Raw genomic sequence first — 60,948 nt, forward strand, 5'->3', positions numbered from 1 at the left:
CCGGCCCTAGCAACAACAAAAGAACTTGCTCCCATACAGATTACAGTGGGTTGGTTGAAGACGGGCTGGCAGATCGGGCCTATTATGCTTTAAGAAAGTCTTTGCCACAGCAGGTGGAGGTTGCCGAGGCTATTACTACAGTGATTCCACCAACACTTATCAAAACACAATTATCTAGGAAAGCTCAGCTAACGCTAGTATTTGGGTTCAGTGGAAGAATCCCGAACAGGTTTGAGATGATTCAATGACTTTAGGGCCCTCAAATTCTTGGTCATGGAGGAGCAGTTGAAGTACTTTTTACCTAGCTAAAGGGTTTTTCTCAATGAGATTCAAAGAGGCCTCTGATGTGGAAAAGATCTTTGACAAAGGGCCCCTAGTATTTAATATGACTACAGTCTATGTGGTGCCTTGGGAGCCAGTGTTTTCGACTCAACTGAATCTCTACAAGGGTTTCATCCGGTCTAGGTTGAGTTTGTGGGACTGCCTAGCTGGCTGTGGGATAATCTCAGGATGCTCGCTAGTCAATTGGGCACTCCTTTATTTATACCTAGCAAGAGAGGCGTTGCAGAACCTCAAATAGGGTTTGTATAGGCTGGGATGTGTCTAAAACGCCACCTAAGAGCATGGTAATCAATGTCGAAGCTGGGCTTGTTATTATTCCGCTCAACTTTGGAACATACTTTGGAGCATGTTTTGAATGCAACAACTTTGCACACTTCGCCAAGGATTGCCCCTTGAAGTCTAATGGTACTGTAGCTCCGGCAGCACATACCCCCAGTGAAATGGAAACCCAGATGGAAGTGTTGGAGAAGCAAGGAGGCAATAACAAAGGGGCAAATGCAGGGAAGGATAAAGGTATGATGGATATAAAAATGCAGGAAAAGATTGTGGAGGAATCGATTCCCATACAACGAATTTTCGAAGGTGCATGCAATAATAATAAGATCATTACTCCTGCTGCTACCCCGAAACTTATGACAGTGACAACGGTGATGGTTGTTCAAGTCCCTGGTCTGAAAAGAGCCAAAAGGGTGAAGGCAGTGGCAAGAGACTCCAAAGTGCTTCAAGTTGTGAGAACACTTGAGGTGAAAGGCTCTTGTCCGTCCTCTACCCCATTGAAAGGAGGGGGGTTCACTGTCCCACTGCACAATCCTTTTGCAGCACTGCAAGAAAAGAAATCCCCTGACTTCGCGAACCCCGGATTCTCCTGAGACCAAGGGGGGGGGGGGGGGGGGGGATGATTCGGATGCTGAAGAATTCGTTCTTCTTTCCCAATGAACCCCTCATTAATGATTGATTCTCTCAATATCCAATCGTGGAACGAAAAGGGGTTGAAAACTCGTAAGAAGAGTACCGTATTCTGGGAGGAAATAAGAAAGGAGAAGGCAATCAACTGCTGGTCCATCCAGGAAACCACTTAGATACCCATAGCAAGAGAAAGCAGGCGCTAGGAAAGAAACTAGTATTCTATGGAGAAGGAAGTAATGGTTTCAGTGGCGTCCTCAGCATTGTGGACAGAGAATTGGAGCCGAAGTTGGTTCTAAACCACCCATCCAGCAGAATTCTGGGGACTAGAATCAGATGGGAAAGGCATCCCTTAACCATTGTGAATGTGTACGGCCCTTGCAATGCAAAAGACAGAGCTAAACTATGGATGCATCTTAGAGATACTCCTATTGAAGGTGAGTGGTTGTTGGTTGGCGACTTCAATATGGTAGAAAAGAGCAGGGATAGAACAGGATCCGCCAGTATGTTGGCTGGCTCGGAAAGGTCTAAATGGCAAAATTTGTGCGAAAAATGGGCGATGATTGACTTATGGGAAATTGGCCCATGGAACAGCACGCCTGGTTTCACCTACACAAGCCTCCAGTATGCCCGCACTGCCTGCAGGTTGGACATATGCTATTGCTCACACCAAGTTGACTGGATACCGTCATTGATGGAGATGAAGGTAGTCCCAACAAAAAGCCTTTCGAATCACATACCTCTGCACATACATTTAAAGAAGAATACAGGGGAGGAGCAGACCCCAAGAGGTGGGAAAAAACTGTTAGTAACAGGGGCACACCTATTCAAAGACTCTCTTTTCAGGAATCTAACCAAGAAAGAACTGGGTAAGCTCAAAAAAGATGTCGACCTCAAGAAACACAATGCATGGGACCTCTTTGCTCGGAGCATCCAAAAAGAAATCAAAACCTCAGGCCCTTGAATCAAGAACGTTATGGAGGTACACCTTCTGCATCTTACTGCGGAGGTACAATTTCTTACCTCCAAAAAAGCCAATGGGCTTGCTACTAAGGATGAGCACAAACGATGGCTCGAAGCCAAATCTAACCTTGCTAATGAGCAGTTAGAAGATATCAGAAAGGCAAGGCTTCTCTCTAGGGAGACTTTCCTTCAACCTGAAGCCTCTAATCAAGCTCAATTTTTTAGGGCTTTAAAAATCAAGAAGAGCTGAGGCCACGTCCGCTCGCTCTGTGAAAGGGACAGTAGTTCATAACCAGGATGAGATGGCTGGTCTGATGTTGAGCTATCTTAGTAAAATCATTGGATGGCCAAAGATCCAGTCCCAAGAAGTGGAAGAAGCCAGAGGGACCTTACTTCAGAGTGTCATGAAAAAGATTCCCCACTCAGAAGCTAATTTCTTAGAAAGGGCATTTTCCAAAGACGAATGTTCACTAGCATTGCAAGCCCTTGGCAAGGAAAAGTCCCCTGGGATGGCGGTGGAATTCTATAGAGAATTTTGGGACGATCTCAAGGTCCTAATCACAAGGTTGGCCAATAAAGCCATTGTCGAAGGGTCGTTGGAGATAAGTGTAAAGAGAGGGCTTATCAAACCCATCCCAAAACAGATCTGTTATTGTCAAATGAAACATTGGCGCCCTATAACGATGATGTCGGTGGGCTACAAAATTATTGCTAAAGCTGTAGCCCTCAGACTGCCCCCCTTACTAACGAAGATCATCTCTCCCCATCAACATGGGTTCATCAAAGGAAGGTCCATTTACGATAACATCTTGGCAGTAATGGTGGGCATCGAGTACGCAATTGTCACAAAGCAAGAGTTTGTTCTGCTACAGTTGGACCTGGATAAGGCTTATGATAGAATAACATGGACATATATAGAAGCCGGCATGGAAGCTCTAGGCTTTGGGCCTCGCCTATGTCGTCTGGTAAGTGTACAGGGAGTTGAAGCCAGTCAAAGCTCCTACTCAACGATAGAATTGTGGGCTCTTTTGAGGTCAAAAGGTCTATTAAGCAGGGATGCCCTCCGGTCCCCCTGCTTTTCGCCATAGGATCACATCCTTTAATCACAACGCTCGAAGCTAGTGCTGAACGAGGGGAGTTGCAAGGCCTGTCTTTACTAGGAAATAGCCAACTTCTTGCAAAACTTTTTGCAGACTATTCTCTCCTCTTCTTGAAGGCATGCCCCCAGGTCATCAAGAAAGCTCTGGAGATTGTTCAAATATTCTCAGTAGCTTCGGGGTCCCAGTGTAATATAGAGAAGTCAAGGTTGATCTCCCTTTTAGAAAATGACTCATTTGACCCTTCTGACTGGTCGGGGGAGATTGTCACAAAAGGGAATATCTACATACATCTGGGAGCCCCCTTGGGGCTGGACGTAACTCACAAGCAAAGATTTGAGTGGGTGCTTGAAAAAATCAAAACAAAAATGAGTAGGTGGGAGTATGCTCTTCTCCCAATCCCAAGTCGGATACAAGTGATAAATGCCTTTATGATTCCTTATATTGCCTTCACTAGCCCGCTTCTCAAGATGGCTAAGTGTCACTGGAAAGAGTTCTTAAAACCAGTAAAAAGGTTTTTATGGAAAAACAACACGAAATCCTCCAGGCCATGGAAATGGGCCCGTTGGGAATCGGTTGCTCAGCCAGGGAATAAAGGAGGCCTCAAAATTTTGAACCTTGTGGCCCATGCAGAAGCTTGTTGCACCAAATTTGTTGTTTCCTTGGCTAAACAGGATCAAGTTTGGGATGTCATGATCAAAGATATGATAGAGTAGCTAAACTTGGCTCAAAAGGCGGAAAGTGGAGAGGGGTGGCGGTTCATGACAAGCTGTTAGCCCCGACGTGGTCTACCCTAAGATTGGGGGTAGCTCAAGAGAATTGGTAAGAAAATGCAATAGAGAAGCAGGAGTCTTAAAGTGGGGGGAAAAAACCAGATACTTCAAGAACTCCATTTTGCATTGGTTCCCCTGGCTTTTCAAAGTTGTAGATCTGCCACAAATTCCCTATTGGATAGAGATAGCCAGGAAGCTGAATAATAAGGGTTTGAATCATCTGGGGCACTTCTAGGACAGTGACAACAAGAGTTATGAAATCATTGACCTTTTGGTTACCCAGTACCAACTGAATAGCTTGGAGGTCTTGCTGGTCCACAAAGTGATGAAAGAGCTTGACAATATAGTGATGCCTATCAATGATTCAAAGTTTGACTGGAATGCTTGGAAATGGCCCGGAAGCAGTCTCTTATGGAAACCCCATCCTAAAGACATTTATCATACAATGATGCATAAGAAGAATTGGTCTAGCCCCCTTAACAAGATATGGAAAAAACAATGGCCGGAGGAAAGGTGGGAGCAAGTAATGGAGAAAATCTAGAAGCCAAAGGTTCTGCAGCACATGAAGGTATTTCTATGGAAGGTAATTTGGGGTGCTCTACCAACGGGGGTGAAGATTCAGGAAAGAGGGATTGGGTTAGATCGATGCTCGGGGTGCAGGTTGGCTAGTGAAGATCTAGCCCACCTCTTCATGGATTGCCCAACTATCAAAGGCCTCGCAGGGAAAATATGCAAGTGGGTCCAAAGAACATGGAAAATTGGTTTTTACAAGACTGATCTATTCCTTGGAGGGAAGAATTCAGGTGGTCCTGCCCTCCTCATCAGCATTCAAATCGTCAGGTACTTCTTCTTACATAATGTATGGCAGACAAGGAACCGCTGTGTGTTTGAAGGAGGTCTTGAGGTGGCAAGCTTCGCATAAATTATACAAGAAAGAAAAGTACTAATATGGATGCTCGGGCGCAAGCAACACTAGAAGGAGTGGTCTAGGACTACTTGTGCCTTGTTGTCAGCAGAGAGCATGCCTAGGATGGGGGAAAATCTTGGCCATCGATAATTAAAAGATTGACCTTATGTATCAAGGATAAAGGGGCGAGTTGGTAGGGATGGCTGCCCTGATAGCCGATGTAATTATGGTCCCTGGATGATGTCATGGCTCAACACGAGCATGACAAGACCTTGTAATTATTTGGGTTGATTAATATAATTCACTCACGATTGTGAGTTTTGCAAAAAAACAAACAAAAGAGTGTCCTTGCACTATATAGTGGTGAATATTCTTTTTTTGAAGCCATTAGGTGCACCTTTTAAGATTGTGTCACTGCCAAATTCACTTAAATGATTTAGGTAGAAAGGATTTACAAATTTCCACGCACCAACTTAAGAACATTCAAACAACCAACTATTCAACTAAAATATCAATGACATGTTTGTTAAGTATGGAGCCTGATTTACCCTTGCAATTTTCTATGGTAAAAGCGCACATTTGTAAGGCCCCCATTATGAGGAGAAGCCATCGTGCGTGAAGGAAAATCACTCACCGGAAACAAAAATTTTGATGGACAAGAATCAGGGGCAACTTTAGAGGCCTCGGGGGCGGAGGCCCCTGAGACTTTTTTTTCGCCGGAATATTATGGCCGGACGGCGGCCGGAAAGTGGTCGGAAAACAACCGGTCAGTTGGCCGGTGGCTGATAGTCAATGGCCGATGGCCGGTGGCCGAATTCCAAAGCGGATTTGTCTTCTCAAGGGCGGCCACACATGGGCGGATTGGAGGGTCCGATTTGGACTTATTCGCAGAAGGGCGGCTACACATGACTGTCTCTCATAAGAGAGGGGAGCTCTTTTGGCCTATAAAAGGAGGCCATTTCTACACACATTTCATAGTGTGAAGTTGATGCAACAAGGTGAGTGTGAGGTGGTGAGAGTGAAGCAAGGCGGGAGCTCTATCAAGGGTTTAATCCCTTTGTAAACTACTTCTTCTTTTGAAGTGCTAAAGCCATTGAGTGGCTGCTTTCTCGTGGACGTAGCCCACATTGGGTGAACCACGTATATCGTGTGTACTCTCTCTCTCTCTCTCTTTCTCTCTCTCTCTCTCTCTCTACTCTATAATCTCTTGTGTGTGAAATCTATCTCTCTCCATTAAGTAATCTACTCAAAAATCTATTTAGCTACGTCTTATTTTCTAACAACTGGTATCAGAGCAAGGTTTGCTCGTAGCTAAATTATCTCAAGGAAAGGATTCCTTAAATTGAGTGGGAGTTATGGTGGAGGAAGGGAAGCTCAAGATTGAGAAGCTCAACGGCAAAAACTACCAACATTGGAAGATGCAGATTGAAGACTATCTCTACCAGAAGGACCTCTATTTGCCACTAGGCGGTCTTGCAAAGAAGCCCGCAACAATGGCAGATGAAGCATAGATTGTCCTTGATCGAAAGGCACTGGGAACAATCCGGTTAAGCTTGGCATCAACGGTGGCCTTCAATGTTTTGGAAATGAAGACCACGGAGGACTTGATAAAGTCACTTGACGACTTCTACGAGAAACCATCAGCATCCAATAAGGTATTTCTTATGAAGCGCTTGTTCAATCTAAAGATGGCAGAGAATGGTTCAGTTGCAGAACACCTAAATGACTTTAACACAAACATAAGTCAACTTCGATCAGTGAAAATCAATTTCGATGACGAAGTGCAAGCTCTCCTTATACTATCATCTCTACCGGATAGTTGGGACAGCCTTGTGATGGTTGTAAGTAATTCTATCTCTAGCACAAATACTCTTAAGTTTGATGATGTTGTGGGTGTTCTCCTAAGCGAGGAAATGCGAAGGAGAAGCACAGGAGAATCATCAAGTGCTGCACTATCAGTGGAAACAAGAGGAAGGCCTAAGGAGAGGTTCAAAAACCAAAAGGGTCGTGATCGCTCAAGACGGAGCAAGTCACGCACAAAGTCAGTTCTTGAATTTTGGAACTGCGGCAAGAAGGGCCACGTCAAGAAGGATTGCTGGTCCAAGAAGAAGAAGGAGACTGAGTCTCAAGACAACAAGCCAACATCGGAGGCCAATGTGGCAGGTAAAGTAGAGCAAGATGCTCTAATTCTCTCATTAGACAATGTGTCTAATTCCTGGATAGTAGATTCCGGGGCTTCATTCCATGCGACACCACACAAGCAACATTTCCAAGACTACACCAAAGGTAATTTTGGGTATGTATACTTGGGAGATGATGAAGCTTGTGAGATTGTCGGCAAAGGTACAGTTTCTGTCAAAACTGCTAACGGAAATGAATGGAAGCTTAAAGATGTTAGGCATGTTCCTTCTCTTCGAAAAAATTTAATCTCTACAGGACAATTGGACGATGAAGGTCACAACATTGCATTCGGAAATAAACGGTGGAAGATCTCAAAGGGATCGTTCGTGGTTGCCAAGGGAGAAAAGGTCGGTACACTTTACTTGTGTACTGTTAGCACGCAACCTTCAGCTTGTGCAGCAACTACAGAAGTTGATAGTGCAGTGTGGCACTATCAACTTGGGCATATGAGTGCCAAAGGAATGAAAATCCTTCAAACAAAGAAGCTTCTACCAGGTTTGAAAGAAGTGGACTTAGAGTTCTGTGAAGATTGTGTTTATGGTAAACAAAAGAGGGTAAAATTTCAAAAATCAGGAAATGAAAGAAAAAATAAAAAACTTGAGTTGGTTCATTCTGATGTTTGGGGTCCTGCAAGTACACCATCACTTGGTGGCTCATTGCACTATGTAACATTCATAGACGATGCGACTAGAAAAACATGGGTTTATGTCATGAAGAATAAATCCGATGTATTTTCCATATTTCAAAGGTGGAAAGCCTTTGTGGAGAATGAAACGGGTACCAAGGTTAAATGCCTCAGATCCGACAATGGAGGCGAATATTGCAGCCAAGCTTTTGAAAGCTTTTGTGCTAGCAATGGCATTCGGAGGCAAAGGACAACCCCAAGGACACCTCAACAAAATGGGATTTCGGAAAGGATGAACAGGACAATCATGGAACGAGCATGAAGCATGCGGCTACATGCAGGCCTACCGCTTGAGCTTTGGGCGGAAGCTGTAAGTACGTCTGTGTACTTAATCAATCGGTCACCCTCAATGGCATTGGATGGGGGAGTTCCAGAAGAGGCATGGACAGGTAAACCGGTGAATTGTGCATTTCTCAAAGTGTTTGGGTGTGAGGCTTTCATGCACATAGATAGAAGCTTAAGATCAAAGCTAGATGCAAAGTCCAAAAAGTGTTTCTTCATTGGCTATGGAGAAGGAGACTTTGGGTATCGCCTATGGAATCTTGAAGATGGTAAAATCTTAAGGAGTAGGGATGTAATTTTTAACGAACAAAATATGTACAAAGATTACTTGGAAAGAAAACAAACAAAAGAAACAGGTGATGAGTACATGGAGCTTGAGGATGGTGAAGACTCAAGGACTGCAAACGGTGACAATGTGCAACAGCGTCAACCAAATGAGGAGCCTCAACCTATTCCCCGAAGATCTACAAGAGCAAGTAGACCTCCAGAAAGGTTTGTTCCTTCCTTCAACCATCTCTTGATCTCAGATTCTGGAGAGCCGGAATCATACGAAGAAGCTATGCAACATGAATCCAAAGAAGAATGGACGAAGAGCATGCAAGTGGAGATGGACTCACTACATCGCAACCAAACATGGGAGTTGGTTGAGTTGCCTAAAGGTAAGCGGGAACTTCAAAACAAATGGGTGTACAAGCTGAAGGAAGAAGAAGGTGGGAAGAAAAGGTACAAGTCTAGGCTTGTGGTAAAAGTTTTTTCTCAAAAGAAAGGTATTGACTTCAATGAAATATTTTCTCCTGTTGTAAAAATGAACTCAATTAGGCTTGTCTAAAGCCTTGTGGCTGCTCATGATCTAAATCTTGAGCAAATGGATGTAAATACGGCATTCCCTCACGGTGACTTAGAGGAGGAAATCTACATGGTTTGCAGATTAAAGAAGAGCTTGTATGGTTTAAAGCAAGCATCAAGACAATGGGACTTGAAGTTTGATCGATGGATGTTGGATCATGGATTCACAAGATGCAACTCGGATCACTGCGTCTACATGAAGAATTTGGGAGATGGGAAATTCATCATCCTAATGTTGTATGTTGATGACATGTTGATTGCAAGTGCTAACATGCAGGACATCAAAGACCTAAAAGAGGAGCTGTCCAAATCTTTTTCAATGAAAGATTTAGGTGCTGCAAAGAGGATACTTGGTATGAAAATATCAAGGGACAGGACGAAGAAGACAATAAAGCTATCTCAAGAAGATTACATCAAGAAGGTACTAGAAAGGTTTTCAATGCAAAATGCAAAACCAGTTTCTACATCTTTGGCTGGTCATTTTAAACTAACGAAGGATATGTGTCCAAAGACACAAGAGGAGATAGCCTATATGTATAAAGTTCCATATGCTGCAGCGGTAGGTTCTCTAATGTATGCTATGGTCTGGACAAGGCCAGACATTGCACATGCAGTGGGAGTTGTGAGTAGGTTCATGGACAACCCGGGTAAAGAGCATTGGCAAGCTGTGAAGTGGATACTTAGGTATCTAAAAGGGACAACAACAAATGCTTTGTATTTTGGAGGAACTGATATTTTTCTAGAAGGGTATGCTGATGCAGATATGGCAGGTGACAAAGATACTCGAAGGAGCACTACTGGCTATGTGTTCACGGTTGGAGGCACAGCAGTAAGCTGGGCTTCAAAGCTGCAGAAAGTGGTTTCACTTTCTACCACGGAAGCAGAGTATGTAGCAATGACGAAGGCAAGCAAAGAAATTCTATGGCTTCACAGATTCTTAGAAGAGCTTGGATTCAAACAAGACAATTGTGTCTTGTACAGTGATAGCCAAAGCGCTATCCATCTTGCGAAGAACTCAGCCTTTCATTCAAGGACAAAGCACATTGAGGTGAGATATCACTTCATACGCACTCTTTTGGAAGAGGGACAGCTAAAGCTAGGAAAGGTGCATACAAGTGAAAATCCTGCAGACATGTTTACAAAGGTGGTCAACAAGGAGAAGTTGAGTTTTTGCTCATCTTCAATTGGCATTCAAGGATAAGAAACCAGAATGGAAAGCAATCACAATTTTGGTTTGGAGATCAGTCTCCAAGTGGGAGATTGTTAAGTATGGAGCCTGATTTACCCTTGCAATTTTCTGTGGTAAAAGCGCACATTTGTAAGGCCCCCATTATGAGAAGAAGCCATCGTGCGTGAAGGAAAATCACTCACCGGAAACCAAAATTTTCACGGACAAGAATCAGGGGCAACTTTAGAGGCCTCGGGGGCTCCACCCCCGAGACTTTTTTTTCGCTGGAATATTATGGCCGGACGGAGGCAGGAAAGTGGTCGGAAAACAACCGGTCAGTTGGCCGGTGGCCGATAGTCAATGGCCGGTGGCCGGTGGCCGAAAGCGGACTTGTCTTCTCAAGGGCGGCCACACATGGGCGGATTGGAGGGTCCGATTTGGACTTATTCGCACAAGGGCGGCTACACATGGCTGTCTCTCATAAGAGAGGGCAGCTCTTTTGGCCTATAAAAGGAGGCCATTTCTACACACATTTCATAGTGTGAAGGTGATGCAACAAGGTGAGTGTGAGGTGGTGAGAGTGAAGCAAGGCGGGAGCTCTATCAAGGGTTTAATCCCTTTGTAAACTACTTCTTCTTTTGAAGTGCTAAAGCCATTGAGTGGCTGCTTTCTCGTGGACGTATCCCACATTGGGTGAACCACGTATATCATGTGTACTCTCCCTCTCTCTCTCTCTCTCTCTCTCTCTCTCTCTCTCTCTCTCTCTCTCTCTACTCTATAATCTCTTGTGTGTGAAATCTATCTCTCTCCATTAAGTAATCTACTCAAAAATCTATTTAGCTACGTCTTATTTTCTAACAATGTTGATATGCAATAAAATCCTTACTTGTTATGTGCACTCACAAGAATGATATGAAGCACTCTCATTGATGGCGTGTGAAACTATCCTTGCTCCTTAATATCGTGGAACAAAAAAGGGCCTATGTTTCTATGCGAAGGGAAAGAGCTCAAAAACCACCTGGAATATGCTTTTAAGGTGCACATCCTCCAATGAAACAAGGTGAAATTTCACTAAGGCCTGTCGAATAGAAGTATATATATTTGTACAAAGAAGATCGCTTCTTAAACTAAAATGTGGAAACTTATTGACAAGATGATTAGAGAGGGGCAACGCCTAGGCTGTTTTCTTTGGACCATTGAAACACACTCCATAGACAATAAAAACAACAAAATGAAGAAAGAATATCTAGGGGAAGATGAACACGAACATTGATAAAAGATGACTCTTCTAACTATTAATATCTTCATTCAAGGACTTGGTTCATGCATGCCATTGCTTCTTAGAAGTCAAATGTAGGCAGAAGTTAATTCCAAATAGGGATTTAAATTTTTCCAAAATGGCATAGTGGGGCCTCCGCTATATTTTCCATGGACATGGGCCGGTGGAATCTATGGTGGTATGAATGAGAGCCAAGGATCTCAAGAAAATTAATTTCTTCGGTAAAAGGTAGTACTTGCAATTAGCATGTCATCAACATACAACATTAGGATGAAGTATTTTCCATCACCCAAATTCTCTGTGCATACACAATGATCTCGAAACGTAATCTCAAAAACCTGGGATTACATTGTCCCCTTTCCCATGTTAATTTATAGCCGAGGATAGTGTAAGGAGCACAACTATGGTGGGTGTTGTGGAGTGCAGGCCATGGAGCTGGGAGAGAGCAAGTGCAGAAGAGAACGAGATGCAAAGTGAGAGAGAGATAGTCGACACAATTAGAATACACTATATTTTATTGATTGGAGTTCTTACAAATATAACTTAGACTAGAAATAGATCAACCACCCCTTGACATGCAAACTTCAGAAAAAGGGGTGATCCACATCAGCTTGTGACAAGGATTATGGGATAGAAGATGTCGACAACATGGGCTTGAACCCAACAAACCCCCCCCTCAAGCCCAAACCACTGACAATGGGCTAAGAATAGACCATGGTAGAGTTCAACCATCTGAAATAATAAGTAGAAGCCCCCCCATTTGACAACAATGCCAGATGTGTGTACTTCCCTCGACAACAATTAGAGTGGAGACAACAAGAACTCGACCAAAACCTGATAACTTGGGAGGTCTTACCACTTTTTATGTGTCAATGTCTATAACCTTTACAAATTTATTGAACATGAACAACATAAAAACGACTGGACCTAAAGGACATCATTGTCAATTGAAAGTATTTGTGATGTTGCATCACCATCAACCATATGGATCTGGTTTTTATTCTTCTTGAAACACTTATTTGAAGGATGGTTAGTCTTACCACAATAAGTACAAAGATTTTTACTAAAGCAATCCTTCATGTGATGATTATTGCGCCCACAAATTGCACAAGATCTGGTACCAATGGATGTTCTGGTTGAAGCTAAGGTAAAAGCACAACCACTGACTGCATATGCAATGGGAATAATGGAAGAAGTAGCACGGGATACTCTTCTCTCCTCTTCATGTATTGATACCATCCAGAGAAGGCAACGATCTTTCTCCACTTAAGACGGTTACAATTCGATGAAATTTAACAGGCAAGCTATTAGGTAGAACAACTATGAGATCTTGATTTGCAATGTGGCTTGAACATACACTAGCTGAGTGCTTAAGCTCTTCAATCTATTAGCTAATGCAACTATGTTTTTATCAGCACACATGGTTAGAAAGTATAATTCCATTTTAAGACTCATCATTGATTATTTGACTTTGGCACCAAAAAGAGTCTTTAGCTCTATCCAAGCAACACTAGAAGAAAATATATATTTGGAAATAAGGGAATTTGATGTTGAATTGTTACCGGTTTCCAGAGCCAAGTAGGCAAACTTGTTGTGGAGAGCTAATGTGCGCGGATACCCTCTTGAACATGGCTCAAATAAGGTGGCCAGGTTTAACACAATGTGAAAAAGAAAATGTTGAATTTTGTAACTCAAACGACATGAAATAATGCCGATGTCGTTTTGCTTCAGAGCAGCCAATAGAGGCCGAATTGGAAGGTCCTTCAGTGTCAAAAAGTTAATCTCAAGCCATGGCGAACTGTTTGATGTTGATTTTCTACAATTTATTTTAAGGCCTTTCGTAGGCTAAAAATTGTTCAGCTTGGATGTAGTCCATGCCACTATCGACAACAAGATGCCCCTAATGATCACTTTCACCATGCTATTGTGTGTTATATGTCATGTGGGAATCTTCTAGTTTACCACCTAGCTTACTCTCTGATCCCTAGTTTACGTGGCGATCCAGTGGTGGAGATCAAGCCCGCACTGTGTCTCCTAATGTTGGCCCTATATCCCCTCATAGGGTGTTAGATAATGATGAGGGGATGCACCCTGCATTGAGTGTCTCAGAACAAATGGAGGCATAGGTTTGTGATGGTTGAAGCTTCAACTAATTTGTGTTGTGTGTAAGATTCGTAGATTCATAGGGCTGCGTGTGAAGCCCCTCTTGCTCCCCTTATGGAATGCAACAAGAAACGGCCTACCTTTTCATGTGAAGGGCAGAGCTGAAGCAACTACTAGCTTTTTCTCAGTTAATTGAAGTCTTTAAGCATTCCTTAAGCCACGCGGGTACGCGAGAGAGAGAGAGAGAGAGAGAGAGAGAGAGAGAGAGAGAGAGCGCACGCGCGCACTAACATACACACAGGCACACACATTTTTTGCACATGCGGAGCTGCTGCTTCATCTCCTATGCATCGGCCTTGTCTGCTGTTGTCCTCTGGAGTTTCCTCCATCAACGATATGGTAAACTCTCTCTGGCTTCACTATTGCCATCCCATGCAAGGGCATGCACAGTTTCAAAAACATAATGAGTACGAGTTCGCTGTCACTCTTTGTACAGACAATGGCACTGGATTACTTGAAGCTTGTGGGCATACATGAAAGGGTGTCTTTCTGTCATGTTCACAAGCATACATAATGAAGCTGGTACGGGTCGCCCGCTGTTTGTACAAACATTGGTGTTTGATTGGATTGAGCTAGTGAGCGTACATGAGGGGATGAGGGGCGGAATTCTGTCATGTTTTCATAAAAACTCCTAGTTTAGGGTTTTTTGTTGAAAATTTAATGGTGACACACGTAAATGCATGCCACTATTATCAAGCCATGCAGAGGCCATGTAATGCGATAGGTGATCATCATCTTGGTGAAAGTGGTAGCCTCAGCTGATTGTCCCATGTGCCCACTATGGAGACAGGTTTGCATCAGTTTTTAAGCCATGGTAGAAAAGCTTGATCAGGCTTTTTTGTGGCAATATCGTTGGTTTTACTTAGCTATCTGTGAGTGCAATTAGAGTACGATGGGCATATATGCATGCTAACATGGTATATGTCACTATGCTTATGAAAAGTTGTTAGCAGCTTATTAAAGAATGTCTTTGTTAGTCAGGTTTTGTTGTAATGTCTGGTTTTTGGTAGCTTATGAAAAGTTGTTAGCAGCTTATTAAAGAATGTCTTTGTTAGTTAGGTTTTGTTGTAACTTCTGGTTTATGGTAGCTTATGAAAATTTGTTAGCAGCTTATTAAAGAATGTCTTTGTTAGTTTCCTTTTGTTGTAATCTCTGGTTTATTGTTTACTTCCCGATAAATTTGAATATTGCTAACTTTTCTGCTCTTTTGCGGAACGAAGGAGAGGGCATAGATAATCCATGGGATGTGAGTACCCAGTGCTCAATGGTTGTATGGACTAATGTTCCCAGCGGAGGGGTTTATCATTTCGGGCAGAAGCCGTACTACATGGTTGGAGTAGACTATGTTGCCATGATACAACTCTATTATAAAGGGTGTGAATCATCTTCTTGCCGCGATGTCAAATTACTTTGCAACTGGGAAAGGTGCCCCGCTTGCAGATTCTACAGTGGACCTCCAAGTACGCTAGGCTTGGATGTTCGTTTCAAGGACAAGGCACGGGGCCAGTTCAACAAGAGCTGGATTCAGTACTCTTATTTGTACACCTTTCCTTCAAAACCCGATCTGGGAGTTTTCAATGGGTATGTGAAGTTTTTGGGTGGTATAAAACCAAGTGTTGCCCAAAATGATGCAATTATACTTCAAGTTACAGCAGGGAATATTGTAATATCAGATAATGTGACCTTACATGTTCAAGCTGGTAAGCATCCTGTTTATCTCTTCAAGCTGAAAGACATGCTTGTTTTTTTTATAGGTGTCTGCTGCATAGAATGTCAAGATATACTGACTTCTTTTCATGAAACTAACATTTTTGACAATAATGATTATTGCTTGAACACCAAATGACTGTGAGCTCACACACGTACACACTCTTTTTTTTGTTCTGTAACATGTAATCATCTTGATCACCTAAATGAAATGTGCATGGTCAAACGATGCATCAAACAACTATGTACAAAGGCTAGAGGTCTAATACTGGACATGAACATGAAAAGCCCATAACCAAGATGGCAGAGCAGTCATGCTAGACGATCAAGCAAGGTACCATCCTTCAAGACCCGTGCATTTGTCACGAAAATGACCCCAGCACTGATGAATGAAGAAACATTCCAAAGAAGAATACCTCTCAACTTGAATACATCTTGTTGAACACCACTTGCACCATAAAAAATAAAGGCATTCCGTGTGGTCCAATTATTTCAACACCCCCAGTAACGAAGCATATAAAAAGCAACTGAAAATGCTGAGGATGACATGCGTGAGAGTGCTTTTTAAAAACCCAGTCACAAGGAGGAAAACATTCACCAGCAACATGAAACTAGACGGATGAAACAAAGGCCCATATTTTCCTGGCAAGAGGGCAAGTAATGAAGGGATTTCTATTGTCTTCTACAAAAGTGGTGCAAAAGAAACACTTTCCATTGGAAAGACGACGACAACGCAAACTCGCACCCAATGTAAGCCCTCCCACCATAACACCTTTCCCTCCTAAGGAAGGTGAGTATGCCAGCCTTGAAACAATACATCTCTCCACCAAGCAGCAGATTTCTTGACCGCGAAGCCTTGTTGGCCTTGTCAGCCAACCAATGCTTTCGTCCAATAAGAGAGCGATAGACATACCAAGGCTGATCAACAAGTAAGGCAAGGAGCACATTAAAAGAATAAAGGAAACCACGAAGCTGCTCCCCTACCTTGATATCCACGAGGGATACGATATCGATGCCGCACTCTACGAATAGAGAGAAGCTGGCTGTGTTGGGACAATACAGTATTGGAAAGGTAAACAATACCAAGCCTTGCCACACAATTGAATTGTCAGTGAATGTGCTCTTTGCCAAGCCAAGTAAGAATTCTAGTCTCTAGAGGTGGCAAGCACCTCAAATTGTAGAGAATTTACTACAAGAGGGTGGCTTCCAATGAGAAAATTTCAATACCTCTTGCCATGAAAGCACCAAGCACATGAGCAAAGACGATTTCTTACGCTTGAGTGGCTGATTTTCATTTACAATGCACCACCATGATGCCTCTATCAAAGTCTTTCTATGTGGGAGACCTGTGTGGCATATGAAATACTCAACAATAGAAACCCATGGCTGCATGGAATCAACACACATTTCCCTTCTCCAACACCTAGCTATCATATGTGTCCATATATCCAAAATTGCTACCCCACACATTTTTTAGAGGCGGATAAGTGCTTCGACAAGACCCAAACCATCCTTGAATTGAGCTTATTTTTCTTCCAAAGCATGAAACAAATGGGCTGAGTGATTCTTGAAATTGCTTTAGAATTCCAAGGCAGCAAAGGCATGAGATATGATAGCATAGGAAGCATGATTTCTTGAGCTACTTTTAGCTGCACATGGAAAGGCCATGCCTGTGATTTCCAATAAACAAAGTTATCCATGATCTTTTTAGAGATCCAAGGCAACAGCTCATTGACATTAACACCAACACCCATTGGATAGCCAAGATGCCTACATGTCCCTGCCACCCCAAGGCCTAAAAATGCTGCTCTGTGCAACTACTAAGGGAAGATTTACATATGTTTATGCAGAGATCGGAAGCAAGTGCATAGAGAAACCATGCTTGCATTGCTTTGTCAAAATTTTCTTTGTTTGCCTTGCGGAACATAAAAGAATCATTAGCCAATGCTTGGCCTACAAGTTGTTGTCTTGAGGGTAAGGAAAGTCATTGCTAAATGAGAAAGAAGTGTTAATATGGGGTGCATAGCAATGGTAACAAGTGAAGGGTTGAGAGGACAACCTTGTATGTTGTTAGCTCGCAGAAGCAGTGAAACCAAATTACGATCGTGCCAAGGCGAAGGATCGTAAGAATTTTCGCAATAAATCTCATGGTTCCATGCGCAATGTAGAATGTTATTACTACCATTAGAAAGGGCATGTGAAGAAGGATTTAAGATCATGGTAGAGAGACAAGAAGAAGTCTGAGAGTGACACAAAGGGCAAAGCTAAGCTTGAGGAGACGGATGTGGTTGAGTCTCCCAAGACCAATGTTTCATATATTTTGATATTCATAGCAGATCTTAGCATGGATGCCAATTTCGCACAGATTGGGTCATTGATTCTGGTGCAAACTTTCACGTTACACCGCATAGAGATTGGTTCTCTACTTATGCGAAGATTCAAAGCATAGTGAATGTTGGACTCTTATGTGCTTGATATAGTTAATGTGGGAGACATCAAGTTGCTGTCAAATAATGGCACAAAGTTTATGCTACTCAATGTGAGATATGTACGTGAGCTCGCAAAGAGCTTGATATCCATTAGATAGATAAATGATCTGAGGTACACTACAGTCTTTGGGAACAGATCTTGGATGAACTAGAAGGGTAATCTTGTGGTTCTCAAAGCTCATAAGCATGGTACCCTTTACTCCATGCATGTGTGTCATGCACAAATTTGATTTTATCTCTAAAGTCGAGCTGTTGTCTATTGAGTTGTGGCATAACTGGCTAGGCCATATGAGCCAAAGGCCCAAAAGGGAACGAAGAATCGAGCACATTTTGGTTGCTACCTATGCTGAGTTTCAGTGGTTTTTTGTATGTGAGCCATTGCATTATGGAAAACAAACTAGGTCTTGTACACTTCCCATTGTGTAGAAAACGTTTTGAGTCACTAGAACTTGTACATAGCGACGTATGCGGTCCTATGCCAACCAAGTCTCTATGGAGGGCTAGCTATTTTGTGACAATCATAGATGACTCTACTAGGAAGGTGTGGGCATATGCTTTGAAATATAAGGATGAGGTCTTCTTTGCATTTTAGAAGTTAGTCGAAAATCAGGCAAGAAGCTCAAAAGCGTAAGGATTGACAATGGGGGGAAGAACATGTCTCCAAAAAGTTTACAAACTTCCATACTAAAAGAGGAATTTGGTGGTAGTTTACTACGCCTTACACAACTACTCAAAATGGAGTAGTTGAAAGAATGAATTGCACGATTCAGGAAAGGGTCACGCTACACTTTCTATGGCAAACTTGACTCAAGGTTTTTGGCCCGAGGCTATTTTGGCAACGACTCACATTGTAAATAAATGCCATTAAACTACCAGATTCTAGAGGATTTTAGAGGTGATGTGGTTAGGCAAGAAACCATACTATGATCATTTACGTGTTTTTGGCTGCGAGGATTATGCACATCTGAAAAGAGCTTAGACGGATGTCACACAAATGTATTTTCATTGGTTATGGTGTTGATGAAGAGATGGGCTGTTGTAAATGGCACTAGGAATCTCGCAAGCTCGTGAGAAGTTTAGATGACATGTTCAATGAGTCCAAGATGCATAAGAAACCTATCAAAGAGGTAGAGTACAAGAGAGTCTCACTTGAGGATGTTGCCTCCGATTCGAGCAAAACTTAGGAGTCTAGTGAGGAGCTTTCAGCTAGCAACACTGTCAAGAAGTACGCAGTGCGGCTAGGAAAGCGTTGGGCCTTTGACTGTGAGGGTTCGGAGCAAAATCAAGTGAGTCATAGAACTTTTGAAGTTGCAGACACACTCAAAAAGATCAAAACTCTAGCCATGAAATCATCACTCTAAAAAAGAACCAAGATCAACTCAAAACTCTTGTGTGTGTTTGAAGATTTGGTGTAGCCTTGATCCCAACTAGGTAGATACAGTGCTCTTTCTCTCTTTTAAAAATCCTAAATTAACGCTTCAATTCTTCGTCGCTGTGACTATTTCATGGAAGCCGCAGAACTTCGTTAGACAATTCCAAATGATTGCTTGTCAAGGTCCATACATATGAAAACCCTACAGATGCTCTTACAAAGAGCTTACATGTGGACTGGTTTGCACATTGCATAGAGCTGAGGGGCGTAGGGTGAAGTCACTAACATGCTTCACGATAGTAGTGGTCGTTGTACATACTAACTTTAGTCATAGCGACTTGGCCTTTAAGTAGGATGTCATAAACTGCTGACGTGTCAAAGCCTTGAAGAATGGAGCCAACTTGCAGATCTGGGCCGAGTAGCCTAAACCCTAAGTGAAGAAGCAGAAGCTGTAGAAGATAAAGAAAGCCCACACACACATGCGCAAGGGAGATGACGTGGCAGTCTCTACGGATTTCCGGGTTTTGCGTTGACATTACGTGGCAGACTATACGGATTTCCGCGTTTTGTGCTAGCAGCTTTTTGGCATTGCTTTTGGACCAGAAGCTTTCATGAAAAACTGCTTTTGGGGCCTAGGGCCTTTAAATATGAGGCTAGGGCTCATTCTCTAGCATGCTTCCTGGAGAAGGTGCAAAGTCTGGAGTACCGGCTTGTACAGGGTTTATGCAATATAAAGAAATATCGAAAGGGGCGCCAAGGTTTGGGGCCAATACTCTCGGGGGTGGAATTCCGCCACTCCGTGTCGCGTGTCGTCTCTCTCTCTCTCTCTCTCTCTCAGTTCAATTGTTAATGAAGTGCTAAAAGTCTGTTCAGTCTGTTCTTTTCTATTGGCACGTGGTGTCCGTCTTGTGACAGTGGTATCAGAGCATCAGGCGTGTGCTTTTCTGACTCCATGCACAGTAGCATGGCTGCCACCAATCCTGTTAGAAGGGTCCTCCAACATGTTGAAGTCCCCTCCTATGCACCAATGATCTGCCTACGTCAGAGACAACAATCTGTGACCAAAACTCTCCACGAGCACTCACCACATTGGGCGCATAAATGTTCAGGAAACCCACAAAGCCACCCTGAACCTGCATAGTAATCCACTGAGCCCTGCCTTGCACAATAATCCCTCTGCCCACAATGGCCTGCTGCAATGAGTCCGCAATAGTCATACATACCCCACCCTGGATGCCTCTTGGTCCAAAAGCAGCTGACCAAAAAGTATCATATCGTCCACGCAAAAGCTGACCACATTGCCGAATGCGGCTCTCACACAGATGGTGCTCCTGAAGCATAAGGAGATCAATCTCTCCTCCCACAAGGCAACGCTGAAGCTCCTGATGCAATCGGCCCCGCTGACGCTGAAACTGGGGCCCACCTAGTCCCTGCACGTTCCATGAGACGATCCTCATGGGGAGCGAGAGAGAACAGATGCTGTCGCAGCAGCTAGACGGGCTATCTTCGAGGCTGGCTTGGATGGGGAGTAATCCGCATCCGAGCGTCCTCTAGATAGGCATGACTGCAGTGAGTGCCTAGCCCAAGCCCAAGCAGAGCGAGCCGTGCGTAAAGCAACCTCCTCTGTCCAGGAGTCCTCATGAATGTATACATAGCATGGCAAACACTGCGTATCAGCAAAGAAGTAAACCACAATGTGCCTACATCCTGCTGAGTCTGGGGGTGTCACCGCAAACTTGGCCAATGGCCACAAAGTCTGTAGCATGTCTATAACTCCTAGTTCTCCCATGTGGTGAGAGAACTCTAGGACCTGTGTATGCAACTATCCCAACACTGAGTCGAGAGTCTACTCTGTCTGGGCCCTGTCGCAAAGGGGGAAGGAGAAACCAACTGCTGAGTCCAAGGCCTCTGTCCCCCTAGCGGCAAGGAACAGAGCATGGACCCTAAAGCAGGCTGCCTCATGGTCTGCTGAGGGATCGCCGAGAAAAGGAGTGAAGCCGTAGTCGAAGAAGTCCCAGCGGCGTCGGATGTCAATGCTTGTCAGACCACGAGGGATAGCTGCAAGGGAAGATGTCTGTACCTGCAGAGGGGGCCGTAAGAAAGGCTGACCCTCTCTCGCTAGGCGACTCGTGGCAAAGGCGCTGCCAAGAGATCTCCTAGCCGTCGGAGAAGGCCCTGCCCTCTGGGTCGACTGTGGAACTGGAGTAGGAGGGGGGGGGGAACGGAGCTGGGGGAAGCGGTGGAGAAGAGGGGTGTGAGGGGGAGATAGAGGTAGAGGGGCGAGGTGAAGAGGCGACCGGAGCAGAAGGCGGGGGGGAGGATGAGGAAGAGGGGGGGAACTCTGGGGGGAGGAGAGACTGTCGAGGGTGAAGCTGGGGTGGGGGCTGGAGCGGGGACCTCCTCCTGCTCAAGAAGACCAAAGTGGTTCCCCGTGGGAACCCACTACTGTTGAGTAGGCGCCTGAGGGCCACTCTGAGTGCCAGGCTGACGCTGTGGCCCCTGCTGTCGTCTACCACGGGCCTACTGCCATCCCTCCTCCGCTGGAGCCCCAGGCTCGGAGGGTGGCTCTGCATGTGTGCGCTGTGTCTTTGTCTGTGGGGCTGCGGGCCAGCCCTGGCAGGCTGGGGCTGAGGCTGTGGTGTAGGTTGAGGCCTCCTCCGTGGACAGGCCTTCGCTAGATGGCCCATTTGTCGACAAATGAAGCATTGGTTGGGGAGGCCCGAATACTCTACACTCTGTCTAAACCAACCTCCACTCACTCGAGGCAAAAGAATAACCTTCGGGAGCAGCGTGTGGGTGTCTCTGACCAAAAATCGAACTGAGGGAATGCCAGCCGCCTTGGCAGCTATTGATGCTGCCGTACGAGGTGTCTCTAGGACAGTCCCAATGGTTGAGCCGATCCTGGATAGAAGTGGTAAGTACTCCCTCCGTAAACCCAGAAAGCAGACCGAGATGGGGATGTCTGCCTCCTCTACTAGAACATCCGAAGCCGGGTCAAAACCATGTCTCCACTGTCGAAAGTGGGCACGTGCTGCTCAGATGGTTAGTGGACTCATGGCAATGACCTTGGATGCCATCTCGGAGGTCTCAAACTCGATTTGATAGTAACCCCGTCCGAGAATCTGTACATCCAAGATCTTGCCCACCTCTGCGAGAAGGTGGGCCTAGAGAAGGTTACGCAGCTCTCCTCTGCTAGGTCGGGTGCTGAGAATCTTGCAGATGACCGAAGTCGCCTGCAATCCCTCTACCTTTGCGGCAAGGCTCGCTTGCTCTGTCGGCGAAAGAGCAAGTCGAATGGTGGGCTCAGCGGGGTCGGGCAAGGGGACTTCGGGCGAGTCCCTCTGTGGCGAAGCTGGAGCCTCCATCTGTGTCTACTGCTGTGGCGTAAGAAGAGGGCGGCAGGAGGATTCTGCAACTTGGCGCGCAGAGCACTGCCCCAAAAAAGACTCAGTGCTGTAGGAGACGACTTGCAGGAAGCTATCGGGAGAAAAGAAAGCAGGCGGTCGGGGGGGGGTGTGTGTGTGAGGGGTGGCTATGGCGGGGGCGCTGGCAGCAGTGGGCGGGGGCGAAGGGGGGGAGGGGATGGTGGCGCGAACGGTTGCAACAAAGGGGGCAGCGCGCGGGCGAGCACGGAAGGCGCGAGGGCAGGCAGGTCAGCGGGGGGGATAGCGAGGGTTGCGGGCAGTGCTTGGGGGGGGGGGGGGGGGGGGGGGGCGATGGCACGGTGAGGGGGGAACAGCAACAGCGAGCTCCTACGAGATCTGGTATATTTAATATTTCAACTTCATGCGGGAGGAGTGTTCATCGGCGGCTTTATGTTTCTATGTCTTGTAACATGCATATGTGACCATTTGTGTTGCATTGTGATGTGCCAACCACCGAATATTCCTAATTGGATGAGATTGCCTGGGTATGTAATTTTGGTGCATCAAGACACCCATGGAAGATTAGTGCGGTCTGGGTGTGATGGCTACTTTTACTACGCTGGAATATCAAGAGTTCCGATCTTGACGAAAGGAGAAGCCAACTCCTTGATCAAAAGAGCCGAAAGGAGAAGCTAACTCCTTAACAAAAAGAGCGAACTGATTGTCCCTCGGAAATTTTTTGAGCTAACTTGAGTTGTTTTGCAGATATACTGTAATTGCGGACGATTACTTCTTTCAAGAAGGGGGGATGTCACAAACTGCTGACATGTCAAAGCCCTGAAGAATGGAGCCAACTTGCAGATCCTGGCCGAGGGGCCTAAACCTTAAGTGAAGAAGCAGAAGCAGCAGAAGATAAAGAAAGCCCACACACACATGCGTGGAGGAGATGACGTGGCAGACTGTACTGATTTTCGGGTTTTGCACTGACATGATCACGTGGAAGATTGTACGGATTTCCGGGTTTTGCACTACATGATGACGTGGCAGACTGTACAGATTTCCGTGTTTTGTGCTGGCAGCTTTTTGGCATTGCTTTTGGACTAGAAGCTTTTGAGTTAAAAGGCTTTTCATGAAAAACTGCTTTTGGGACCTAAGGCCTTTAAATATGAGGCTAGGGCTCATTCTGTAGCATGCTTCCTGGAGAAGGTGCAGAGTCTGGAGTACCAGCTTGTACTGGGTTGATGCAATATAAAGAAATACCGAAAGGGGCGCCAAGGTTTGGGGCCAATACTCTTTGGGGTGGAATTCCGCCACTCCGTGTCGCGTGTCGTCTCTCTCTCAGTTCAATTGTTAATGGAGTGTTAAAAGTCTGTTTAGTCTGTTCTTTTCTATTAGCACGTGGTGCCCGTCTTGTGACATAGGAGGTGGTTGGGGTAAAGGACCAACGTGGCTGTAATCCAGACCATGCGCCCATCATCCTAACCCGTTAACACCTAAACTTATTCGATTGAATAATCTAGAACAATAAGGAGTGAGTGAGTTTAATCTCACTTTGCAGCTCCACCAAACATATGCCTTGTCTCCTCTCGGCATTCTCTTCCCGCATGCACGCATCTGCACACCCTTCAAGGTTGCCAGCACAAAAACTCTTAGACTGAATAGTTAAATCTGAGCTCTAAAGATGCATTAATAGCATGTTCATGTGGCACATTGAGCGATACAAATGTGACAATGGAGGTCTTAGTAATCTTGATATTTATTACCATATGTTTGTTTGAAGTTTCCTCTTGAGGGTGACTTCTCTCTCAAAGATAACTTCTGTTCCTTGTCTTTGATGTGGAGCAACATTGGAGACCCTCTACATATTTTTTGGCTTTACTCATGCTGAAAGGATTTCTTTTGGTGTGCATCCTCATCCCTTTGCCTTCTTTTCCCCTCTTTTGATTTTGTCTCATCCCTTTCCGCTTAGAGCATCATGCAACCTTCTTTATCTGGGTGCAATTCTAGGTTCTTTGGATATACTGGAAACAAGAATGCTCCATTTTTAAGCATTCCACTTTTGATGCTTGTGGTTTCTTTATGCTTTTGTTGCACCTATCCCTATCAGACAAGTCTTTTTGAAAGGTTGGATAGATCCCAGTTTTACATTTTTCTCAATGTTTTGGAGCCTTTTGCAAGGTGAACCTCCTCTAGTGTTCAGATAGATATGATTTGATTATCAATATATTTTATTTCATGGAAAAAAGTGTGTGCGTGAACCATGCGTGCACATGTATGTGTTTTTGTACTCCAATCTTTTTTCATTAGGTTAAGCACACTCTATCAAGCTTGAGGCTAAGCAAATATTGTGCACTTAATCTCTTGCATGATCTTTAGTTTTTGTCCTTTATTTTCTCACACCCGAGCTCTTATTTACAGGGCCTGTGAATGCTACACGTTGTAGTGGTGAATGGATTTCAAAGCAATATCTTCAGAGTCATACCACTGCCCAGTTCCGTGTGCTCTTGAGGGATGTCTACGGGAATGTGGTTTCAGACAAGACAGCTTATGAAAGAGATTATTCCAAGCTCTTGGTGGCTAGAATTATAAGCAAAGCAGATAATCCAGCAGCTTTTTACCAGACGTCCATTTCCATGTCTTGTGGAAAAGGCATGGGTTTTTCTTGCACAGAGCCCTGCCAGGGATGGTTGAAACTAGAGTGGAATCCAGTGGAAACTGTGACAGATCAGTGGTTATGGGTGGCAGTTGCAGGGTCGCCACCTATGCCTATCACTGGGTCTCCATTCTTCTACACACTTGCACCAGGTAAATATAGCTAATAATCAACTGTTGCATATTGTGGATACTAACAGTGCTCTGGCTGGTGCTCAAAACAAAAGTCATGATATTTTGGGAAAATGCTACAAAAATAAATAAAAAATCCTTGTGTGAAGTGCATTGTTAAATACAAACAGTGTAAGTCATTGTGTACTATGGATACTCTGAGGAAGAAGTTCCATTATCATGTGCCTGTCATTTCTTTAAATGGCATGGAAACCACTTGTACTTGCCTGTGTATGTGTGAGTTTATGGGAATGCAAAAACTTAAGCATAAATATGGATTGTCTGCACAGCTATGCTTGCCAGCTTCTTTATTGTTTGATGTTGGTTAGTGTGTGTAGTTGTATCAGAGAACACATTCCCATGTTGAAATGTGAGCTACAAACTGATAATTTTTTTGTTAATGGTTAGTGTACAGCACCTATGTTGGTGTCACTTTGTTCGGGATCCTGGTCTACAGTCTCCAGCTCATTCTATGTTGGGCATCTGGTGACATTTGACATCAATAAAAGGGATGTTTACAATGAACTACAGCAATCACGAATTTACATTTTTAAGATCAACATTGTTGAGGCTACTCAGAACGTTCCTGTGGATGCCAATATAAGCTTTTTTCAAAGTAGTGATTATGGGTCTGTCCAATCCTTGCATTTTGCCTTGAAAAAAGGAGGCAACTACCTTTTGCATGTGGGAAATGGTAGTGAGTCCATCAAGGGTTCACCTTTCAAGTTCCAGATGCTTCCAGGTTCTCTTGCAGTTTTTTGTTTTATATATCACTGAAATTGGATGCACATTAAGATTTCTAACTTTTGTATTGTTTAAGATCTTTGTACAAGATCACTCTCGGAAATATGGGTAGGCATTATGTGAAAATATAGACATAAATAGCTAACACATGTGCTGGTACGGTTGCACCCTCTCCAAAAAGTACATAAGAATAGTGGATACTTATGGAGCATCCTTTGCAAGCATACAATGCCTATACTTTTCTACTTTCATGCTTAGTCTGCACTCTACTCCTTTTATGGTAGATAGTTCCTGAACTTGTTTGTGTTAGTTCCTGTTATAGAAGTATAAAAAACTGGTGTTACATTACGTGATCAGGCCCAATTGATTATAAAGCCTGCTTTATCTCTTGGAAGGGAAAAAGTGAATTTGTTGCTGGTGATTTGGCTGTTCTAGAACTAACTCAAAAGGATGCTTATGGAAATATTGTCAGTTCATCATCAGGAAGGAATGAGATGCTTACTGGTCTTAATGCAAGCCTCGTTCAGCCAGGAAAGTCATTCACTGTACCTGTTTCTCTTGATCCAAAGGTAATACTTGTGCCCGATGAGGAGTCAGGAATCATTACAATTCAGTTTCGTCCGAAGGTGGCAGGCAATATAAGTCTCCAGGTCACGGTGAATGGTACAAAGAATGTAGGCAATTCACCATTACTATTTGTTGTCAAATCAGGTGGGTGGTTGCTTTTTTGATGTTATGTTTGTATGTATACAGAGATGCATGTGCGTGCATGCTGTGTGTCCTCAATTGATTGTGTGTCTGTGCATGCGGGTGTGTGGGTGAGAACAGTGACTTGCGAATGTGTGCATGACATCAGCTAATGCTATATTTTTAATACTTTTTTCAGGTCCACTAGATTTGAAATCTTGTTCGTTCAAGTTCAAAGATAATACCCTCTATTTTCAGGCAGGAACGAAAGCTGAAATGGATGTTATGTTTGTGGATAAATATTACAATGCTGCTAATGAAAGATTTCTATTCAGCACTGCATTTCTTAGCTCTCCAGGAGTCTACATGACTCCATTGACAGTTCAGCAGAGTACAGGGCAATATCCGGAGTATGTTAGGTTAAGTTTTCATCCGACCATAGTGGGCGTATTTATTGTGGAGATTTCTTATAGGCAGAAAAATATAACCAACTCACCATTGGGGTATATTGTTTTTGCAGGTGTGTGAATTGTCCATGCTTTGAAAGTGTTATAGCCTTTTGATTTCATTTATTTTTCATTTTGTACACAAATATTGTCTCTTTGAGAGGTCTGAAGTGACAAGGGAGGAGTGAACTTTGAAATCATTGGATAGCCTTCAACTGGGGTGTAAGCCCAAATACAGAGTGAAAATAACTCCCAACATTTATAGTTTAGAGATACTCTAAACAGCATAGCCGTGATGGGTATGTAACAAGTGCTAATGAGATTTAGCTCTGGATAACCTTAATCAAGGCTAGTGTGGGACTAGCTGTGTTAGTTTTTGATACAGGAGGGACACCTTATGGCCTTTGGAGTCTTTCCTTTATTCGGTAGGCAATGTAACTATTATTTTGCCAAATGGGTTATCACAAAGTTCACAACATTAAGGGCAATGGGTGAAACATTGCTAGTGTATGGGGGATTTTTATATGGTTCTAGTAAGTGTTATATCACTCTAGACAAGCCTAGCTCCTAACAAGGCTATATAGTTATGCTGGTTGAGACGGCCTAGGCTCAAAGTGATAAGGACATAATTTGTAAAGGATTGTTTGTGGCTCACTCAAGTTTTGGAGAAGATTGATGATATACTATAGAGACCCAAACAACAGTTCATTAGATGATCTCTAACCTAAGATTTCAATCCCTAAGTTTAGTTTCTTGTGTATCAATCGCAACATCTAATCCCCGAGTTTAGTTTCTTTCCCTATGCAACACAATACCCAATAGAGACGTTTCCTAGTTTGGTGATTATCTTATTTTTCTTTCTAGATAGTTCTACCTTTCTTAGCATGGATGTAACTTTTGGTCTCATAGGTCATTTTGGCGTATTGTAGATGTTATTAGTTATTAGAGCATTTCATTTCGCTCAGAAGCATCTACCTTGTCATACGTTGCTGACATGGCATGGCCCTAAATGGGGTTAGGCCCCTTTAGTGGATCCTTTGCAATGAACAAACAGGCCAAAATCAGCAAACCCTAAAAACTTGCAAAGATTCTCGCTGATGTGGCATTTTAACTAAAGAGGACCTGTTTTAAGCGATCGAAAGTGGTTGGATCAAGTTTGTAACCTCCAAAGCTGATCACTAGGCATCTGTACAAACATCGTGGAATTTGCGGTGGATTTTTAGAAAATGTTGTTTGGGTGCCAACTTTTCATATATGATGCTTTTTGGCCTTGGGCCCAGCCTTGGGGGACCCTCTCTCGCACTCTACAACGTGAAGACTGCAGAGGAGGTGCTCCTTGATTGTTGTACTTTGCGAATCATCAATAAAGAAAGAAATATGGGGCGCTAGTCTTTGGGGCCAGTGCATCGGGAAGCAGAACTCCACCTCTTCGTGTCGACTCTTCTCTCTTCTTCTCTCTATTCAAGTTTAGTTGTTGTAGTTCTGTTCCTGTGTTGCTATTGATTTCTTGCTTGGGTGTCCAAGCCTGTTACATTGGTATCAGAGCTTAGACTATTCTTTTTAATTCTGCAAGAAAAAGATCCTTTGGCATTAGTTAAGAAAACTGCCCAATGGGCTACAAACGTCCCCTGCTAGAGAGGTCTACATCAAAATCTGGGGAGACTCTCCTAGTGAAAAGGCAAGATATATACAATGATCGCTCAATCAGGAGATGAGAGGAGGAAACCATCACACTGATGGACGGTATTGCTAGGCGTGCCATGAGCCATGGTGAAGAAGGGCCCTGGGCATCAAAGTCACAAAAAGGCCTCGCCGCGCTCCCGCATGTCGGAGATGCCCTGAAGTCTCTCAAACTGGTCCCTGAGTGTATGGATCAGCTCTAGCCAAATGTTACGAGCAGTCTCCGTCGGTGGGACAGGTCGAACCTTGAAGATGGTAAAGCAACGGGCTCACCAAATGAACCAGTGTCAAGCTGTAAATGAGCTCCCAAAACCACTCTCTATAATTGCTCCAGATTGGAGTGTAGGCCGGCCCTCTTGTATCGCAATCATCCTGCTGGCTGGAGCGATCTCAAAACAAAGTGTGGGGCCCGTGAACATGGACCAAGCTATACTACCCCAAGTGTACTGGCTGGCTGTAGAAAGTGCAGGCATCAGCCAAAGAATCTGAAGCCAAACATGCTGTGCCATGGGGTAGTCCCACTGACACTGACGTAGGGTCTCAAGTGGGTGGTCACAGGCGGCAAATACTGTCCCGAGAGGTTGTTATGCACCAACCAACTCCTAACTGCAGTAGCTCGATGTGCAACTAGCCAATGGAACATGGTGACTCTCCTCGGATGTCTGCTGTCCCAAAACCCATTTAAGAAACCAGAGACCTCCTCCTGCAAGTGTCTCGACGAGCCTCTCCATGCTATCAATATGTGGTGACTTAGCCGAGCTATGTTCTGGAAGAAGGGGATCACCGGGTGATTGGCTAGAGTAAAGGGATCTCGCCAAAACCACTCCCCCAGGTCCCACTGAACTCGCACCAAAGGGCGGCTTTCCCAAGCTCATGGCCGCTAGTGTCCTGACTCAAGATCTGACGGGTCGGGGTCTATGACACGAGTCCTCCCCCTGATGCCCACAACTTGGATCTGCTAAAACAACATGCAGCCACATCAGGTGCCTCTACAGTGACTCTGTGAGGCGACCCTCTCTCTGAACCTCAAAGAACATGCAAGAACCTGTGTCTAAGCAAGCCCTAACTGCAATGAGAACCTGCGGTCGCGTGAAAACCCCCCCTCCAGCAAGGAGCTGCCCATTCAAGAGGGATGTGCCACTCAACAGGAATAGTCTTTGCAATATTCTGACACATGCTTTGCACCCCCCTCATGTCTTGCAGCTAAATGCTCTGAATCTCCTCAAAAAGTCGTGTAATCTACAGCCAGTCTCCAAAAGTGCGGTCTGGATTCTCTCCATGGGACCCCAAGAGACATGAGGTCTGCTACCAACCATGTGGCCTCGCTGTGTGCTGACCATAGGGTTCCAAACAAGTGGCTGCCTCAAATGCTCCTCAATGCATGTGGGCTGGTGCTACTCAAGGGCACTCCACAGTTGCTCCCATGACTGAAGCAGGCTCGCAGCAAAGCGGTCCTCCCTTCTCCTGCTTAGGCCCACTTTGTGCACCTCTGTGAAAAGCCACTAGGTGGAAGGGCTCCATGAGCTGCCCGTCCCTGGGACTTGGGCATGAATCCGGTGTAGCAATAGCTCCTTCGAGGATGACTCTCCTAGAAAAAGTCCTATGACCACAAGCTTCCCAAAGAGGGCTCTACTCTACCGTGTTGGGTCGATGATCCCCAACCCTCCCTGAGAGCAAGGTAAAGTGATGACCGGCGAGGAGACTTTGACCCGAGCCAACTGTGTGTCTCGCCGTGACCTCTCCAATTGGCTAATGCAAGAGCTCTAGAAAATCCAGCAAGACGTGATGTACCACATAGTAGCCAGAAGCACTTGGTTGGCCACTACAACCTTGCGTGCAAGAAAGAGCAGTGTTGTGCTCAAATGAAGCAATTTTCTCCTGATGGAAAGGAAGAGAGGAGCAATCTGCTGTTCTGGTGATAGATCCAAGCCAACTCAACAACCCAAGTAGCATATGAGTGTCCTTGGGAAGGTCCACCTAAAGCCCTTTGCAGGCGACCAATTGGGCATGGAAGCACTACCAACCCAGAAAGCCAATGTCTTTTTTCTTTCGCCAGTTGATCAGTGCTCTTGACGGACAATAAAACACCTCAAGAGACTGCTCACGCCTGTGCAAGTTGACCTCCCGGCTCCACAAACATGCTTGAGTCATCAGCAAACTCAACGTCCAAAAGCTCATCCCCCCCTAATAGGCAATTGTAGTCCACGCAAACCAACCTCCTCTGAGGTCAAAAATCTGCTCATCGTCTCATCATAGAATAGGAACAAGAAGGGGGCAAGAGGGCAGCCCTATTGAACTGAACGTGTGAGCATGAAGCGTTCCCCCTCTTCCCTTTGCCAACAACATCTGACTATTTGCACACCCGTAGAGAGCTGACACTCCCCTATTCCATGAATCTGTAAACCCCATTTAGCGCATAGTGCCCTCAAGGAAACCATAGTCAACTCTGTCATATGCCTTCTCAAAATCGAGGAGTACCACAAGATCCTCTCCTCCAAGAAGTGCAAGGGTAGTTGCCTCCCAAAAGGTGAAAATGTTGTCAAGGATATTGTGCTCCTTGACAAAGCTTGCCTGTGTCTCATGGATAATGCTCTCGAGTAGTCGTTGAATTCTCTGTTGCTAAATGGATTATTTTCTTATTTTTTTGAGTAATTTCTATTTATTGAAATTAGGATATTCAAATGTGTACATCTGAACTGTAAAAATTGAGAACTATAGATCTACTGAAATTGATAAAAGCCATCAGGAACGGACAACTCTGATGCGTCATATGATGGGTGACATTAAGCATTATGAAGGTGTACTATCAGTTCGGTGGGAGAGACCGGGAAATGGGTATTCGTGATGCGTCACATGATGGGTGACAGGATATTCCATTGGTCTGGGAGAAAGTCCGAATTGGATAAAGGAATATGCGTAGAGACACTGGCACAAGAACAAAGATGAGTTTTGAGAATCTTTTTGCAAAAAGCGGAATATTTTTAAGTGCTTTCCGGGAAAACAAATGCTTTCCGGCAAGGCAATCTATGTCTGCATTGCATTTGTGCATAAGGTTGCATATAGGGATTCTTGGGAAGTGTTGTGTAGCATCAATTTTAAGCTCTCAAAGTTTGTATTGAGTTTTAAGCAGGTTCACCTTATTAATTTAAAGTGACCACCTAATAAGTGGGCAGCCCACTTTAAAAATAAGATGAAAAAAAGAAAGGCTCCCCTTCTTGGCTGAAAATGCAAGCGATCTCTCTTTCCTCTCTCTAAAACAGCCGCTCTCTTTCCCGCCCGCCCCCCCCCCCCCCCCGCAATTCCAGCGCCTCCCCTATTGCTATTGCTGCGGGAGCTTTGTCAGCTATTCGTGTTGCCCGCAGAGCCTATATAAGCAGCCATAGCGTTCACTCTTTACCTAGAATTGCCAGCGCTACTTGAAGAAGTCTTTGCCGCTGGGGCAAGTGATTGTGAGAAGTCAAAGTACGAAGGTCGTTTTTCCATACTTGGAGCGATAAGTGAAGCTTGTGAATACACTCTATGAGTTGTTGCTTTCTTGTTCGTGATTTTTGCAGGTATCACAGAGAAAGATCAAGGAGGCCTTGGCCTATGCTCGGGGATTCCAGTAATGGAATCTGGAACAATCTGCGGACTTTTAGGCTCGTGATGCAGACGGAGAAGGAATTTAGAGCTTGCCTCTCAAATTTCACGCGCGGGAAGGAAACAATCATCGAGTCTGAGGTTTAGAATGGAGGGGTTTCTCGGGTCTTGTGCTTGTAAATTGATTCTCCTTGAATAAAGATTTCTCTTTAAGGGGTGGGGGGACTAGCCCATCTTCTGGTCCCCAATAATGTGCCCATCTTCTCCCTCGTCTCTTTTGATTTAAAGTCTATTTATTTTGAGCTTATTGATTTTTCTTGTGCGTTGCTATTTGTGACAGTGGTATTAGAGCTTGGTCGCCTCTCTTTTTGTGGAAAAGAGGAGTAGTTTGGGAAGGGACGCGAAGAACCATGACGAGCCACAGGAGAACCGCTGAAGACGAACTTCAGAAAGTACGAGTTCAATTCTTGGAATTGCAACAGCTTCTCACGCTGGCGATTGTTTAAAAGGTTTTGGACGAAATCAAGAAGCCGCAAGAAAAAGATGTCGATGGGCATCGAGAAAATCCTGCCGATGGTAACAACTTGCAGGAGGAAATCACGGAAAGAGGTGCCGAAGCGCACAAGGGATATGCGGATTTGAACAAACGACCTTCCAAGAGCAAGGGCCATGAAAAAATACTCTCTGATAAATGAAAGCAGGATGTCTCTATCTCTTCTCCATCATACTCTCTTGAGTATACTACTACTTCCACTTCTCATACAGTATTAGCCAAGATTTTGGAAGGTACACAAGCCAAAACGTGGATTCAGTTCAATTTTATGAGCAATTTCTTCCGCCCGACTTCGAGAAGGACATTAGGAAGGAATGAGACTTGCTCGATCCAAAGGAACATGAGAAAGTCATTGCTTATGTTTATAAGGATTAGTCGGTTCTTTTGAAAGTTATGCCTTTCATGAAGATTTCCGATGAGGAAAAGTTGTAGAAATTCGAAGTAGGTCTTCAACCACTAGATTCAAAGTAGGTCTTCAAGTAGGCCTTCAACCACCGCTTCGAAAGAGCATGAAGTTGGATCCCCATGACACTCTTCAACGAATGTTGGAGTTGGCAATCATTGCAGAGGATCTACATTCCATTGGTGCGCCCGGACGTATGGAACATAGCATGTACCAAAGAGCGTTCTTTGATGACCATAGCGACCAAGGCAAAAGGCGTCCCCCTGAGGACCCAGATCAGTCTAAAAAACCTGAGGGTACCGGAAAATGGCTCAAGTATCACGGCCAACCAACTACAAACCTTCAAAGAACAATGAAGCTGTTTTTACTTCACTGCGATGCTTCAAGTGATTGTATCGATGCCATGCTTAACCAAGAAGCCCATGCAGTGGCTTATAAAAGTAGACGGCTTAAGGATGCATAATTGCATGCCTCGATCTACGAGAAGGAACTCATGACTATCATTCACGCCTTGTCTACTTGGAAGCATTATCTTCTAGGAGTGGATTTTGTGATCAAAACCGATCATCAGAGTTTGCGGTATTTCCTCACGCAACGGAAATTATATAAGAAGTAGATGAGATGGGCCAAATTTTTGTCCATGTCACTTCCAGATCCTTCACACAACTGGAGTAAGAACGTGGCAGCGGACACACTGTTTGGATGGCCAAGGGTGAATGCAATAACTTGTGTATAGCGCCTCTCCTCTGTGCTAACGAGCTCCTTGCGAGCCTGCTGTAACGGCTCCTCCAACCAAGGAATGTCTGGATGCTGCTCCTGCATCCTCTACAAGGAAGCAACGCCTCGTCGGAGGCACTGCTCCTCCTCTCTCGTGGTAGCCAGGTGAGCCGCAGACTCTTGAAGAAAGAGTCGACTAAGCTGAGCAAAATCTGAGGCCACTCTGTTAGCAGGAGAGTCCTGTATGTCTAAGCTCTCTGTCCAAAGAGCCTCCACTCGCTCTCTGAGCGCAGAGTCTAGCAAGACCCTCTCTGGGATGTGTAGCATCGTCCTCCCCCTCCTCTGCCTATCAGTCACTGCGAGGATCACTGGTGCATGGTCCGAAAAGGAAGTCCCAGCCAAAATGCCAACAGTCCCTCCCAAGTCACAGAAGTGATCGGTAGTGTAGAAGCGATCTATCCGCGATAGATTCGCTCCTCCCACTCGACGGTCCGAACGAGAGAAGGCTAGGCTGTCAGGTGGCCTCACAAAGCTAGAATGCTGCCACACATCTGAAACCCACAAAGTCATACATAACCTCTCCCAAGCCGCCAACTCCTCTCCATGCACAGTAGTGTGACTACCTCCTACCCTGTCAGCTGGGTCCTTCAACATGTTGCAATCTCCCCCAATGCACCAATGCTCTGCCTGCGGCAAAGACTCTGCAATGTGGGGCCAAAACTCTACACGTGCGCTCGCCACATTGGGCGCGTATATGTTCAAGAAGCTGATCAGGCAACCTTGAACCTGCATAGTAATCCACTGAGCCCTGCCAGGCACAATAATCCCTCTGCCCACAATGGCGTGCTGCAAAGAGGCCACAATGGTCATACATACCCCACCCTGGATGCCTCCAGGTCCAAAAGCAGCTGACCAAAAAGTCTCATAGCGACCATGCAAAATCTGACCACAACGCCGAATGCGGCTCTCACAAAGATGATGCTCCTACAACATAAGAATGTCAATCTCACCACCCACAAGGCATCTCTACAGCTCTTGACGCAGCCGACTCCTCTGTCGCTGAAACTGGGGCCCTCTTAATCCTTGCACATTCCATGAGATGATCCTCATGGAGTCGGTGAGAGAAAACAGATGCTGCAACAACAGCCAACCTCGCTATCTTTGAGGCCGGTTTGGATGGGGAGTAATCCGCATTCGAAAGACCTCTAGACAAGCGTGCAAGAAGTGACTGTCCCGCCCAGGCCCAAGCCGAGCGTGCAGCCTGAAGGGCTACATCCTCTGTCCAAGAATCCTCATGCACAAAAACATAACACGGAGGGCACTGAGTGTCAGCAAACAAGAGCACCACAATGTGCCTGCAACCCGCTGCATCTGGAGGTGTCACGCTTAACTTGGCAAGAGGCCAAAGTGTCTGCACAAGATCTATCACTACTAAGTCCTCTGTGTGATGAGAGAACTCAATAGCTTGGGTCTGGAGCAAGTCTAGGACTATGTGTTGGGTCCACTCCTTGGTATCCCTACCACACAACGGAAAGGAGAAACCCACCACTTTGTCTAGGGCCTCACTGCCTCTAGCTGCAAGAAAGAGGACGTGGACTCCAAAGCTGGCCTCCTCCAAGTCGGAAGAGGAATCACCTAGAAACCAAGTGAAGCTGTAATCGAAGAAATCCCAACGTTTGCAAATGTCGAAGCTGGTCAGATCTCTGGGGATCGTTGCAAAGGAAGAAGTGAGCACCAAAAAAGGCGGCCTCAGGTGGGGTTGTCTAGCGAAAGCACTACCAAGAGAACGCCTCGCGGCAGAAGCGTGGCCAGTACCCTGTGTCTGAGGAGGAGTGGCGGAGGGGTCCGGAGACGAGCCTATGGGCCCCATCGAGGAGAGGGGAGGGGCGGGGGGCGAAGGTGGAGGTGGAGGGGGGGGGGGGGAGAGGAGGCGGGGGAGGCGAGGCGGCGGCGGTGGAGGAACAGAAGTGGACGGGGCCTCCTCAGGCAGGTCCTGCTGAAGGGGGTTGAAACGGTTCCCAGTCGAAACCCAGTGCTGCTGAGCTGCAGCAGGTCGGCCACCAGGAGGAGCAGTGGGGTGATCTCTCCCCTAAGGCGGCGGCCGGGCACCTGCTGCAAACCATCAGCTTGCTGGTCACTGGTCTTGGTCGAAGTACCAGCCTGTGTATCCTGTGTACCTGGCTGCTTGGCATGCTCAGCCTTGGGCGGTTGCGCATGCGCTGTGGGTCGAGGTCTCCTGCGAGGACAAGCCTTTGCCATATGGTCCATCTGTCTGCAAATAAAACATTGGTTCGGGAGACCCGAATACTCCACACTCTGTCTGATCCATCCCCCACTCACCCTAGGTAGTAGTACCACTTTGGGGAGGGAGTGTGTGTCACAAACAAGAACCCGCACAGTAGGTAGACCTGCGGCCTTGGCCACAACTGAAGCTGCCGTGCGTGGAGACTCCAAAACTTTCCCGAACATGGAACCAATCCTGGGTAGGAGGGGATGGTACTCTCGCCTCAGGCTTGCGAAGCAAATCGAAATAGGCAAGTCTGCCTCCTCCTCGAGCACATCTGTAGTAGGGTCAAAACAGTGATGCCGACGTCGGAAGTAAGCTCGAGCTGCTCTGATGCCGAGCGGGCTCATCGAAATCACCTTGGTCGCCATATTTGAAGACTCGAACTCGACCTGGTAGTACCCTCTCCCGAGGATCTGGACATGTGTGATCTTGCCCACATCGGAGAGAAGACGGGCCTGCAGTAAATCCCGAACTTCGCCCCGACTAGGTCGAGTGCCAATGATTGTACAGATAACCGAAGTGGCTTGCAAGCGCTCCACTTCGGCCATCAAGCTCGCTTGGAGGCCGCCATTTTGTGTCTGTTGCTGAAAGGATAGGGTCGTTGGTGTCGAGGTGTATGCCAGCAAGCTGAGAGAACAACCTACAAGCAGGTAGAAGGCGAAAAAAGGGGGAAACAGGGGGCGGGGGGGGAGTAAGAGGGCTAAGGCCAAGGGGCGGGCAGGTGTAGTGACGGCGAACGGGGGCGCGAGGGCTGGTTGTACCAACGCAGGCAGCACGCTGGGGGGCTGGACAGCGGGCAGGGAAATGCGCAGCGCGAGGGAGGAGGGGGGGGGGGGGGGGGGGTAGCAGCAACGAGCTGTTTTTCCTCTTAGCTATCATTTGCTCTCGATTATTTAGATTTTCTTGTCTTTGTTCTAGTAAATCTGCTTTTGTTGTTTAGTCGTGCCATCTTATTTCTTTACTCCTTGAAAAGGGCACTCAGTCAAAAAAATCATAAAAAATGTTCGTTTCCTTTGGAATGTTCGATATAATCAATAGTAAATTCAATAAAACTAGGGAGCTTGAAAGGCGACTTGTTGTTTGACTTAGTAACACACTAATTTTCTCTTTGGGTTTTTATTGCTTCTGGTATTTTTGCTCTCACTTAACAAATGCTAGCCTTTATTATGGCTAAGTATGGCCATCACCTCTCGAGGGTGATAGAAACTTAGTTTGTTGGTTTTATAGAGTACTTTCAAAGCATTAATGACCTCTATACAAACCTGTACCTACTCTTGGGCATTCATGACGTGAGTAGGGATGTCATAGCTATTATTGAGGCTATGCATGATAAAGGTGATAATCTTATTCTTCCTATTTGGACAAGCACTGAAGTTGACGTCGCATATTGTCAAGTTTTGAACTTTGTATTACTTTGGTTATATTTAGCCTCTTTTAGGTAGGTTTGTAGTAGTATTCATTTTTAATATTTAGCTTACTTTAGGATTGAAGAATTTGTTCCTTTAGGAGTTGTTGTGTGGAGTTAATGAGATATCTTATCCTTGTTAGTTTAAAGTTGAGTACTTGTTTCAAGTTTTAGTCATGTAACCTACTTTAACTTATTTTGCTTATGTCTTTTCTAAAAGCATTTTTAAGTATATAATGGTTTGTTTTATCTAACTTTGTTTAGTAGAAAACTAAGTGATTTAGTTTTTTCTTTTTTTGTTTTCTTGTGTCCCTTGCTTTTGTAGTTTTGTGAGTGTTTTATCCCCTTTTATAATTCACAAATTTAGACTATTTTGACCTTATGAAGTTATAAATGTTTGAATTTGCCCGATCTTGGTAGAACCTACTTGAACCTTGTTCAGGTTTGTTCGAACTTGTTTTTTTTTTTTTCGAGAAAAAGATCCTTCTATTAGTTAATGAAACTGCCCATAGGGCTACAACCACCTCTTCAAGAGAGGGCTACAACAACCATGATGGGGAGACTCCCAATGAAAAAAGTAGCATATGTACAATGAGGCTAAATCAAGAAATGGGGGGAGGGAAAAGCCACACAGCTGGAGGGTAGTGCCATCTGAGTACACCCTGGACCATGGTGCCTAGGACGCCAGAGTCGAAGGAAAGCCTCTCTGCGTTGCATGCGGTCAGAGCTGTCCTGGAGTCTCTCGAGCTGTCCTCTGAGAGTGTGGATCAGCTCTAGCCAAAGATCGCGAACAGTCTCTGCTGGTGGTACAGGGCGAGCCTCAAAGATGCGGAAGCAGCGGGCCCGCCAGATGAACTAGAGTGTCAGGCCACTGATGAGCTGCCAACACTCCTCTCTCTCACTGCACCACTCCTGTGGAGTAAGCTCTGTGGCAGCCTGGAGTGTAGGTTGCCCCCCCCCCTGCATCACTATCATCCTGATAGTGAAAGATAGCTCAAACTGAAATACCGGGCCCATGAGAGTGGACCAAGCAGCTGCCCCCTAAGTGTATTGTCGAGTCATGGAAAGAGCAGGCATTAGCCGAAGAACACGCTTGCTCTCCGCATGCATCCTGATGCTCTGACTGGGGCTGTGCAGACAGTAACTCACGGTAAAAGTCAGTAGAAACTGCACGCATGTCCTCTTGCTTAAAAGCAACTGACCCGTCGGGCCTCCTCAACTGACTGACCTTGGCATGCGTATGCCGAGGTCCCACTACCTCAAAAAAGCACCAATCACTCTGTCACCCACCTGTGTCCACTGAGATGCTTGTCGATGAAAGCAAACTCATGACGCCGCTCCTCTGTGTTAACAAGCTCGTGGCGAGCCTGCTGTAATTGCTCCTCCAAGCAAGGACTGTCTGGATGCTGCTCCTGCATCCTCTACGAGGAAGCAACATACCGTCGAAGACGCTGCTGCTCCTCTATTGCTGCAGCCAAGCGAGCCAAAGACTCCTGGAGAAGGAAACGACTAAGCTGAGCTATTCCTGAGGCCACTCTGTGAGTAGGAGAATCTTGCATATGTAGGCTCTCTATCCAAAGAGCCTCCACATGCTCTCTGAGTGTAGAGTCCAACAAGACCCTCTCAGGGATGCCAAGCATCGTGCTCCCCCTCCTCTGCCTATCTGCCACTGTGAGGATCACTGGTGCATGGTCCAGAATGCCAACTATCCCACCCAAGTAACAGAAGTGGTCACTAGTGTAGAAGAGATCTATCCGCGATAGATTCACTCCTCCCACTATACAGTCCGAACGGGAGAAGGCCAGGCTGTCTGGGGGCCTCACAAAGCTAGATTGCTGCCACACATCCAAAACCCTCAGAGTTAGACAAAACCTCTCCCAAGCTGCCAGCTCAACTCCATGCATAGTAGCATATCTACCACCAATCCTGTCAGAGGGGTTCTCCAACATGTTGAAGTCACCCCCTGTGCACCACTGCTCCGCCTGCAATAGAGACTTAACAATCTGTGACCAATACTCTGCTCGTGCACTCGCCACATTGGGCGCATAGATGTTCAGGAAGCCCACAAGGCAACCCTGAACCTGCATAGTGATCCACTGAGCCGTGCCTGGCACAATAATCCCTCTGCCCACAATGGCCTGCTGCAAAGAATCCGCAATAATCATACATACCCCACCCTGGATGCCTCCAGGTCCAAAAGCAGCTAACCAAAAAGTATCATATCGTCTAGGCAAAAGCTGAACGCATTGTCTAATGCATCTCTCACACAGATGATGCTTCTGTAGCATAAGAAGTTCAATCTCTCCTCCCACAAGGCATCGCTGAAGCTCCTGAGGCAGTCGGCCCCTCTGACACTGAAACTGGGGTCCACCTAATCACTGCATGTTCCATGAGACTATCCTCATGGGGAGCGAGAGAGAACAGATGCTGCCGCAGCAGCTGAACGTGCTATCTTCGAGGCTGACTTGGATGGGGAGTAATCCGCATCCGAGCGTCCTCTAGATAGGCGTGACTGCAAAGAGTGCCTGGCTGAAGCCCAAGTAGATCGAGCCGTGCGTAAAGCAACCTCCTCTGTCCAGGAGACCTAATGAATGTGTACATAGCATGGCGGGCACTGTGTATCAGCAAAGAAATGAACTACAATGTGTATACATCTTGCTGCATCTGGAGGGGTCACAGCAAACTTGGCCAATGGCCAAAGAGTCTGAAGCATGCCTGTAACCCCTAGGTCTCCCATGTGGTGAGAGAACTCTAGGGCCGGTGTCTATAGCCACTCCAACACTGAGTCGAGAGTCCACTCAGTCTGGTACCTGCCGCAAAGGGGAAAAGAGAAGCCAACCGTCGAGTCCAAGGCCTCTAGCCTTCTAGCTGCAAGGAACAGAACATGAACCCTGAAGTAGGCTGCCTCAAAGTCTGATGAGGCGTTGCCGAGAAAGCGTATGAAGTGTAGGCAAAGAAGTCCCATCGGTGCCGAATGTCGAAGCTTGTCAGACCACGAGGGACTGCTGCAAAGGGAGACGTTTGTACTAGAAGAGGGGGTTGCAAGAAAGGCCGTCCCTCTCTCGCCAAGCGACTCGTGGCAAAGGCGCTGCCAAGAGATCTCTAGCAACCGGGGATGGCCCTTCCCCCTGGGTCGACTGAGGGACTGGAGCTGGAAGGGGGGGTGTAGGAGCAGGGGGAGATGGAGGAGAAGAGGGGCGAGGGGGGTCTACAAAGGTAGAGGGGCGAGAAGGAGGAGGCGGGGGGAGGTTGAGGAGGAGGGGGGGAGGAAACTCGGGGGGGGGGGCTGTCCAGGGTGAAGCTGAGGTGGAGGCTGGAGCAGGGACCTCGTCCTACTCAAGGGGACTGAATCGGTTCCCCGTGGGAACCCACTGCTGCTGGGCAGGCGCTTGAGGACCACGCTGAGTGCCAGGTTGTCGTTGTGGCCCCTGTCGTCGTCGACCACGAACTTGCTGCCATCCCTCCTGTGCTGGAGCCCCAGGCTCGGAGGGTGGCTCTGCTTGTATGCTCCATGTCTCTGCCAGTGGCTGTTGGCCAGCCCTTGAAGGCTGGGTCTGGGCCTGTGATGTAGGTCGGGGCCTCCTCCGTGGACAGGCCTTCGTAAGATGGCCCATCTATCGACAAATGAAGCACTGATTGGGGAGGCTCTAATACTCCACACTCTGTCTAAACCAACCTCCACTCACCCGAGGAAGTAGGATGAGCTTCAAGAGAATGTGAGTGTCCCTAACGAGAATGCGAACTGAGGGAATGCCGGCCACCTTGGCAGCTACTGAGGCTGCCGTGCGAGGTGTCTCCAGGACAGTCCCAATTGTTGAGCCTACCCTGGACAAAAGTTGTAGGTACTCCCTCCGCAAACCAGGGGAGCAGACGGAGATGGGAATGTCTGCCTCCTCTACCAGAACATTTGAAGAAGGGTCAAAACTATGTCTCCACTATCGAAAGTGGGCTCGAACTGCTCGGATGGTCAAGGGGCTCATGGCGATGACCTTGGACGCCATCTCGGAGGTCTCAAACTCGATCTAGTAGTATCCTCGTCCGAGGATCTGAATGTCCAAGATCTTGCCCACCTCTGCGAGAAGGCGGGCCTGGAGAAGATCACGCAGCTCTCCTCTGTTGGGTCTGGTGCCGAGAATCTTGCAGATGATGGAGGTTGCCTGGAGGCGCTCCACCTCTGCTGCGAGGCTCGCTTGCTCTGTCGGTGAAAGAGCAAGTCGGATGGGGGGCTCTGCAGGGCCGGGCGAGGTTGCTTCTGAGGAGTCCCTCTGTGGCGGAGCATGAGCTTCCATTTGTGTCTGCTGATGTGTAGGAAAAGGGGGGGGCGTGGAGACAAACACCTGAGAGCTCGGGAAGTGAAGTCCCAACGAGAACTCCACTGCAGGGCTGAATAAGCGAGGCCTTCGGGGGTGGGGGGTGGGGGGGTGGGGGGCAAAGGTGCGCAAAGGTGGAGGGCGAGTGGAGATGGAGGTCACTGTGTGCGGGGGCGGTGGGCAGCGAACGAGAGCAGGTAGCGAATGTGTGTGCGGGCAGCGAAGGAGCAGTGGGGGGTGTGGGGGAGCGGGCTGGACAACGCGCTGGCTAGGTGCAGGCAGAGCAGTGTGGGATTGGGACAGCGCGCAGGCAGGGACAGGCGGAGGGCAGCGCGCAGGCGGGGGGAGAGGAGAACGATGGCGGGGGGAGCGTGTGGGAGCAGCAGAGAGCCTTCTTGTTCTTGGTTCTTTTTCGAACTTGTTTAATATGAACTCGTTTTAATCTGATTGACAAACTGTTTGGGTTGTTTGGAAATCTTGTATGCAAATAAACCCGTGTCCGAGTACCGTGTAGATGTGAATCGGAACTCTTCTATGCAGACAGACTAAAGTCTGAGTACTTGTATAGATATGACCAGGAAATCTTCGGTGCGGCTAGACCTAAGCATCATATAGGTGCAAAAGAGCTTTATGTATTCATGTTTATGTCGATTTGCTTTGATTCTATCCTTCTAGATTCTGCGCATTTCCGTTGTCCTAGTGTGAGATTCCTTCGCTCCACTTTGGGAAGTGGTTCTGGCTGTTTAGAGTTACCTTTCTATGGATGCTACCATGTAGCATCTTCTTCACTTTGGTTCATTATCGGGGATTTGTGGTCTATTTGGAGTTTTAGGAATGATCTTTTGTTCCTTCTTAAAGAGATCCTTTTCACTTCTTTGGGATGTCTTTTCAACAGTCATTACACTTCTTATTCACCATCCAAGACACCTCTCTACCGACCCTGTAATTTTTTCCACTGCTTTTAGTAGTTCACTGCCCTGTCCTCGTCTTCATGGTATGAGTGCAGCATTCTACTTTGTACATTATCTTCTTTGTTAGTTTCTGAGGTTTCCTACTAGTAATATAAGTATTATCAGAAAACAAAAAGTGTGTGCGTACAACATGATAGGGAAATAATTTATTTTGAAATGTCTCAAGTTTCTGCCTTCAGTCTGGATATCTTCTAAGCACCGTTTTCGTAATTCATAGCCCCAGTTTCAACTCAAAATTGCAAGGCACAGTGGATGAATAAGTCAAGGACAATTGAAGCAGGCCAAAATACGACACTCAGGGTTTGGTTTATCGATGCTTTTGGAAATAGTGTCAGTCGCAGAACATTGTATTTTGGTGACCCACCAACATTGAATGTTAGTATTGCAAGTGTAGAGAACCCAAGTAGCTCTGTATTGCGGAACTTTACTGTCTCTTCCATTTTGAACATGACAAAGGGAAACCAGGACTTTATTTTGTACACAGAAGTAGCAGGACGTTACCTCGTTAATGTACATGATGATACAGCCACTATTGCAGGGTCTCCTTTATCACTAGACTTTATTTCTGGTAAGCTTGTTAAACATGTTTTTATGCCACTAGTTTTGTTTGAATGAGTAGTTTGTCAAATGTTTGTGCCACTAAGTGCATGTGATATATTTCTGGCAAGCAGCAGTAAGGAAGGTGGTAGTTTTCAAACCTTGAAAATATTATTCCTTGTTGTATTCTGTATGTAAGGCTCCGCTAGAGAGTACAAGATTCACTAGGAATATACGACCTTAAATTCTGACAATTTTCAAGAGCTTCAAAACCAGGAATGTCTTTGATCATATATTTATTCTATAATCTCCCTATACTTGTTCTGGAATTTGGGGTCTATGCCCTTGAGGTGCTAAGGATAGAATCTGCTGAAAATGAACTAGGTCTTTTTCTTCGAAAGGATTGGTGTATACTGGATAATACTTCAATTGTACAATACTATTTGACAGGTAAGGTCATGACCAACAGATGTGTAGCTTCTTGGGTTGACGATAAAAGAAATTTCCATGCCGGAGATATTGTGAGTGTACGAGTGCAGTTAAAAGATGCCTATGGCAATAATATAAATCCATTGTTAAGTACTTTCAACCTAAGTTTTATAAGTGTTCTGGATGTCGATACTCACAAAGACCTTAAAGAGGCTGTGAAGGTGAAGGACACATCAGACTTTAAGCTGTTTACATTTATGGTTAGAGCTACTGGAGACTACCATTTGAATATTGGAACGTCAAAAGCAAACATCTCCAATTCCCCATTATTATTTACTGTTGCTCCAGGTAAGGGTCCGTGCAGATCATTTTGAACTTTGTACTTTCTTAAGGATGTCTTAATTGAGGTTCGGCGGACTGTGGCCTTCCAGTTTTCTTTCTATAACTTGGCTTTCCATATCCCCTTGTGTTCAGATCATCTCAGAGCTTAATGTAAGCCAGACCTGGTGATATCACCCTTCACTAAGAGCTTCATAGGAAGAATGGTTTATCACTTGCTTATGTTACCAAAGGTGCTCAAGGAAAAAGCCCAGTTTCTCCCGAGTAAAACAAGCCTGTCAGGTGTTCTAGAGGTTGGTGGTCTACATCACCATTCTAATGGTTCTGTTAATCCATGTCCTTTAAAAAAACCTACTTCTTATGACCATTTCCATGCCGCTATCGGAGCAACCTGAGTAGGGGAACTCAAGTTATGGTCAATGCTCAAATTAATCTTAAATGAGGTGACCTTAATTTCAGCTGGTGTTGTCCTTGCTTCTGATTGAAACTTTGTGCTTGAATGCCGGAGGCAGCACTGAGAAGTGGTACGTACCTAAGTTCTTAAATTAGAAGCTCCAAGATAATAGAATCTTCTCGATATTTACTAGAAAAAATGAGACAGTTCCAGTCCATTTTCCCTCCAGCAGGTGGTTTGGTGGTCTTATAATAAGCTGAGGAGGTGCTCATTTCCAATGAGATTGTGAAAAACAAATGCTAAAACAATAAGGGTTCTTGATACTAAGATAAGATATGGGATCATAGCTTGAGGCAATGCAGTCCGGTGTGTAGGTGGGGCAGTGGTACTGTGGTCATGAGGTGGATTTTGCTTTTTATCAGACCTTGATTATTGGGGCCAAGTTTAGAGGAGTGGCAGGAGAGGATGAACAAGAATCTACTTTAACTTCTTGCTGTTGATTTCAAACAAGCAAGCAAAAGGAAATTTTCAGAATTCAGTGTTGTCTATTACATGAGACTACCCAGGATGGATTGGGCTGTGCACAATTGTGCTTTTGATTGCATTGCTGGACGGCCTGTATTTAATTCTTCCAGTTTTCAGGGATTTATAGTTGGGTTCCACACACTGATGCATTGTAAGGCCGTTTTCCTGTGGTCTATCACAAGCAGCTTCTGTGTGTCTTGTTGTTTATGGTGATAGAAGTGATGACTTTATTGAGAATTTAGCTTATGCCTTTTTATTATTGTGATCGAGCATATTGGTTGTACTAACCACATTTGCTATCCATGTGATTATCAAACATAAAAGGTTGGGATACCTGATTCATTTTTTCTCATTTGGGGGCTTGAAATTTCCTACCTGTGCTCCTCACTGATGGTGTGGTGTATCAAACTCCTCATTGTATGATTCACAATTTCATTATGTAGATAACACTTTGCTGTACCAACAAATCAAAATGCATCAATATCGACCAATATGAAAACCATCCAGTCACAGGAATTCATTACCTTAGGCAAAAACATTTTATGCCTAGCATGTGATTAATGCTTATATCTATTTTTACAGGTCTATTTAACATCACAACCAGCTCTGGGGGATGGTTACAGGGATCCAACGTGTTTGATGTAGGAGGAATGGCAAGCTTTGCTTTACAGCCAAAGGATTTGCTTTTTAACTTTGTAGTTTTAAGAAATGATGATCTGGAACGGCAAAACATCTCTTTAATAGTAGTAAGGAAAGGCAAAAGCTCTGCAGTTAAGCTAGACGATTTGTATTTGAACCCTCCCCTGAGTGGAGCAACAGAACAGATCATAATGTTTTCCTTGAAAGTGCCTGGAAATTTCTTCTTTGTATTCAAAAAGTATGGCAGCAGTCTTTCTGGATCACCTTTTCTCTTTCAGTTCACAGCAGGTAGGATGGCCTCTTCCTGTAACTCTTTAATTACATTTGACGATGTCTCTCTTTTGACGTATCAATTTTTTATACATGCTTTCCAGTTCTGCTCCTTTTCGTCAGGCTAGTCGCATCTTCCCCCTTGTTGCCCAAACTTTTTCCAGCTTGTGGTTAGGATCCATTTCATTGCTGTGGAAGGTTGCTCTTATTCAGCATAAAGCATCGCTAAGTGTGACGTGTCTCATGCATTCTCATCAGTAGTTGATGATCGAACATAGAAGTGCATTTGTTCTGCTCACAAAATCATATGGCACAGACGTGTTTATTATCAAACATAAGCGGAGAAGTCAAAACTAAAGACAAACATGGAATGTATCAATAAGCTGTAGGCTACACCATATATACCTATGATCTGTCTGCTAGTCTGCTAGCCCTTTGGTGTGTCCTCAGTCACAGAAGGCATCTCCTCCTCATCTCTCGGTTCCCTATCGGGCCATCCAGCATGGATAACATATCCAATGTTCAAATATCAAAATTGAAGTGATATTGTTGTCTTTTAGATACTATTGTTTTCCTCCCTTTTTTGCTGTTTAATCTGAATGTCTCTGGAACGCTACGGGTTGGGTATCCTAGATTGGTCTCTACCATGCCTTAGTTGCCGATCACCGATTCTTGTTATTCATTAATCTTGTGGATGGTCTCTTTTTTGTGTGTTCTTGCGCTTCTTTGGGCTTAAAGAACCTAGGAGATATGTTTCTCATCAAAGCGAAAGGGACATGTTCTAATCTTGTCTGCAAATTGCTTACAAATGTTTGTCATACTGTGTGCTTCTACATCTATATGCATTGTAATTCTTGGCATCATAGATGTGTGTGATAATAATCTCTATTTCCACTAGAAAAAGAGACTATGAAGGTTTGTTTGGAGATCGTATGTCTAGTTGTTCATTTTTAAAACTGTGTATTGAATAGATCATGTCTGGTGATGCCAGGAGTGGTTGATAGAAACAAGAGTGAGATTTCTGGGAAGGGGATTCTGCAGTCTGTTGCTGGAAACATTTCTACTTTTGACATTCAGCTGCGAGACGGGAAGGGCTTTCCATCTGGTTCTGAAGATTATTACCCCCAAGTTTCTATCATTAATCTGGCAAGAAATCTTGCAGTTAATACTAATATATCATATGATGAGGAAAATGTGGGACTCTATCATGTCAACTATACCACAATAATTGCTGGAAACTACTCAATCACATGCAGCTGGAGAGGAGTTACTTTAGGCATCTTTTACAAAACTGTTCTTCCAGGTTTTAATTGTCTGATGTAACCTTTAATTGCGCTCAAAATGAATTCTTAGAATTTTCACAATCGTATTGGTACTGCAGGACCTATATATGTCCCCAATACTATTGTGTCGGGCCCTGGTTTGGAGGGTGGTATGGCAGGTTCTTGGCTCAATTTCACAATCTATGTTTTTGATTTCTACAACAACGGAAATCCCGATGGAGGAGGCGACATAAGACTTCAACTAGCTCCCAAGTTCAACTTTACTTATACATTTGTTAGGGTCAAAGGTGTTTATTATGTTTCATATAACACATCAAAGTCACAGCCTGATCCGTATATCTTAGGGTTGTTCATGAAATACAACCAAGAAGAGATTTCAGTTCCTCAAAGCCCTTTTAAGGTTTTGATAACTCAAGGTGAGCAATAATAAGCAAGATAACCCATTTTTCCTGCCTAACAAATTGTTTTACTTGATATTAACTCTTTATAATATATATACCATGTTTAATGATGTTTGCCGTGTACATAATTTACTTTTGTGTGTTGGAGTATGAACACTTTATGCCCTTTTTTATTTTCCTCCCATATGGGTGTGTTTAACGAGAGAGAGGTATGAGAGTACGACTTTTCGTTAGTTAAGTATCGAAGGTAGATGAGGTGCAAGAGGAGGCGGCATAGGAATAGGACGTGCTGAAGCTGAATTTTTAATTTTTTTTTTTTTCCGAGAAAAAGATCCTTCTATTAGTTATTCAAACTGCCCATGGGGCTACAACCACCTCTGCTTCAGAGGGCTACAACAAACATAAGGGGGAGACTCTCCCAATGAAAAACGACATATGTACAATGAGGCTAAATCAATAGATGGGAGGAGGGAAAAGCCACACAGGTGGGCGGTAGTGCCACCTCAGCACACCCTGAACCATAGTGAAGAAAGGCCCAGTGCGCTAGAGTCGAAGGAAAGCCTCTCTACGCTCTCGCATGCGGTTGGAGCTGCCTTGGAGTCTCATTTCTATAGGCATGATTACAATAAGGATTAATTAATCGGGCACCTATGAGGTCCTGACTGGATCTAGATGCGATTACTAAATACGTTGCTGATTAATCATGGTTTGAAATTTGGAATGAATTTGAATGTGGTTTGTCATGTGATGTCCTGTGATGTCAAGTGATGTCCGGTGATGTGACTGTCGATTTGTACAAGTACTAGATGTGTTGTGTTTAGTGCGTCGGTACTAACAGTGGTGTTGAAGCCTCTTTTGCCTATGTAACTTGTTCTCTCGATTGTGACAAATAACAGTTGCCATAATCTTGGATGACACATTGAATACGCAAAACAAAGCGAAACCAGGTTGTGTCTATATCGGCATGCATTTGAGATGTCCAAGTCAAGATAATATCCACAATCATAATGCCAAAATCATAATGTGAAAAAGTTCATGCTTGAGATAAGCATTATTGACATGAAAAAGTCTCTTCTTGGGTAGGGAGTCATGGGCAGAAAAGGAGCTAAATGTAGTTTCAAGCATATGGGAGCATGATCCGAGAGACACACGGTATAATTAATCCTCATATCGCATACAAATTCATCATACTGTTGCATATGGAAAAGATACCAGCGATCCAATCGAGCATTATGTTGAAATGTGAATCATGGATCATCCGCATGCAAAAGGGTACTCAAATCCAATCCATTACAAGTCACCATAAAATGATTCCATGATTGTTGTTTCACATGAAGCATGTGCGAGTGCCCAGTAGTATTATTCGCAAGGTTTGGTGCATTGTTGAAATCCCCACAAAGGAATGCATTGGAACGCCAACAATAGGAGAAGACAGCACTCCACAACTTTGCCCTATCAGCAAATGCTGTGTATGCATATTATTTGCCAAATTCAAAGACTTCCCCAATAACAATACATTGAATGACAATCCATCCCCCAGCCGGGTCATTGAAAACCAAGGTCGGGAAGAGATGATGTCGAACAAGCATAAGCACTCTGGAATAGCCAGCTGAGCCTGCATAATCTATCAATAGCCCGCAAAGTAAGAAGTTTGTTTGGCAAAATGATGTTGGTTATGCTCTTGAAGAACAACTATGTCCTCTTTACATCTATGTGCATAGTGCCAAGTAAGGCACCACTTTTCGTGATTGCATAACCCAGACTTGACGATGTTGGGAGAGCTATGGAAATGATGAATGCACTTGTGCCTTTGCCTACCACAAGGACATTTTCGAACCTGTCTACAACAGATACGGCTAGTGCTTGCAAGGAGCTCTTGAAGCATGTCATGGAGACTATTTCAAGAACTAGTATATCTACTCAGTCTTACTCATCCATATCTGTCTACACATATCTGTCTACAGCAGATACGGCTAGCGCTTGCAAGGAGCTCTTGAAGCCATCTCATGCTGACTATTTCAAGAACTAGTAGATCTACTCAATCTTACAATATTACTTCTTGTTGTGATCATCGGAAAAAGCCATCACACCGTGGCCACATGTAATATGTCATGCGCTTTTTTGTCATTGCCTTTGTTTGTTATTTCCATTTCACCAACTGCTCTTCAAGGCGATGCAAGACAGGGCAAAGCGGTTCACTATGCAACCCCAATTATGAACTGGGTGGTTCAAAGTATGTTAGAGGCTCAAAGTGCCCCAACTTCCACTCAGGTATAGGGAGATGAATATACTTTTGGGCAAGGTACATCTAAAAGGCCATTACGGAAAGGTACCACGTGCAAAACAGCTGAAGTAATCAGAGATACTTTTGGGCAAGGTACATCTAAGAGGCCACTGCAGAAAGGTACCACGTGCAAAAGAGCTAAAGTAATTAGAGACTTGCTTGAGGACCTATTGGCATTGCCATTCTTTGAGTCTCGGATCAAATTTTCAGAGTTCCTAGGCCTCTCTGCAACTCATCACATTTTCATAGGAACCAATTCCATGGCCACCTCTACCTTCACCCCACCCATCATCTTTATCTCAATCACCAACCACAAGTTACATTTGCTAGAGATCAATAGAAAGACCATTCAGGCGATTGCGGATGTGGTGCTCACATTACAGGGTACTCACATGGGCTGCATCGTGCAGTTTATGAAAGCATGTAATGGGAGGTTCAGAGCAACGTAAGAGTCATAGGCAGAGATGTATTGATTGCGTAGTCTTAGGAGCGCATTAGAATTCTGAATAGACATGTGAAAGATCTCAAAAGTGTAGTCACCACTTTACATATGCAGGTTAGAGAGGCCAACGAACTGGCATCTATCGAGGAGCTCCCTCAAGAAGTAGCTTATGCATGCTCTTCATGTGCTCGTGCACATTCAGTTGCGGCTTCACAGTCTGATGCATTGCCTACTACTGTCACTATTAGTGTTGCTAATGTGGCGGTACCAACAAAGAGAGAGATTGATGATCCATTTGTTTCTCTGTAAGGTGCAGCGAAATGAATGTTGAATTTTGCTCAAGATGAGTGCTCCAAAACTGTGCTCAAGGGTTCCTTTTACTTACGGAAGGAAGAGCCTTCCGTTCCTTAAATGAGAGAGTGCAATGGACACAAACAAAATGGATGAACACTGTGAATGAAGGTGCTGAGACTGAGAAATAGAGAGAGAAGAGAATATGACACCAGAATGTTTTCAAACCCTCCTCCGAAGGCCCCACTCTCTATGGCGAGAGCGGTCTACTTATGATTGCACAAATCTCTACAATGCTTGGACTCGCCGACGATGTCGACGACGATGAGGATGACGATGAGACGGCTGAAAACTGAAAATGCTAAGGGCTGAAATCTGCAAATCTTTATCTGCTGAATTTTGACTCTATGTTGGTGACGATGTCGATGAGGACGATGCGACGACAACGCGCTGAAAAGCAGATGCTGAAATCTGCGTTTTTCGGGCTGAAACTGCGAACTTCACTGGATCTGACTGTGCGGCGAGGATCTACTGCGGGAAGGTGAGATTTGCGAGGTTTGGGACTTGCACTGCGGGTGCTAATTGCTGAAAACTGAAAACACTGATGCTTTTGGGGATTTCGTCGCGAAGATCTGCAAAAACACTGAAGTGTCTGCAGATGTAAAAACGCTAGGCTGATTTTGGGGTTCTTTGTTCTCGCGAGCAAATTTTGCTTCTCTTTCTTCGCGCTCACGCGATATGGCTGCCATTCTTTCGTACTTACCATCAATTTCTACTTTTCTTGCTTCACGTTCTAACTTTCTTGCTTCGCGTTCTAACTTGCTGTCCATAAACATCTGCTCCAACTCCTCCATAGGATCTGGTGCAATCCTTGGCGTAGATGGGGAAGGGGGAGGGTCAGAAAAACCTCCTGGTCGGAAAAATTCTTTTTCGCCTCTCTCACACTCATCACCTCCAAGCGAAGTATCCATTCCACTTCGAGTGATCACCATCCGCTGAAGTCTTGGGTTCTTAAGTTCACGAGGAACTTGGGTGTCTTGCGGGTCTTGGGTTCTTGGGTTCTTGAGGTTCTTGAGGGTCTTGAGGTTCTTCTTTCGCTTGCAATCTGTGTTAGAGAAGGATCTTCTCTTCACCCGAGTTTTGCTCTTTTCCGCGGGCGCACCCCTTGGCGGCCTTGCGCTCACACCAAGGTTGCTTTCCCACCTTACGTCGATGGGCCGGCCGCTAAGTGCACTGTCCGCTCTCAATGAGTGAAATGATGCACAAGGGGAGGCTGGACAAGCCCTTCTTTCTTGGGTTTCCTATCACTCTTCAAAGACACGATTAGGAATTGACACGCCCAAGAGGTCTTGGGTTACGTGCGACCGCAACAAGCAAAAAAAAATTCTTGTGGTTCTTGTGGTTCTTTCCTTGAGTGATACCGAACACTGCCAAAGCTTTGATACCAATGTTAGGTGCAGCGGAATGAATGTTGAACTTTGCTCAAGATGAGTGCTCCGTACTGTGCTCAAGGGTTCCTTTTACTTAAGGAAGGGAGAGCCTTCCGCTCCTTTAGTGAGAGAGAGCAATGGACACAAATAAAGTGGATGAACACTGTGAATGAAGGTGCTGAGGCTGAGAGATAGAGAGAGAAGAGAATACGACACCAGAATGTTGTCAAACCCTCCTCCGAAGGCCCCACTCTCTATGGCGAGAGCGGTCTACTTATGATTGCACAAATCTCTACAATGCTTGGACTTGCCGACGATGTCGACGACGATGAACGGCTGAAAACTGAAAATGCTAAGGGCTGAAATATGCCAATCTTTATCTGCTAAATTCTGACTCTGTCGGTGACGATGTTGATGACGACGATGCGACGACAACACGCTGAAAACGCACATGCTGAAATCTGCGTTTTCCGGGCTGAAACTGCGAACTTCACTGGATCTAACCATGCGGCGAGGATCTGTTGCGGGAAGGTGAGATCTGCGAGGTTGGGGACTTGCATTGCGGGTGCTAACTGCTGAAAACTGAAAACGCTGATGCTTGTGGGGATTTCGTCGCGAAGATCTGCAAAAACGTTGAAGTGTCAGCAGATGCAAAAACGTTAGGCTGATTTGGGGTTCTGCGGTGGAAATCTGCTAACGCTAGGGCTGATATGCTGTTGTGGGGGAATCTGCTAATGCTAGGGCTGATCTGCTGTCTATTGTCGCCGTGAATCTATAAGTGCAAAAACACTGACTGATCTGATGCAAAAACGCTAGGCCTTCTGCAATGCTGAAAACGTTAGAGTTGTCGTCGGGTCGGTCTTGCTGAGAAGTTGCATGTTGAGCAAGGTGCTCCTACTGCCTCCTCTGCCAGAAAGTGCTAGCGCTAGGTTTTCTTATATACAAACTTAGTAAATTTGCCCTACCTACTTTCCAACAAAAGTCACTTAAAAATAATGAGTGAAAAATGTCAAAAATAGGAAAAATAGGTTTTCTGCTCTATAAAATTCCTCTAATGGATTCAGATGGATTCTGATGGTAATGTTGACGATCTTGTTGTGTGCAACCAGAGGATATGCATCTACTCTAAGTGTCTGGACATGCACGGTCTGCGAACAGACTCACAAAAGTGCCAAAACACTTCCTATTCTAGACTGAATGAACTGAACTGAACCCATATCATGAAGTAGATTGTCCACGTATACATAGGGTTAGACGTGCACGTAACGTTCCCATGGTGCAGAGAAGTCGGTGACAACATGGCCTCCACATGTAGCTGTAGCTTCATCTTAGTTTTGTTGGGGTATAGGCATCTGTGCCTTGCCCGGCCGCCCAGAGTCTGGGCGCCCACTGACTTGTATACCTTATACATAGCATAAGTGTATAGGGGGCTGCTCATTCTTTTAAGTCTCCCCACCCATATCTGTGTTGTGTGTCTCCTTCTCTCTCTCTCTCTCCGTCTGTGGTGCTTCCCGATCCCCTTCAATTGGTATCAGAGCATAGGTGCGGAGGGAGCGCGTGTGTGCACAGTCACGACGACAGCGGAGAGCCAGTTTCATTCCCGAAATCGCGTCCACGCGCGCGCGCACTTTCAAGAGTGCAAACAGGGTTTCGACTTCGGCATCGGCAAATTCAGCTTTCCGAGAGCGTTTCCATTAGGCGTCCTGGATTTTTACCCCCCTTTCGAAGCTATTCGAGCCATCAGAAACCTCATTCGAGCTACGGTTGAGGAGCTGCATTTTTCAGCCCTCTTTTGGCAGTTTATGCTGCGTTTTTGGGTCGAAACGGAGGTTTTTTGGCATAGCTTTCACACCCGGACTCAGATACATGTGATCTAGGAGTCTACCTTGGGGTTTTGGCACGCTCCGGACGCGCTCGTCATATCAGAATTTTAAAATTCTGAACGCTGAATTTTCTGGAGCAGCAGTTGTTTATTGTGTGTCAAGGATTCCACACATGGTTTGCTCTCAGATGTGAGAGTGATATTTGCTGTAAGTTTCCTCACAGGTGGGAGGATACGATGTATGCCTTATGTGGTTTGATGCTCAGGGAGACTAATGTGATTGCATTTTGAGCTCGGCAATATATGCCTCGAGCATGTTTTTTGGCAGTCACAGGTAGAGCAGATATTTGTGTACTAGATTTGCAGGTGTTTGCAATGATGTATGAAAAGTGTGGAGATTGGTGCATGCATTTGGAGTGCGGTTTGATGCGCTTTGGTTGCTCATGGTTTTGAGCGTGCAGTCAGTTTGGTTACTGGTTTTGTGGCCGTTTTACTGACGAAACTCTGGCGAAATTTTCCAAGGAGTTTTATGCGTATCATTTATGCGATCTAGGTAGAGATTGCGGGTTGCACTCAGCAAATTGCGAGATGATGATTAGCAGGATCTTGATGAGTTAGCCATGTCTACGATTTGTTTGCATCTGGCTGAGTCTGTTTACTGGCAGGTCTCGAGGGAGACTACAACTCATGCTTTATGGCAGAGTTTACATGCTATGTACGCGACATCCATGTCTACAGGGGAGTCTAGTCCCACTTCTATGTCCATGGGAGAGATTGGTCCCACACGCAAGTCTCGACGGCATAGAGACTTGACATGTTGGCATTGTGGACATACAGGACACATTAGGCGTCGATGTTTCAGGCGTTTGAGACAATGGAGGCGACAGATGCGTAATGCAGATTTGGGCATGACAGATGCCAGTGAGATCAGTACGGTGGTTACTGAGTATGCTTGTGACGGCGATGTCACATTTACATCTAGCTTGTCTTCAGACGATCTTATGTCTACGGATTGCATATCGGATTGCACATTGTCTTCATATTGGTTACTAGATTCAGATGCTACTTTCCATGTCACGTCGCATCGTGAGTGGTTTAGCACGTTCTCTAGTGGGAGACTTGGTTGTGTGCACATGGCTGATGGTGCTGTGTATGACATTGAGAGTGCAGGAGACGTATGTTTGTCCTTGCCCAGTGGTATGAGATTTACCCTGCGTCATGTGCGTTATGTGCCAGATCTGAGACGGGATTTGATCTCAGTCAGACAATTACGGGATAGTGGATGTCAAATTTCGCTATGAGAGCGAGATTTTGTGATGCATTTGGGTTCGCTAGTGATTGCGAGAGGTGCCAGGAGTGGTACAGGTTACCCATTGCATGTGGATCACAGGAGAGACGGTGTTGTCTCTGTGATCACGCAGCCAGGTAGAGAGCGAGAGAGCAGGCGAGTCTCTTTTGCTCATGGGTTGCAGGGTACTTTGCATGGAGTGCAGAGTAGTGAGCTCGTTGTGCACACAGTTGGGGCACGACTTGAGCAGTCACACAGAGAGGTGACAGAGTCAGACATGCATGCTTTACTAGTGACTGAGCAAAGCAGAGAGTCAGTTGTGCGAGATACTTCTATGTAGGATAGACAGGTAGAGCGGTCTTGCTCTAGTGATTCACGACAGGAGGACGTTGTGCAAGAGTCTATGCATACGGAGTTAGAGCATGAGAGCTCTAGTAAGTCACAGCAGATTGAGTGGTCATGTTTGCAGTGGTTGATTGCAGAGGAGGCTGAGACGTCCAGTGATTATGCAATCATTCCTTTCTATGCTTGACAGTGAGCATGGGGATATAGTTGTGCAGGATATGTCTTCCAGCAGACACCTAGAGCAGCTGGTTTGCTCTGAGGTTGCACGACAGGTTGATGCGTCTTTTGTGGACAGTCAGGAGATGCATATGGCTGACACGCCTTGTCAGTCAGAGATGCCTATTGCCAGGGACATATATGTTGATGCATGCTTCGTAGAGCTAGCAGGGCCCGCTAGCATTGCATCGGCATTCGGTGGTCTCATGTATGAGATGTTGATCTTGAGACCGGATATCGCAGCTGCAGTGGGAGCATTTGCAGTTGGGGTTGTCAGTCGTTTGTTGACTGATGATGACATAGTGCACGAGGGAGATATGCAGGTATTGGACCGATACTTGCAGGAGTGCATGAGCTCTTATAGACTATTTGCAGAGCTTGGAGCTAGCTATGTGTGGCTTCCGCAGCGGGATGTTTGTCTATCAGTACAGCCGGATGCACACGATCACAGCCAGCCAGTGGGCATCGGTTGAGAGCGGTTTTCTCTCACCTTTTGTAGTCTTTAGACTAGGTTCCCTTGCTTAAAGGCACAGTCGCCTTTAAGTGGAGGTTGTTGGGGTATAGGCGTCTGTGCCTTTCCCGGCCGCCCAGAGTCTTGGCGCCCACTGACTTGTATACCTTATACATAGCATAAGTGTATAGGGGGCTGCTCACTCTTGGCGTCTCCCCACCCATATCTGTGTTGTGTGTCTCCTTCTCTCTCTCACTCTCCGTCTGTGGTGCTCCCCGATCCTCTTCAAGTTTGGGGGGGGCATTGGTCGGCTCTTTCTGTAGCGGAGATAATGTGTCTTGCCCTCTATATTAGGTGCTCCTCAGTGCAATTTACGTGATATCTCACGCCACAAAATGAAAACAGAGAAGACAAACAACAACAGAGCAACAACAGTACGACTCAGCAGAGGAACATCACGAACATTAACAAACTCAAAGAAACCAATACAGACTCTGGCATGGCAGCACACTCAGCTCCAGTCCAGATCTCATAGGTACAGTGGGGGTGTCGAGGCTCAACTGTGCAGGGATGGTGTAGTCGTGTTGTGTACAACTCTGATAAGAGACTCTAGATAACTGGCCGCACAAAAGTAGATCATCCATAAAAACCCAAACAACTAAGGATATATACAACCATAAAGAGCCACCAACGGCTCATCAATATCTAATCTAGCTAAGCCTATCTCTGAACTGTGGTGGTGGTGCGCTGGCCACGGTGTCGACTGGACCATCACTCGTATCCCTGCCACGTGTCACCGACCCGACAAGAGAGTCCGTCTAGTGTGAAACCTGACCAACTGTGACTAACTGTCTGTCCATGCCAGTGACACTATAGCCCTACTACAGGTTGCCCGCCACAAAACCTCTCACCATCTCAATGAGTGAAACACTGAAATTGCTAAAAGATCGTAAGACTGCAAAATAGACCACTACTGCACTGCACTGCACTGCCATGGTGAAAAGACTGATATGCAGTAACCCAAGAGAAAGATTAGTCGCCACACCACCCGAAGCATCAGTCTCTGGAGGTGGAGCCATCAAATCAATGGCGGAACCCTGTTGTGGGTGGGCTCTGCTGTCCATAACTGGGCCGCCTGAAAGGGAGCAGCTACCTGCTGCAGGACAGAGGGTAGCACCTGTCCTGTAGTATACTGAGGACGAGTAACACAGCCATGGCGGTGTGCATTAGCAACACCGTCGCAGCAAGGAACGTTCTGTATCTGAGGCAATGGCGACGATTGCAACCCCTGAAGCTACTGTTGATTGTAGTACTGCATTGGAGGCTGTGTGTAGAGTCCCATAAATTGCTGAGAAGGACCTGTTGCTGCATTCTGCATTGGTGTACCTGATCTCGTTTATCCATGTCCCACGCCCATCATCGTAGGCGGCTGGGTAGTCCTATTTTCATGTAGAAGCATTTCTCTAAATCCTTGTACCTGAGCTTTAAGGTCATTAATCATTTGGGACTTTAACTTCAAGGCTTGCTGTAGTGCGAAAATAGCAGCATCTCGATCGGCGATGGTGCTCTCAACGATTCGCAGAGATCCCTCCATATCTGCATAAGTAGCGGAATGACCCTAGTGTGTAGCCGCTAACTGCTCTACTCCTAACTCTATGGTGGCGATAGCATTCCTCGAGTCCTGTAATATCTTCTCCGAAAGCTGAAACAGAGAAGTAGAATCTGCCACCGTTGAAGACGCAACAGGTGCATGTGGTGCTGGAGGACGTGGAGGACCAGGTGGCATTGCTGGTGGGCTGGGATTAGGTCGTGAAGTGGTTACTACTGGTGTAGTGGGTAGATCTGGGAGGGTTGGTGCTAATGGGGTGGGGGATATATTTACTCGGGGAGGAGTGAAAATGGGAGGAGAAGGAAGAGGGTGCTGTGAGGGAGAAGCGGTGGACTCGTCACGAGGAGTGGATGTAGACATTGGCACAGTAGAGCAAGGAATGGATGTAGACGGAGCGCGTCCCGAAAGATGTGTCACCCTAGTTTGTTGGCTCTCTGACCTTGGCAATGATCGTAGAGACTCTATTGAGTCCTTAACCACCTTGGCTTTGATCTTCTTTTTCTTCTTTATTGCCTGCTCAGTCTCACTAGTCAGAGATTTTGTTTTCCCGATTCGCAGCATTGGTCGGGTATCCTCATCCACTTGGGAAGGGGTTACATGAATATTTATTACCCACGCTAAAAGAGGTGCTGCAAAACATTTGAAGCTCAATTGCACAGACTGCACCTGGGCCCGAAATCATTTGGCCTGAGATTGTAAGGATGTATAGAGAATCTGGTGGAATCCACAGGGTAAGGTTTTTATTAAACAGTAGAGGCCGTCCAAGTGAGAGAATGTAGTGGGTAGGTCACACTTTCTCTTATCTGCTTTTGCTTCTCTGGCTAGAAAATAGTACCGAAAGATGGCTAGGAGCTGTTTGTTTCTTTCGTACTCAGAGTGATCCGTGCTGAGCAGCTCTTCACATGCTTGAATGGTTGCATCCTTGGACAACTGAGCAAAAGTGCGTGTAGCAGGTTTCACCGCTGGAAAGGTGGTCATACCATGGCATGGCCAAGCCTTGTAGTAGGAGCGAGTTTGTGGCCCCTTACCTTGGGGAAATTCTTCAAAAGCTCGTGGATCATCCCAATAGGAACTGTGGTTGGTAGATCGCTTGCAGCCAGTGCTGTGAGACCTAGACTCTGTAGCTAAGCATTGGAAAGGACCTCGCTCAGAGATGGTCGAGGCGACTGTAGAAAAAAATCCAAGAAGAAAGTTGAGTGAGTTTTAGCTGTTGAAGGCCTCCTTATCTCATGAGTGATGACCTGATTTTCCCCTTTGTTTCGACTCCCATTAGATTGTTCCGCGTGATCACTTGAAGCCTCCGAATCATAATCAGCTTCAGAATGTGAAGTTGAGTCTGATGTTGTCGAGGCGTTGTAGCTTTCATCACTGGGGTCACTTGAAGTGATGTCTTCGAGGCCTTTGCTACTGTTTCTGAGTCGTCATCACTCCCTGATTCTGAAGCCACAATTGGCTTTTTGTGCAAAGCTGCTTTTTGCACTTGCTTGCTGGTACCTGCCATACCAATTCAATGAAGAGAGGTCTCTGATAGGAAGTGATAGAAAGTGATGCCTTGCCTTGGTGTGTAGGGCGATGGGAAAAAGAAAAAGGCGTATCTGCTGTTGCGTGGAGGACTTCGATTGATGGCGAAGGGTTTACGGATATGGATATGGTGAGGGTTTAGAGAGGGTAGGGTCGATGGGTTGGGGTAGTCGAGAGAGTTAGGAAGGGCAAGGGAGAGGGTTCTGGAGAGGGCCAATGTAATGGGTAGGGCGAGGGGTAGGTAGAGGGACGAGGGTGGGTGGTGAGGGGCGAGGGGGACATGGGTAGTGGCGAGGGAAAGCGTACGGACGAGGGAATAGGCGAGGGGCGAGGGGGACAAGGTAGGGGCGAGGGATGAGGGTAGGGGCGAATGCACTAGGTAGGGGGCGAGGGTAGTGGATAGGGGCGAGTGGCTCTGGGTAGGGGTTACTGTAGTGGTTAGGGGCGAGGGCTAGGTGGGTGGTGAGGGGAGAGGGGGACAGGGTAGGGGTGAGGGTAGGTTAGGGAGGGGCGAATGCACTAGGTAGGGGGCGAGGGAAGTGGGTAGGAGCGAGGGCTAATGGACAGGGGTGACATGGGGAGAGAGGCGAGGTCAGTAAGTAGGAGGGACGATGGGCTAGTGGGATGGGGAGAGAGGCGAGGCCGGTATTTAGAGCCTAGCTGGAATAAAGGAATCAGAGTTTAAACAACAACGCACAAGGCCAGAGAGGCAATCAGGTAGAAACTTCGGATTTTTAATCTGATGATGCTGTGTGAGACTAAGTGATTTGTGTGAGGAAGACATTGAAGACATTGCACTCCTGGAGGTAGGAAGGGTGAGGGTTAGTGGTTAGGTCAAGGTGTAGAATGAACCTGGCAAGGGTGATTCTGAGAGAGGGAAAACTCGGTTGATGATGGCAATCTGAAGTGCGACACAGATAGAGCAAAGAGCAAAGAGAGAGAAATGAAATGAAATGAAATGTTATATTAACGTCTTCAAAAGGCCAAAATGACCTATGAGACCAATCAGTTACAAAATAGTGAATCTAATACCATGTCTGGGTACAAAAGAACTAGAAAAGAACTAGAAGTGGAACAAAATACTACTACTACTACTACAATCTAAAACTACGTGGGTGTAGCAGCTGATACAATAGGTACCCGGTAAACTGGATGTAACAGTGTGTGAAACAAAGATGGAAGAAATGGTGAGGATCCATCCTCATCTGCACTCTGGATGTCGAAAGAGTATGGCTCGAATCTTCTGTTGTAGTCTCCGTCGATGCTGTGTAGCTCCTCTCCTCAGTCGCGGTCGTCTGTATCTCT

General features: G+C 45.6%; 1 protein-coding gene across 1 annotated transcript; it reads left to right on the forward strand.

Moving 5' to 3' along the window:
- Positions 1-13,766: 13,766 nt before the first annotated feature.
- On the forward strand, positions 13,767-47,970 carry LOC147449244 (uncharacterized). The gene is made up of 12 exons (XM_086521533.1): positions 13,767-13,928; positions 14,810-15,289; positions 24,941-25,327; positions 25,803-26,087; positions 26,447-26,800; positions 26,976-27,296; positions 43,345-43,695; positions 43,747-43,854; positions 44,115-44,441; positions 45,934-46,278; positions 47,252-47,563; positions 47,642-47,970. Exons 1-12 carry the CDS (start codon positions 13,850-13,852, stop codon positions 47,968-47,970), a joined length of 3,678 nt encoding a protein of 1,225 aa, XP_086377659.1. The 5' UTR covers positions 13,767-13,849.
- The last annotated feature ends 12,978 nt before the right edge of the window (positions 47,971-60,948 follow it).

The sequence above is a fragment of the Adiantum capillus-veneris genome, chromosome 10, assembly GCF_014529385.1.
Source record: "Adiantum capillus-veneris isolate H3 chromosome 10, ASM1452938v2, whole genome shotgun sequence".
NCBI lineage: Eukaryota > Viridiplantae > Streptophyta > Polypodiopsida > Polypodiales > Pteridaceae > Adiantum > Adiantum capillus-veneris.

Coding starts and splice junctions, on each gene's coding strand:
- LOC147449244 (XM_086521533.1), top strand. CDS start 13,850: ATGCGGAGCTGCTGCTTCATCTCCTATGCATCGGCCTTGTCTGCTGTT. Junction 26,088..26,446: donor CAAGTTCCAGATGCTTCCAG/GTTCTCTTGCAG, acceptor TTACGTGATCAG/GCCCAATTGATTATAAAGCC. Junction 44,442..45,933: donor ATTATTTACTGTTGCTCCAG/GTAAGGGTCCGT, acceptor CTATTTTTACAG/GTCTATTTAACATCACAACC.